This window comes from Saimiri boliviensis, chromosome 1 (genome assembly GCF_048565385.1).
Source record: "Saimiri boliviensis isolate mSaiBol1 chromosome 1, mSaiBol1.pri, whole genome shotgun sequence".
Taxonomy (NCBI): Eukaryota; Metazoa; Chordata; class Mammalia; order Primates; family Cebidae; genus Saimiri; species Saimiri boliviensis.
This window is the reverse complement of record NC_133449.1, coordinates 4,401,779-4,473,867: the sequence shown is the minus strand read 5'-3', so window position 1 is coordinate 4,473,867 and position 72,089 is coordinate 4,401,779. Positions and strand designations below refer to the sequence as shown.

Here is a 72,089-nt window from a genome sequence, read left to right as displayed (position 1 = left end):
GACTCTAAGAACTGAGCTGAAGGGCAGACATCCCACCATGTCCCAGATTGAACACGGGGTGATGCACCCATGGAAAAGATCTGAGTTGCACAGAAAAGGCTTTAAAAACTGAGCTCAGTCTTGGTGTCATCACCAGCAGATAGTGTGTTAAAAATTGTTGCTGAATCTAGGCCAGTTGGTTGCCTATCAAATAAAAAATACCAACACTAAACAAGACCCATAGTTTTATAAGATAATATCCAAAATATACAGGATAAAATTTAAAGGTGCTCAGCATAGAAAGAACCATAGAAAATGACTGTCAACTTGTATAAATATTTTCAAGTGTTAATCCCCAATGATGAAATGGGAAAAATGTTGGAATTACCAATCAAAAACTTTAAAGCAATTATAAAAGTGCTCCAATGAGTAATGGGAGCACGGCTGTAACAATATAAATACGAATGCATCCGCACAAACAAAAAGCTTTTAAAAGAAGCTGTTAGGAGGAACCAATTGAAATTTTTAAAAATAGAAAAATGCAATATTATAATGAGAATGTACTAGATGAATTGATAGATTAATGGATATTTCGGAGAAAAAGAATTTCAAAGATAAAACCAGCTTTAAAAATCTGTGTGACAATAGAAAAAGATTTGACTTTTATGTCATTGGGGTTTCAGAAGGAGAGGGAAAGGGAAAAATGAAAAACTCTTTTGAGAAAAAGTAACTAAAAGTTTCCCCAAATTTAGCAATAATGATGTCAGATTATTATAAGAATTTCTAAAGACTGTTCTCAGTCAGAGAAAAGAGTAAGAATAGAAAGTTAAGACAGCAAGAATAAGGAAAGAGTAACAAAAATAGTAACTTTTGGGAAATACATTATTCTTCTATTTGAGTCTCCAAAGTATGTTTGGTGATGGAAAGCCAAAAATAAGAAGAAAATAACATTGACATGATTGTCAGTGTACATAAATATAATATATATGAGACAGCTAAAAAGCATGTGATATATTACATAGTGTAATGGGACCTATATAGTAGCAAGGTTTCTATACTGTACTTAAAATTGTAAAATATCGATTCTATGTAGACTGTGCAAAGGTATGCATATGTATTGTAAACAATAGACAAAACACTAATAAAATACAAAGATAAATAGCAAAAAATCACAGTAGTAAAAGAATAGAAATTTAAAACAAAAAAGTTAAAATAATTCAAAAAAGGGGAGAAAAAAATACCCAGATAAATGGAAAACAAAATTTAAAAAAATGAATATAAAAATGATGGACCTAAATGAACATGTATCAATATACATTTACTAAATGTAAGTCATTTGGTCACAACCATTTTTATGATGTTATAATGCAAACACTTGCTACCTGTAAGAAATTAACTTGAAATAATCTGATAAGGTAGGATAAAGGTCAAAAAATTAAAAATATTATATAAAATATTATATTAAAAATATATTTAAAAATTATATAAAAATATGAAAATATATAAAAAAGAAATTAAGATCAGAGTGACTATCAGACAAATTAGACATCAAAGTAAACTACTACAGATAACTAAGTAAATTACACTATTATAAACAGCTAATTTTCCCAAAAGAAATACAGTTTATATGCATATCACCAGAATATAATAGAAGCATAAAATGCATGAAAAGAAAAAAAAAATTGATGGAATTGAAGGGAGAAACAAACACATGCAGAGTGACATTTGAGATTTTAACATTTCATCTTCAGTATAAGAAACAGACAAAAAGCAGCAAGCATATGGAAGAATTAAATCAATAAACTGGATTTAATTGATGATGATAGGACAATCTACCCAACAAAATGATAACACAAAGTTTTTTCAAGTGAATGTGAAATATTCATCAAGAAAGGCCACATCTGCATCACAGAACAAACCAACAAATTTCAAACAATTGAAATAATACAAAACATGTTTTATGACCATAAATGAATTAAGGTAAAAATAAATTGCAGAAAGATAACCTAAAAACCTTTGCACATGTAGACGTAAAACGATAGGCTCCTACAAAATTAATGAGTAAAAGAGAAAATCTCAAGGAAAGTAATTTTTTGTTTATTTTATTATTTTTATTGATATATACATTTTTGGAGCTACACGTGATGATTTTGATATGCTCATGTAATGTGTAAACATCCAAATCAGGGTAATTGTTGTACCCACCACCTTAAATATTTATCTTTTCTTTATTCTAGAAACATTCAAATTATTTTCTACTTTGTAATGTACAAAAGATTTTGTGAACAAGTTACCCTCTTGATCTATCAAACACCAGGTCTTATTTCTTTTAACTGTGTATTTTTACCCATTAATCAACCTCTCTTTATTCCTTCTCCTCCCTACCCTTCCTGACCCCTAGCAAACACCAATCTACTCTATTTCCATGAGATCCACTTGTTTAGCTCTCACACATGAGTAATAATGTGATATTTGTCTTTCTGTACTTGGCATATTTCACTTTATATAAGGACCTCCAGTTCCATCCTTGCTGTTGTAATAAGATGATTTTAAAATATTTTATGGCTAAATAATATCCCATATGTATATATATCACATTTTCTGTATTCATTCATCTATTGATTATATATTACATATACATAGAGTGACAATCATAATCCATGGGCAGTTGGGTTGACTCAATATTTTGGCTATTCATCCCCCACATTTTAAGTTTTAGGTTTCTCAATTTATAAATGTATATTGACTATCTCTTATCAGGTTGCTATAGCTATTATTTTTACAGAATTTTTTTCTAGACTTTATCCCAAAGTTATGAACGGATTGTACACCACCATTATAATATTAATGTTTTCTGGGCTTGTCTAAGTATGTACATTTACCAATGAATTTTATATCTTTGGATATTTTCTTTTAGCATGTTCACATTTTTCTTTTCTTTCTTCTTTTTTTTTTCTTGATGAAGAACTTCCTTTAGCATTTCTTGTAAGAAAAGTCTGGTCATGGTGAATTATCATTTTTTGTTGTTGTTGTTTGAAAAGACCTTATCTCTCTTTTATGTTTGAAGACTGGCTTTGCTGAGCACAGTATTCTTTGATGGCAGTTTCTTTTCTTTTCTTTTTTTTTTTTTTTTTTTTTTTTTTTAGCACTTTAAATATGTCTTCCTACTGTCCTCTGGTATGTATGATTTCTTTTTGTAAAGCTGTGGCTAGATAAACTGGAGCTCCTTTGAATATTATTTGCTTCTTTACCCTGCTGCTCTTATGTTCCTCTCTTTGTCCTTGACTTTCAAGAGTTTGTTTATTACATGCCTTGGAGGAGTGTTCTTAGGGTTGGAACTTTTTGGTGTTCTGTGGCCTCCCTGCACCTATATACTTAGATCTCTTTCTAATTTTGGAGTGTTCATTATTATTTTCTCTTTAAATAAGGTTTCTAAACCTCACTTTTGCTCAAGTATCTCTTGAAGACCAATAATGTTTAGATTTGTTTTTTATGAGGTAATTTTTATATCTTATAGGTTATCTTCATTCTTTTACATTCTTTTGTTATTTTTTCTCTGTTTCTTTTCAAATAGTTTGTCTTTTGTTCTCTATTTCTTTCCTATGCTTGCTCCATTCTGCTGTTGAGAACCTCTAATGAATTTTCAGTTCAGTGTATGTATTTCTGAGTTCCAAGATCTCTCTTTGATTGTTAAAACTATGTCAATATTTTTGTCAGTTTTCTCAGATACATTTCTGAAGTACTTATCTGTGTTATCCTGGTGATCACCAAGTTTCTTTAAAACTATTTTGAATTGCTCAGAGAGCTTACATATCATTATCTTCTTAGTTTTAGTCATCTGTTCCCTGATTTGTCTGAGAAAATTATGGTTCTTTGCTTACTGTTGTGTCTTGTGAGTATATCTCTATGTATTTTCATTGAATAATTAATTATTTATTTTTAGTCTACTTTGTCCAGCTTATCTTTGCTTTTGATTGGATATACTTGTTGAGAGATTACTTATAATTTACCAGTTAATCCCCCCCCCCCCCAATTAGATTCTTGCCTTCTTTTTAGCGCTACATGGTGCCTTCATCCCAGGTTTGTCTTGTCTCCAGTAAATTATCAGAGAGATGACTGTTCTGAATAGAAGAGGTCCTCAAAGGGATATCCTAGAAGCATAAGAAGGCAGGCTGGAGATTTGTGCTCAGTGGAGCTCAGCAGAACATTTCTCCTACAGTGTGGTGCTGTTGAAAAAAAATCACTGTAATTTGGCTTCTCTTTTTACTGAGTTAGAGAACAAACTTTTCAGGAGTGGGAATGGTAATTCTGTCTTTCCCCTTTGTCTGTTCCTTTTCTCAGAGATGTTTCTCCCTTTAGGCACTCACAATACCGCTGGTACATTGAGGCAGAGAAAGGTCTACTGCTAGGAAATTCGAGACTGTGGGGAAGCTGTCTGTCCACTTCAATCTTAGTTTTCCAGTATAGAAATCATGAGTTGGCAGAAGAGTCAGGGAAGGAGACATTGCAGACAGGGAAATGCTATATTCTTTTAATCTGCTCAAAATATTTTAACTTCTTTGTGACCCTGGGAACTGTCTCATCCTCATGTAACTTTTGGGATATTTCTGCTGACAATATAAGCACTGTTTATTTATTTATTTATTTATTTATTTATTTATTTATTTATTTATTTTCTGCGGCAGGGAGTGAAGCCAGCTTGCTTCTATGTATTAAAACTGGAAATTTTTAAAAAATACTTTGAAATGAACACACATTAAAATAAAACGTATAATTTTTAAAATGGAATTAAAACAGTGCAACTTCACAATATATGCCCATGTAAGAAGACTCAAGTCGATAATCTATGCTTCTACTTTAGAAAACTAGAGAAAGATTAGCAAAATAAAACTAAGTAATTTAGATGGAATAAAATAATAAAGATCATAGAAAAAAAAAAAACAGAGAAAATTAAACAAACCAAAAGCTGTTCCTTTAAAAAGAACAATAAAATTTATAAAATTATAACAGGAGTAACCAAAAAAGAGAGAGGGAAAAAAATAAGCAAACTACCAATACAAAAAATTAAAAAAGGAAATAACTACAGTGTACCTTAAAAGTACACTAAAACAAGCTGGAAAAAAAAAAAAAGAAAAAAAAAAAAAGAAAAAAAAAAAAAAAAAAGGTCTATGAATGTGAATTGTATCACTTAAAAGAAATGGACCAGTTTCTCAAAAACCTGTTATCAAAACTTACTTAAGAAAAAAATAGATAATAATTAGATGTATCTGATTGTATTTAAACTAGTCTCCAATTATCTAGGGCAAAATTGTCTCAATGGTGAGTTCTACCAAATGTTTTAAAAAGAAATAATGTCAATTCTACACAATCTATTTGTAGGATAGGATGAAGAAAACACCTGCAGACATTGTATATTAGCATTAGCCTTCAACCAAAACCAAACAAAAAACCGTACAAGAAAAGAAAAACAATATTTTTAATGAATAATTCTTCAATATAAAATTAGGAAACCAATTCTAATTCTAATTATATGTAAAACAAATACTGTACCATGATCAAACGGACTTTATCCTGATAATTCAAAGCTACTTCAATATTAAATCAATTAGTATAATCAGTTATAAAAACAACTTAAAAAAGAAAAATAACATGATTATATGAATTGATACAGAAAAAGCATTGAAGAAAGTTCAACACTAAATCATAAAATCCTATCCTAAGTCAGAATAGAAGAAGACTTCCTCAACCTGATAAAAGGTATTATATAAAAATCGTATAGCTAACATTATACTTAATATCAAACTTGAATGCTTTTCCCCTAAGAACCAGGCACACATTTTCACTCTCACTGCCCCTATTCAGCATTTTAATGCAAATACTAGCCAATGCAATAAGGCAAGAAAAAATATATAATTTTTTAAAGGAGGATATAAACTTATTCCTGTTTACATACAACATGACTCTTTATATGGAATTTCAACTAATACGTAAAGAAGAGGAAGAAGAAGAGGTGGAGAAGGAAGAGAAAGAAGAAGAAGAAGAAGAAGGGGGAGGAAAGGGAGAGGAAGAAAGAAGATGAAAAGAAGAACAAGAAGAAGAGGAAGGGGAAGAAAAAGAAGGAAAAGAAGGAGGAGGAGAAGTGGGGAGGAAGAGGGGAAGGAGGAAAGCAATTCTAGCAAAACTGTAGAATATAATGGAAACAAGTATCAATTGGGTTTCTATATATAAAGAATTAAAAATGAAGATAAAAACAACAGCATTTTAAAATAGCTTCAAAATATAACATTTTTAGAAATTTGACATAATAATAAAACATATAAAGAATGTGCATGTTGAAAACTGGACAAACGGCTGGTTAAATATATCAAGAGATAAATGAAAAGACACATACTGTGTGAATTATACGACTCAACACTGAAAAGCTACCAATATTACAGACGTCTTGAAGTCCTTTAATTATTGAATGTTACTGTAAATAACACTGGTTTCAGATTCATTTTCTATCTTGCAGGTGATGAAAACCTTGCCTTGTTAGCAGTAGAATTATTTTTATAATCAGTAACTTCACCAGGAGAAATTTAATATTATTATTTGTCAAAATTTTTTGAGACATAATCACTCTTTTGTTTGCAAATGTGGGTACTATTTTATTTCAGAAATTACATTCTGTATTATATGTCTACACAGATTTCTCTGTTTGCTTGCATTTCTCAGAATTGATGTAGGGTAAGTACTGTTTATTTCCTTGTTATAACTACCAACCTTTTTTTCAGTAACTTTAACTTTCTTTTTCCATTTTATTTCCTTTGGTTATTTTATGCATCTCCAGAATTTTACTCTTTTCCATTTTAATCCTAATTTTAAATTTTAAAATATATTTAATTCACAAAAGAGAATTTTAATTCAATTGTCTGCTCATCCTTCATTTCTTTTGTTGTCCAAAATTTCTTTTATATTCCATATGCCTCTTCTGTGACTCTTGAAAAATATTTATATTTTTGTTTATTTGTCAAGCATGTAAATATTTTAAAAATTAATTATTCTATTGTTATGTATACATTATCTAAATGTTTTTGTTATTTCTAGCGATTTAAATATATTTTATATGTTGATTATTTCTTTTTAGCAGGTTATGATTGGCTATTGTAAATTCTTTTAACAATATGTTTTCTTCATTTTCTGTTCTTATTATAGAAAGTGTGGTATTAAAGTCTCCAATCATTATTGTTTGCTTTTTCCTTTAATTCTGTCAGTCTTTTGCTTTATTTATGTTGTGGTTCTGTTATGTGTATATATGTTTATAATTGCTACATATATGTTTATAATTGTTGTTTTTTGTATATGTTTGTATAGTTTATATAGTTGAAATGATTAAGAGTAATAAATGTAAATTGTAATTCCCAGAATATAGCAGATGCTCCATAAATGCTAATACCTTCTCTTAATATTATAAATACTTATAAGCACACTTTTTTTGGCACCAATATTTCTCAGTTGTATTAGAAAATTTTGACTAATGATAGCTGATTAAATGTTTAAACAACTTTTAGTACCACTGAACGAATATTGTTTATATTACATATATAATTATTCTGTTTGTAATAAATATAACATTATATAGTTATATAACAGCCAAACTGTTGCATATGTAAGAAAAAAGTTATCGAAATTAATCAAAGGAAGTGTTAAAATTATAGTCACTCAATAGAATGATTGGTTTCATTTAGAGGCAGCTCAGTCAGACTTATCAAGCCTTCCTCAAAACTATAATTTTCTTCTTCTGTTCTGTCATTTGCCCAGTTTGAAACAAGTTCTCTAAAGTGAAATTGACAGTAAATTAAACACTGACTTCTAACTATGCAGATGTTTGCTAATTTATTCCTCCTGGTGTATATTTAATGAATACATTCAGAAAAGCAAGATAAAATGACTCCTTGAACAAACTGTTAAGAAATCCTAATACTTCTTACTTGGTATTTTCCTAAAATTATTCATAGCATCTATTAGGTTGGTACACAAGTAATTGCGGTTTTTGCCATTGAAAGTAATTTTGTACCAACGTACTATCGTACTGTGGTATTTTCATGATGACAAATAACTTAGGGTATCAAAAAGATTAATCATGTTATACTTGCTCTCAGAAATAAGACATATCTAAGTATTTTACATACATAAATAAATATAAATACTGATTAATATAATTGCATATATTTGGAAACTACTGTTGAGTTCAGAGGCAGAAAACTTGTCTCTTGCTAGCAAAAATGTAAATTTCCAAATATAATTATGCTTGTTTATTAATTTTAAAACATTGATTAACAATCTTCTGTCAGGTTTAAAAATAAGCATTATATATACAGGAATGAGCAGTTTATTTACTTTGCTTTTCAGCAAGCAACTATTGAGTACTTACTATTTGTTTCCAGCATACTTCCTCTCTTTTAAAGTAGAGAGAGTAAGACAGAAAGCAAGCTATAACATGGAGTAATGAGCATCAAGACCAGAGTGACTATTGTATGCTGTGAGGGGATACAGGAAGAGTTATTATGGCGTTTTTACTTGTTTATACTTTACAGAGAAAACGCCATGTGAGCTGAGGAGTAGTGGCCGATCAGGGAAATATAAGGCTGTAGAGATGATTCCAGATAGAGGTATCATGCAAAGTCTCATGGGTGCGGTTATGCGTCTGGTTTGAAGATTGGAAGAAGTTTGCACTAACCTAAAGTTTAAGTTTTAGGGTAGAGGAGTGGAGACAGTGGAATGTGGCAAGTTTAGCTTGAACTGGGCAGTGTTAACAGAAACCAGAAGTAAAGAACCACGGGCATTGTTCCTGGGAGACACAGCCTAGTTCAGTTAAATGATTAAACAGATTTTCATGTGCGTAGATCTGCCATTTACCAAGAAGGGAAACACAGATGAAGGAGAGAAGTTCTGCCTTCAATAAACTCAATGTCTTAAATTCAAGTCATTTTATTATCTGCCGCTCATTGAATAAATCATTTGGACTGACAGCTAATAGACAAAATCTTTTTATAGATTTTATCAGGAAAATATTTGCATAAAGTTTGAGACTCCAACATTCTCCTGCAGGTATTTTAAGTTGAGGAATCTAGGAAATTGAGATGCCCAAGTTCTACAAGTGAAGGGAAACAGATTGTTCAACCTGTCTGTTATTTAGATATAAAATACTGCTACCTACACATCCTCCTCACTCCCAATACCACCAGGCATGTCTCACTAGCTGCCACAGACAAACACCAGGGTAACCCAGAGCCAGGCAGTACAATGATAATTCATGTCTAAGCATCACTCCCTACCCTATACAAGATGGCTTTTTGCCTGAAATACTTCACTATCAATACCTATTAAGTATGATGGTGTTTGCTCTGTGTGTGTGTGTGTGTGTGTGTGTGTGTGTGTGTACACATGCAATATGTTTGAGTATGAATTTGAGAAGTCAGGATATTTTCTCTTATTTTTACCTCATTTATGTGTGTTGGCCAATTCAAAAACATAACACTATCTACTTTCCAATATATGTAACCACTATTATGTAAGACTCTATCTGGTTTTCTACAGGCTACAAAATATACAAATAAATTTGAGAGATCTTCATTTTAGGGTTAGGTACATTTATGGTCATATACTATGTATGTCCCACATGTCAAAGACTATGCTAGGAACCAAAAATACACATGAAATATATTTACAAATTTGCCCTGGAGAGGTTCACAATTCAATGAAAAAGAGAAACACTAAACATCAAGTATCAACACAGTAAAAAAGTAATTTCACAGAGATACGTACAAACATCTCTAGACCCACAGACCCTAAAAAATGTTGTGGACTTTCTTTCTGAGGAATTTTCAAGAGAATACATGAAATATTAAAATATATATTCTTAATATCATTGAAATATGTTTGTAAATTTGTGTATATATATATAATGCAATTGTATATATATATACAAAATGTAAATAAATTTTATATATATACACAAAATATAAATTATATATATATAAAAATTTGTATATCTATACAAATGTACAAACATATACCTATATAAATTTATAAATATATATGCTTATATATACACATTATATGTTATGATGTATAGTCTATATGTTTATGTAAAATATATATATATATAGTCATATGATATAAGAAACTTAACCAAAAGTTGGCCTATTGTTACACTCTGTGGTTGTAACTTTCAGGCATATAGATCACAGTGTATGTGTGTTTAATTATGGAACGTACACATGCGTGAAGCACTCCAGGAAGCAGGGTGTCTTCAGTTTGATATTTCTTGAGAAGAAAGTAGAAAGTTTTCAAATGTCCTGAGGTTAGTTTCGTTCAATATGCATCTAACAAGGTGTCTTATACCTATCCCTCTCCAATGCACTACAGATATGGATACAGTAAGACACAGATCCTGACCTTACGAACATCACATTCTTATGAAGTGATGAACTTGTCACAGACAACAGCAAAGATAATAAGGGCAGGGAACTGTGGAAGCAAAGAAGAGCATGAAACCAAAAGGGCATAATAGTATGCCATGGGTTACAAAAAATAAGTCTTCTTGGAGAGGGTTACAGCTAAATCGAATCTTTCAAAATAGTTTAGAGCATGAATGAAACATAAAAGCTTCTGTTAGGAAATTTCCCAGCCTTCTCTGAGAGTTCTCTTTTGTCAATGTAGACCACCTTTCTTTTATTAGGAATTCAAGGAAGGACAAAGCTTGTCTCATCATGCACCAGTCTTATACTGGGACTCATGGATGCACTTTTGACCTTAACTCATTAGAATAGTGATATTTCAGACATCACAGTTTTATTTTGATTGATCCTACTGATAATCAATAAGATGGGAGTTTGTATCTCATCTCTGTCACCTTGTACAAGTCACTATATCTCTCTATGTCCACGTAAGTCAGGATTACACATAGTCTGACTAATTCTTACAAATAGCGTAAATATTCTAATGCATTCAATATTAAGAATTAAAGCTTTGAAGTTATCATTATTGCCTAATTCAATATTGTATAAATATAACTTAGTCATAAAAAACACTGCTCACATTATTCACATGCTATCATGGCTCCTTGCTATAAGAAGACATTTTAGGTTAGATGTAGCTGTGCACATCTGTAGTCTCAGCTACTTGGGAAGATGAGACAAGGAGATTACTTAAGCCCAGGAGTTTGAGACTGTAGTGTGCTATGTCCATGCCTTTGAATAGCCACTGTATTCCAACCTGGGCAACATAACACGACCCTATTTCTGGAAAAAAAAAAAAAAAAAAAAAGAAGCAGTCACTGTACTGACAAGTAGAAACCTAATTTCTCTAAGCTAAATACTTATCCTCTGATCTTTTATATGAATAAGGAAACTGAAGTTTAAAGAGATGAACCAAATCTATATATAATATTATTGCAATATTATTATATTATAATAATTTATATAAAGTTATATATATATATATATATATATATATATATATATATATATATATTAATTTGAGCAATTCATCACTACTTACAAACCAGAAAAAGAACAAGATTTTCATGTAAGGCTCCAACTAACCTTTACACATATGGGTTAGTTTTTTCTTCTTACAAACAGCTTTGTTAGCTCAGACAGATACCCAAAGGGTCATAAGAGAGTATTGTTTATTTTTGTATCCACAGATTCTGCCTGTGAACCCTGTCTCTGTCCATTTAAAGTAGACCAGCTCACCTTCACCACCTGTTGACTCATGCAGGTGAGCCTTGAGCATACATGGCAGTGCCTAATACTAGGCCTGCCTTCCCAGCCACCCTGCTTGGAAATTCCTTTTCTTTCTTGGTCTGTGCAAATTGCTTCCCAGGATCTTAATTGTATTAGTCTATTCCCATGTTGCTAATAAAGACATACCTGAGACTGGGTAACGATAAAGGAAAGAGATTTAACTGACCCACAGTTCCGCATGGCTGGGTAGGCCTTAAAATCATAGTGGAAGGAAAGGAAAAGCAGGTCACATCTTCAGTTTGACTGTGGCAGGCAAGTGAGCATGTGCAGGGGCACTGCCCTTTATAAAACCATCAGATTGTGTGAGATTTATTCACTATCATGAGAAGAGGATGGAAAAAACCCACCCTCATGATTCAACACCATACACTGGATCCCTCCCATGACACAGGGGGACTTGGGGAGCTACAGTTTCAAGATGAGATTTGGGTGGGGACACAGCCAAACAATATCATTGACAGTCCCCTAAGTAGTCACATCTCTCTCTGAGAGTAAAACTTCAACCATGACTTCTAAAATTCCTTTGGCCTTCTGAAGTTGGGTGTTTTCCTCCAACTGTAGTCTTAAGAGTGACTTCCTTTCAGGTATTTATTTGATCCCTGTATACTGTGTTAACACAGAGATGACTTCTGCCTCTGGATTATAGCTATGTAGGACACAAGTCATTGTTTTTCCCAAATCAATTCAAGTAAAGTTTATTCCATTACAAGAGTAGAGTAGCTGGGTATTTCTTTGCACCAAACAATATTTGACTATGGAAATACATAAAAAATATATATTATCCAGGATGCATCTCTCCAAGGTCTTACAAATCCTCACAAGAAATACTGAAACTGGAGAGTCCCCTTACCCCCTCACAGGGCATGCAACAGTAGTGTGGCTTGCTTCTTTGGTGTCTTGCTTATCAAACTCCTAGGGGAAGCATGCAAATGGGTGGGTGCAGAGGTTGTGGGGAGCAGTTTTGGGCTTCAACTCCATGGCAGCATCTAGGGGTGAGTGTTTATGACACCCCAACCCAAGTGGGCATGTGTTACAGTGTGCTCTTCCAGCTTTACCACCTGCAGATGGCTTGTGTTCATCAGCTCAATTAGACTCTCTGCCTTATCGCAAGGGCAGATGGCTTTCTGTATCCTGAATTCTTTGCACAGTGTACTGGAAAAATCGAATTACATATGGGCTTGGAGGATGAGTGCAAGGTTTTACTGGGTGGTGGAAGTAGCCCTCAGCAAGATAGATGGGGAGCCAAAAAGGGAATGGAGTGGGAAGGTGGTCCTCCCCTAGAGTCTGCGGCCCAGCAGCTGGACTCACCTCTGACCACTCCCAGCTGAACCCCCCTCAGTGTTTGCATTGTTCGGATTGCTGGTCTGCCAGTGTCTGCTGTTGTCTCTGCTCCTCTCGACATCCAGCTCCTTGTGTCTGTGTTCATGTAAGATCTCAGGTTTATGTGCCACCCATCCTGGCACAGGATGGGTGGTGGGATGGACCAAAAGGCAACCTTCTGGGCACAAAATGAGAAATGCCTGTCCTCATTTAGGTCTGTGTGCACAGGCTCAAGGGTGGAGCTCTCCCCATGGAACCCGTCCTCTACCCAGCACTTCCCTGCCCTTTACCACATCAATGCTATACTTCACTTGAAATGTTTCAAATGCATACCACACAGAATGTCTAAGACAGATCACATTGACCACAAAACATATCATAGCAGATAAGAAGTACTTGGTCCTTCTTCCTGAGCTGATGAAGTATAAGCAAGTGTGATCATTTTAGAATGACATTTGAAAGTACCTGGTAAGTTTTAAGGTATCAATTGCTCATGACCCAGTACTTTTACTCCTATGTATATGCGTAAATGCACACACACAGAGTAACATTCGTAACAATTGCCTCAACTGGAAATGAATCTGTTAAGTGGTGAAATAAATTTGAATAGTTTCTGTAATGAAATATGACACAGCAATGAAAATGACATTGTACAACTAAAAGTAAACTGTAATGAAATTGAATCTTACAAACATTGTGTTGAGTAAAGTAACTCAGAATCAAAAGAAACTCACTGACTAATCATTTATATAAAGTTATAAAAATCCTAGGAGAATGAACCTAAGTACTTTAAATATATGTTTAGAAAGTGAAACTGTAGAGAAAAATGAAAAATCATTGTCATATGTATTAGTCTGTTTTCACACTGCTCATAAAGACATACTCAAGACTGGGCAATTTTCAAAAGAAAGAGGTTTAATTGGACTCACAGATCCAGGTGGCCAGGGAGGCCTCACAATCATGGAAGAAAGTAAAGAGGAGCAAGTCACATTTTACATGGATGGAGGCAGGCAAAGGGAGAGCTTGTGCAGGGAAACTCACTCTTTTAAAATCATCAGATTTTGTAAGAACCATTTGCTATCACAAGAACAGCACTGGAAAGGCCTGCCCCCAATCATCTCCCACTGGGACCCTCCCACAACACATGGGAATTATGGGAGATACAAGATGAGATTTGGGTGAGGACACAGAGCCAAACTATGTCACTGTAAAAAACAGATTTATTAGGATGGCAACATGAGGGGCCCTGGGAATCCCATTATGCTGTACTTCTCTATAAGGCTTTGGATACATTGATATCCACACCATGATACTCACAGAACCATTGGACATTCTTTTCTGCATTTCTATGGGCATAGTATGGTTTACAGTTTAAAGAATGCTATGCTTGTATCAAACAAGTTCTGTGGGAAAAGGTAGTTTTCCCTCTTGATACATAACAGCTTCTTTAAGCAGAAATACTGATTTTGATAGTCAAAATAATATTGACCTGCACATACAGAGAAACCCTCCATTTGGAATAGTGAACCCTCTTCATTTTGGTTTTAAAATCCAGCAGGCTATCTGTACTTCTGCTTCACCAGCTCCCTGGCTTCACCTTCAAAGTAAACTGCAGGCCTTCAGTAAAGTTACACCAAACTCATGACAGGGCTGGGCTTTCTCCTCTTATCAAAATTGATGCTGGTCATGATGACGTTTACCTAAAAATAGGTTCAAAACAGGTCAGAAATGCAGTTCATGGTAAGGTACCCATGTTTGTTTCTAAGTTTTGGCCAACATACCTGGGTCATGTGAAATACTGGCAAGGGAGAACCCCTGTGTGGGAAGCACACAGAGTCTGTCTCTACTATTACTCCAAATTTTCTGCACATCTTAAATTATTCCAAAATGCAAAGTTTGTCTTTTTAATAAAGGAATAGAAACTAGCTATGAAGGTGCATCATATCCTATTTCTTCTCCTCAAGAGCTCTTAACAAAGAAAATGGAGAAAAAGTATTGGGGAAATAACCGTCACTTTTAAAATTTTGATAAAAGAGAGAGAACTTAAAGCCTCCTGAAGCTGTAAACATGAGCCTGTTAATTCTGGCATCTCTTTCAATGTCCTCTCTCATTCAATCTTGTAAAGGGAGAAAGGAGTGATTGAGTTGGGGTAAGATGGGAAGAAGAGGTTGAGTGTGTGTGGCTTTGGATGTGTGGGTTTAGTTCACGGGTCCTCCTCACGCTCACATTCTCCTCCTGGGATACAGCTGGCCCCACTGAGGAGGCCTCCAGCTTGCTAATTCATACTGTGATTGAGGAAGTAAATATATTTTCAGGGGAAGGGGCAGCACTGAAATATGTGAAATCCATTTGGCCTAGATATAAGCTATGTCCTTCAATTCAGCTTGGAAAATAAAGTTAATATTTTGATCTCCATCTGTTTCATTTCTATATTTACTTTTCTTTTGATGATGAAGTTGGAAATGAGTTTTGCTTTAATGGAAAGAATTTAGTCTCAGCTCAGTGATCATTTAAGATTGTTAAATTACTTACTCATCTCTGATTTCCTTGATCAATTCTAATTTACTAAGATCCGGACACAGTTGAAAACCCAGCTGTATACATTTTCATAGAGTCCAGATGCAAAAGAAACAGAAAAAAGAGATTTCATCATATCTCTTTTTTAATTAAATAAATTAATGGACAAATTAAAATTGTATATTTTTATGGTGTTTGATATAATGCTTTAAACATTCATGCATTGTGAAATGGTTAAACCAAGCTACTTAACATATATACTACCTCACTTGTTATTTTTTTGTGAGAATAAAAAGTCTTAGCAATTATCAAATATACAATACATTGTTATTATTGACTATAGTCACCATGTTGTATAATGGAAACTTTTGAACTTATCCCTCCTGTTTAACTAAAATGTGTTTTCTCACAAATATCTCCCCAATATCACCTTACTCCAACTCTACTCTCTGCTTCTGAGTTCTGCTCTTATAGATTCCATGTATAAATGAGATCATGGAATATTATTCTTTCTGTGCATGGCTTATTTCACTTCAGTTTTTTAAGGCTGAATAATATTCCATTATATATAAATACCATACTTTATCAACCAAGAAACACTTAGATTGATTCCATATCTTGGCTATTTTGAAACATGCTTCAGTGGATATGGCAGTGCAGACGTCCCTTAGACTGATTCCATTTCCTTTGGATACACACTGCAGGAATGGGATTGCTGGATCATAAGGTAATTGTATTTTTAGGTTTTTAAGAAACCTCCATACTGTTTATAAGGATTTTACTAATTTACATTTTCATCAACTGTGTAGAAGAGTTTCCTTTTCCCCACATCCATAGCAATACTTGGTATCTTTTGTTTTTCTAATAGCCATTCTAACAGGTGTGAAGTGATATCTTATTGCAGTTTTAATTTGTATTTCTCCGAAAATTAGTGATAATGAGCTTTTTCTTTTTTTTAACCTGCTGGCCATTTGAATGCCTTCTTTTGAGAAATGTCTATCAAGGTAATTTGTCCGTTTTTTTTTTAAATTGGGCTATTGATTTTCTTGCTGCTGATTTATTCGGCTTTCTTATAGATTTTCAAATTAATCAGATGTATGACTTGTAAATATTTCTCCCATTCTGTAGGTTATTTCTTCTGATGATATTTTTGATCTAACTTTGAACATGTAATTTAAATTGTGTTGTCTTCCAGCTCTGGGTGAACATTGGAGATTAGAAAAAAATAAGATGGAATTGTGATGAACTCTTGAAAGACTGTGCCTATATGTATGCATGTGCATTTGCTTATTAATTATACCATAAGAGAAGCATCCTCAATAATGATTTATAAAAAATATTTTGTGCACCTTAAACATATGAGTATCAGCTATATTATTAATACCATTAAGCATTTTATATTCATAGTTCTTTGACTACTTCCCTAAATGTCAGTGATATGATCGTAAAATTATTTTGCTATGTTGAAATTGAAACAGAAAGTTACATATATGTATTTTGACCAGGCTGGCCATCTAAATGCAGAATGTATTTTTACTTTACTCTTTAGCAATTATATGTTTGTTTCTTCTACTGTCTGCTCCCTGAACTTACCTGTGGCCTCTCCTGTCCTTTGTCTGCCTCTCCATGCCCCTCTTGGGAAAGCTTTGCCTGAGTGGCTATACTTTCAAAGGTGTTATTTTCTGCTTTTCCTAAAAACCAGAACTCAGGTCTCAGGATTTTTTTTTTTAATTTTATCAATGCTTATAGATGGATAGAAGAGATGATTGGTGGACAGATAGATAGATGGATAGATACAAAGATAGAGACAGATGTTAGATAAACAGATAGACAGAGAAATAGATGACTAGATTTAAAATCTAAAGGCTTTTCTGCATTTTTAAACAGTCCTAGATCCTATTTCATTTTTTTCGATTATCAATACTCCAAATTACTCAAGATTTATGTATAATAGAACTGAAGTGACATGTTTAACAACAAGTTATTAATATAGAAAAATTTCTGGGTATTCATAGACCATCTATGAAATATTTTAGGATAGAAGGCTGGCTGCATTGACCACTGAGTTTGTGATTTAGGCATTACTAGATTAACTAAGGCAATAACTGAGAAACCACAACAAGAAATGCATATTTTTATGAAGTTGGTAAACAGAGTTGCTAAATTACTCAGAATCCAGCCACAAATGTGATCCACGACAATGTGTGTACCTCCTTAAAGCAGAAGTCATCTGAATTATTAAGAGGTTTTCAAAATCCATTTCGGATCCCTGGGGAGACTGAAGCAGTCTAGGAATTGAGTCTCCTTTCTTAATCTGACCAAATTCAACCTACCCTTTCACTGTTAAAACTGACACCTTGACCACTGAGGTGTGTTACAGTGAGAGTGGGTGCTACTTCCTGGTCCCTTCAACCTATCACATTACATGCCAGGTAACCCTTAAGTCACATGGAAAAGCCAGTGTTCAAAATGCCATCTTCTTACTACCCGCTCAGGTGTCCCTACCAGAATATCATCCTGTGCTTCTCCATTTTTAACCTCATGCTCCAAATACAATCCCTACTCTTGCCCACTACAGTATTTTCTTTTTCATTATAACCTCACCTTACTTTAGTCTTCTCTTTGCCAGCTACATGTTTGTATTAGTCAGGGTTCTCTAGAGGGACAGAAATAATAAGATAGATGTGCATAAGAAGGTATGAAGGGAGTTTATTAGGGGGTATTGAAATCCCACAATAGGCCATCTCCAAGCTGAGAAACAGGGAAGACAGTCTGAGTCCCCAAACTTCAAAAGTAGGGAAGCTGATGGTGGAGCCCTCAGTGTGTGGTCAAAGGCCTGAGAGCCCTGGCAAAATACTAGTGTAAGTCCAAGAGTCCAAAAGCTGAAGAGCTTGGAGTTCGACGCTGGAGGGCAGGAGGCATTCAGCACGGGAGAACAATGGAGGTCTGGAGACTCAGCAACTCTGCTCCTTCCAACTTCTGCCTGCTCTATTCTGGCCATGCTGGCAGCTGATTAGATGGTGCCCACCCAGGCTGAGGGTGGATCTGCCAACCCCAGATCACTGATTTAAATGTTAATCTCCTTTGGCAGCATTCTCACAGACACACCCAGGAAGAATACTTGACATCCTTCAATCCACGCAAGTTGACACACTATTAACCATCACAGTGTTGAATGGGCTTGCCTATCCAATCTTGGCTATGCACAGTACCCTGGATAGAAACTGTTCTTCTTAGAGTTTGCTATGCTGAACCTAACCTCAGATGACTGACACCGGAAAAGAACCCAATTTGACCATTCCCACTCTGCAAACTGGTAGAGGGAATGGGGACAAGGCAGGGAGATGGGCTGAATTCCTGTATTTGGTAAAATATCTCCTTAGAGCACTATTTAAGGAGCTGTCATAGACAAGGTTTTTCATAACATCTTCATTTTATTTCATGTCTCCTCCTAATTGCCAACAATATTGTTAATTTAGTAAATATATTATTAGGTAGTTTCAAGTTGGTGAGATATAAAAATAAATGCTTTGATGTACTGCCGGTATAGTAAATATATTATTTGATAGTTTAGGTGAGATATAAAAATTAGTTGGTCAATCTACTGGATTTTGAAATCCTCTTAATAATTCAGATGACTTCTACTTTAAGGAGGTATGCACTTACCTCCTAGTTTCAAGTTGGTGTGATATAAAAATAAATGCCTTTATTACTGCCAATATAGTAAATACATTATTAGATGGTTTCAAGTTGGTGAGATAAAAAATAAATGCCTTTATGTACTGCCAGCCACTATCTTCAAACATGTTCGGTGTATCACCTTTCTCTGCCACTTAATGACATCTTGAGCATAACAACACATGTCAGCAGTTTAGACAGTTTCATGTATCAACCAGTCATGCCAAGTTTCAGTCACATTTCCCTTCCCACCGCTAACTCCAAGTCTCACCTCTAACTCCAAGTCTCTCTCCTGGACACACATCTCCACCCACACTTGCTTCCTCCAGGGCTAGTTTGAGGCTCCCAGATCTGCCATGGGAGGACATGGGAGATCTGTTCATTCTTCTTCTTCCACTCCATGGTTTCTTCGTCTTCTGGCTTACTTGGGTTGGTAATGAAATATGGGAGAAAAGGGGTGAAGAGTTTGCAGGTTTGTCCATTAACTCAGCTGTTCTGCCAGTACAGGTGTCTGCTGCTTGACATTGGCTCACCATTGGTTCTCTCTATAGGGAGTGCTACAAAGCCGACACCTTCCATGATATGTAAGGCTCGGTCTCACAGCTCCTGCTCAAGGGGATCCCCACAGGCTGACCACTGATCAAGTTCTCACTGGGAAGCCTGTGCTTCTGGGACGATATCTTACAGACCACAAGGCTTCAAGTTCTGTGGCACCCATATGCCAAAAGGTTCATGAGATGGATTAACTCCATGCCTGCCAACTCAAGCTCTCCCCAACCTCTTACCTTCAAAGTCCTTCAATAGAAAAATAGAAGCTCCTGCAATTGCTTATTCAAATTTTGAGAGACACATGTCAAATTGTTTAAAGAAGTTTCTTAATGTACTGCAGTTCTGGGGCAGGATTCCCAGAGGCTACAAGTGTCTGAAGCTGAGCAAGCATCCAGCCATGAAGACAGCGATGCCCCCTTCTTCCATCACAAAATGCAGCCACAATGCCATCAGTTATAAACTCTCCACGTCGGTGTCTTCTTCAGAAGGTCTAGAATTCTCTTTGGGGTGTGTTTGTGAGAGAAGGGGAGGTGGATTGTAGCTGGGCGAAGTTCCAGGCAGGGCCGGATTGCTTAAGTGCACTGCTCTTTGCTGCTGTCTCTTCACTGCCGACTCTTCACTGCAGATACGCTACAACTTCAGTTTTCAGTTTGGGGACTTGGACAAAGCTCTAGCCAAGAAAATCAACATTAAATAACCCAAATCACTGCTTACAAAATGTTTGTGGAGCTTGGTTAGCAATTGCATGATCCATTTTACAGACATAGAATATGAGAGCTGAAGATCGTTAAATAATTAACTAAGGTATGCATTTAAGATTACAAACACTTTTGAAATTACGCAAAAACTTCAAATGATGTATTTTCTTGTCAAAAAAAAAAATCTGTGCAATTTCAGTTTACTTGACTTCTACTTGTAAATACATGTACAGTAATTTCAGACTAAAACAGCACCTAAATGACAGATGCTTTGCAGAACACATGATTAGACTCTGTTCACATATAAAAGGTTTTTTAATCCAAAAGATAAATTACAAGTGAAATTGTTTTTTGTTATTTATTTATTTACTTTTTGAAATGGCATCTTGCCCTGTTGCCAGGCTGGAACACAGTGGCACAGTCTCAGCTCACTGCAACCTCTGCCTCCCAGGTTCAAGTAATCCTTCCACTTCAGCCTCACGAGTAGCTGGGATTACATATGTGAGCCACCACGCCTGGCCATGAACTTGTTAGTAAGTTTTTCTGCCTCTCAGGTTTACATGGAGTTCTTCTTTATAACATTTCAATAAATTTAACTTCAAGGATATGGTAATATTTTAAAACCAAATAGCTACAATATTCTTAAAAAAATAAAAATGAAAGAATCGAACTATTTTGAAAGCTACTGTGAGCTCATTGGGATCATAGTGTAATCACTTTAATTCATGGTTCAAAAAGTGAACAAAACATGAACTCATAATTCCTTAATACTGACCTATGAAGCTCTGGCTGTGTTTACTTCCCAGGACTCGTTTGATGAATTTAGCTCACCTGAGTTCTGTACAATCAGGATAAGCGCAGAAATAAACAGTATTTATGGTCATTGAGGACAGAGCTAAAGTGTTCGCAGCAGAACTGTGTTCAAAAGAGACTTAGATGATAAAACAAGCGAGAATGTCTGAAATGAATTTTCAGAGAAAAGGAAGAAAAGATGAATGTTGAGAAGCTGTGGTGCAAAGCCAGACATGAAAATTGAATCAGGGCGAGCAAAAGTAAAGAGCAGCCACTCAGAGCAAGCGAGAGCACGGTGGGCCTGCAGAGCGTTGAAGGCAGCAGTGTTTCAATCCAGATTTTACACACCTCTGTTTACTATTTTCCTAGAGAGGCTTCCATATCCAAAAACGTGCAATGTAAAAGCCATCCCAGCTTGACTTTCACTAGCTGCTTTTCCTCCTGTTCACCCCCACTCACACGCTGACCGGGCGGAGGAGGCCACAGAAGACTGATGTTCTCTTCTCTGAAGGGGAGGTGGGACGGAAGACTCAGGGCTTGGGTGAATGCACCCCACATCTCTAAATCTGGGGAGTGATATGCTGAAAACAAAATTTATTTCTTCCTTGTTCCCCGGATGTCTGTAGCAGTGAAGCCAGTGCGTTCGCTGAGTAGACGCCCAGACTCAGGAGAGATCTGCTCAACACACATCCACTTCTCTTTTCATTAATGGTAGTTTGTATCTAATTTTTGCAGTAGAGCTTTGGGGGTTTTATTACTTTTTTATTTTCTGTGTTGAGTTTCGATTATATTTTAGTGAGAAGGTGGGTGCAGATACAGTGCGAACTACTAATGGAATACCATATACTGACTCCAATGCTTAACTGTGAAGAAATGAGCAACCTTAGCTTGACTACAAATTAATAACTTTAGGCATTATTTTATATAGTTACAAATGTACTGAACTTTAATGAAAATATTTCTAATATTGATGCACAATGCAAGATATTTTATTTAAATGCCGTCAAGACACCTCTGGGGTGCTAATAACATTTTCTGCGTATCTTTGGGGCCCTAAATCTCTTAATCAATACTAGTTTGTGGCTAACATGATGAATTCAGGACTAATTGTAGGGATGCAAATTATTAACATCAGACATTTATCCTAATTACGCAGTCAGTGTTCATTTTTGAGATGAGTAAATTAAAGATTAATTTCTGTGGTAGCAAAACAGCCAGCATGCTGTCGTACCTCTGATTCATGGTATGAATAGTGCAGACAGACAGTCACGTGAGTTTCTGTTCATTAAATATTTCCCATCAGTTATTTGGAGCAGTCTAACCATTCTGTGGACTCAATGTGTTAAAAAATATTGTGCATTTCAGGAAGGAAATATAATGTAGCATTCCTTCACCCAGGCAAAATATAAAGACATATACATGGTTCTCATTCCTTTCTTCATTTTCTCCCCCTGATGCCAGGCAGGTCTGGGCACTGGCAGTGCAACACTGCTCTTAGAGCATGGGCTAAGGCCTCGGCGGTCCAGGCCTGCAGGCTGGTTCTTTTAGGGATGTGACTTTGGGCAAGTGACTTAATCTTCCTGTGCCTAATTCCATCGATTATGAGGTGCTGATAAGAGCACTTACCACTCAGGGTTGTTGTGAGAATAAGGTGGGCCTATCTGGTTGGTTATTTAGACAGTGACTGGGGCATAGAGAGCAAGCTAGTGATGAGTTAACTACTCCTAGTACTACCAGGACCAGTACTATGGAAGTTAACCAAACCCTGGATGGAAGTAAGGAAGAGGAAGGAGAAAACACAGAAGTGAGAATGAAGCATTTCCAATGTGGATAAGCACAGAGAGGCAAGGAGGCATGGAGAGGGTGGAAGAGAGGACAGGAGAGGGCGAGAAAACCGCATGATCTGCCTCTCCAGCCTCCAGCCTCCTGGTAATGCAAGCTCGCCTCGCTGTCTACACAGCATCCCCAGCGGTTTTCAGTGTCCCCCAGACTGCAACGTCCATTGCAGAATGTGGCCCTTTTTGTTCCCTTTAACTGACATAGTCTTTTTCTCCTAATTACCATGTTCTATTTTCTTTTTCTTTTCTTTTTTTTTTTTTTTTGAGACAGAATTTCGCTCTTTTTGCCCAGGCTGGAGTACAATGGCACGATCTTGACTCACCGCAACCTCCGCCTCCCGGGTTCAAGTGATTCTCCTGACTCAGCCTCTCGAGTGTCTGGGATTACAGTCATGTGCCACCACCCCTGGCTAATTTTGTATTTTTAGTAGAGACGGGGTTTCTCCCTTTTGGTTAGGCTGATCTCAAACTCCCGATCTCAAGTGATCTACCTGCCTCAGCCTCCCAAAGGGTTGGGGTTACAGGTGTGAGCCACCAAGCCTGGCCACCATGTTCTATTTTCTGATGTTCCTCAAAGTCAGCTCATCTGTGCCACTCTCTCTGACCCCACGTGTTACCTTAGAGTCCTCTTAGACATCTTCTCATATCTCTGATCTTCACTGCACTAATAAAATTTGTAGGCAAACATTGATTTGTTGAAGTGTATGAATGTTGTCTTCCACATGCTATCATTAATACATTTGGGCAGAGACTTCCTGACATCTCCCACAGTAGACATTCATAAAATATTTGTCAAAGAATGACTGATCCTAACTTCAAAGTCCAGATCAAATTTCATCTCCTTCAGAAGCATCTTTCTGGTCCTCCCTTGAGGTTTTATACCTTCTGACATTGAAACCCAGAAGCATTGCCTATGACGTCTGTTATAATTATTTGTTGCAAGGATGTTTCTGCCATCTGAGAGCATTGGCAATCCCAAAACAAGTTCCATTTTTTTTATTATCTTGTTTTTCAGCCAGTAATTTACATATACCTTTGCACTATGGGAGTATTTGTGTGTTGGACAAAAAAGTACTTGTGAAAATCCCTGAATCTCTTACAATTAAAAAAAAAATAATAGTTTGCAATTATATTGCAGTGATTTTATAAAGATGTTGTTTAAGAAAATTTGTAATTTAGAAACTGCTTTTGAATGTCATGGAAGCTCTCTCTCCAAAAAGGGCTTGGGTTCAGGGTTCCTTCATAATGTGCTTTATATTGGGTTAAAATAAGATTCAAAAACTTGCTATCTAGATCTATCACTCTAGCACCACTCAGCTACTGAGTGATGAGGCAATATTGTTTTCACTACCTTAGCTTATCCCTCCACAGAACGCCGTGTCTCTCCCAAAGCCAGCGCACGCAGGTAGGAGTTATTTGCAAGTTCTCTTCTCCCTGTGGCAGAATTAGCCTGAAACAGCAGTTTACTGAGGAAGAAATATACAAAGACAGGGATAGCCAGATCACAGCCATTGAGCAGACTTTTGAGGATGCCCAGAAATCAATGTCCCAGCATTATAGCAAACCCAGAGTCACACTGGTGGAGGTCATGGCTGTCTTCCCAGATTTTAAGATGTGGATCAATCCATGTGCTCAGGTAATCTTTGACTCAGACCCAGCCCCCAGAGACACAACTGGCACAGCCGTGTTGGAGATGATGTCTCAGGCCATGATTAGGGGCATGATGGATGAAGAAGGGAACCAGTTTGTGGCCTATTTCCTGCCTGTAGAAGAGACGCTGAAGAAACGAAAGCGTGACCAGGAGGAGGAGATGGACTATGCACCAGATGATGTGTATGACTACAAAATTGCTAGGGAGTGCAACTGGAACGTGAAGAACAAAGCTAGCAAAGGCTATCAGGAAAACTACTTCTTTATTTTCCGAGAGGGTGACGGGGTTTACTACAATGAGTTGGAAACCAGGATCCGCCTTAGTAGGCGCAACGCCCTGCTTGTGATCAAACATGGGGACATGAACGAGAAGGAATTGGAAGCCCAGGAGGCACGGAAGGCCCAGCTAGAAAATCACGAACCAGAAGAGGAAGAGGAAGAGGAGATGGAGACAGAAGAGAAAGAAGCTGGGGGCTCAGATGAGGAGCAGGAGAAGGGCAGCAGCAGTGAGAAGGCAGGCAGTGAGGACGGGCGCTCGGGCAGCGAGAGTGACCGGGAGGAGGGTGACAGGGATGAGGCCACAAGAGTGGCAGTGGCGAGGGCGAGAGCAGCGAGGATGAGGCCCGGGCTGCCCGTGACAAAGACGAGATCTTGGCAGGGATGCTGATTCAGGGGATGCTGCCGACTCTGATGATGAGGACAGAGGACAGGCCCAAGGTGGCAGTGACAATGATTCGGACAGAGGCAGCGATGGGGGTGGCCAGCGGAGCCGCAGCCCCTTCCCCAGCGGCAGTGAGTGCTCGGCCCAGGAGGATGGCGGTGAAGCTGCAGCTTCTGGTTCCAGTGACGCTGATAGTGACAGTGACCGAGTCCCAGGGCATTCGGGGCTGTTTCAGACACCACTATTATGAGCAGGAAGGCACTTTCCTAGTGGTCTGTTTGTGAGCCTTTCACTTGTTTGCCCCCCACCCCCAAACCTTTGCTGTTAATAAAGCCAATTTCTCTTAAAAAAAAAAAAAATCAGCATGCTCCTCCGTCTCCTCTCCTCACCTGTCCCTGCAGGCAGGTCTCCCTCACCTGCAGATCGCCTTAACATACAGGGAATAGCATGGTGGCAGTGACTCAGAGAGAGGGTTAACCACCTTTTTTGGTTTTGGCTGATGCCAGTCTTCTCCACAGGAAGATATTACAAGCATCATTTCACATATCTGAGTAAGGAAGCCAAAACTTTTGAAAAATATAAGCAAGATAAAAGTTTTTGGATAAGAGGGTGAAATGATGCTGGTGAGTTCATGTCCTGAGTTCAGGGATCAATCATTCCTTGTCTTTGTCAAAACCCTGAGGTTTAACTGAACAGCACCTTACACATAATAGGCACATGATAAATAGCTATTGAATCAATAGCGGAGTAGTGAGCAACTGCCTAACACACACAGAAATGTGGCCAGTGCTTACATAATACTACCTGAGTGGATATTTGAGTGGATGGACAATGATATTTTCAAACAGAGCTAGTGAGGGGAAATTGTCCTGCCTCAGTTTCCTGAGTAGCCAAGATTATAGGCATGCACCAACATGCCCAGCTAATTTTTGTATTTTTTTTAGAAGAGATGGAGTTGCACCATGTTGGCCAGGCTGGTTTTGAACTCCTGACCTTGTGATCCGCCCACCTTGGCATCCCAAAGTGTTGGGATTACAGGGGTAAACCACCATGCCTGACGACCACACTGTATTTCTCTATTTTCATATTTTCAAGCAAACGTACCACCCATTCCTTAGTAGTCCTACTGCTCCACGGTATACATGCATGCATTTCACTTACCGATTTGTCAGAGATGGATACCCAGTGTTGCTTCAATTTCCTGAGAGTATGTGCAAGTTGCAATAAGCACCCTCAACCTGTTTATTTGCAAACATGCATAAGCATTACCAGGTCATAGCTGTGCGTGATCAGTTTCAATATAAAGTGCCAATAGCTCTTTAGAATGTCCACTGCAGACTGTGCCCCAGCAACAATGCACGAGGGCTCCTGGGTTCCATGTCTCGGCCCTCACTAGTCATTGGCCCATTCTCTAACTTTTGCCAGCCAAACAAATGTACAATTGTATGTCGATGTGTGAGTGTGATATGTGTTGTTCTATTTGGTCTCTTCCTGACTCTTTGATTGTTTACTTCTCTTGATATGATTACTAACCTTTCAAGGCTTTTCTTTTTTTGTAAATTTCCTATTTATAATATTTGTTTGTTTTTCTACTGGGATGCTGAGTTTTCTCCCTGATTTTCAGGAAATAGTTGGATAATGTAAATATTCAGGCCATGTCAATTTTAGGCATGGCAATTTGTCTCTTCCCTGTGGTCATTAACTCTGGACATTGTGTTACTTTCTAAAAACAAATGCTTAATTTTTACATAATCTCATACATAACTTTTCTATTTTCTATTTATGCTTCAGATTTTAAGAACTCTCTTACACTGCTGTATCTAAAAACAGCCTCCTTCAATTAACTTTAAATCAACCAATAATGAATTTTCTTCAACTTTGTTATTTCTTTGTCGCCTTCAATATTTAATATTTCCAGAATTTATCTGTATATATGAAGTTATACGATAATCAAGTGTTGTTTTTCTTTCAATAGAATGGTATTTTTTCATTCCATTTACTAAACAGTTTTTTTTTTTTTTTTTTTTTTTTTTTTTTTTTCCTGAGACAGATTCTTCCTCTGTAGCCCAGGCTGGAGTTTAGTGGCACCATCTTTGCTCACTGCAACTTCTCCCTCCCGGAGTCAAGAGATTCTCCTGCTTCAGCCTCCCGAGTAATTGGGATTACAGGTGTGTGCCATCATACCTAGCTAATTTTGCGTTTTTAGTAGAGACAGGATTTCACCATTTTGGCTAGGCTGGTCTCAAACTCCTGCCCTCAGGTGATCCAGCTGCCTTGGCCTCCCAAAGTGCTGGGAGCACAGGCGTGAGACACTGCACCTGGATAACAGTCTGTGGATGATCACCAATTTTTATATACTTTTTCTTTTGAACACAAGTGTATGATAAAAACACTTGAAAGGAGTATTCAAAAACTGATTTTGAATATCTGGTTAAAGCTTTGGGTATGGTTATTTTCCTACATTGAAATGCAAAGGTGGTAAACTCACAGAAGAAAGTGATGATGTTCACAGAACATCAACACATGAGGGATTGTAGCCTGTCTCTGGGTGAAAGAAAGCAGATGGGAGGCCATTTCCTGGTGAAGTAGTATGAGAAATTGTAGTTCAGGAAACAATCTTCCAGTTGGAACCTATGAGAGGATCAGGAGGTATATTTGGAGGTATGAAGTTTAAGGAAAAGATATCTTCCAAAATGATGAAGGGTCCGTTGAAAAACTGAAGAAAGAAACTTTAAACCAATTGTTCTCAAACAGAACAAGTAAAGAATGTCAAAAATAAAAGTAATGAATGAAAACGACCACAAAGAAAGAGGTCTCTTTTAAAAAAAATCTGAATGTAATCTTGGGAATAATAAGTGTTGTCAGAAGTACCCATATCTACAACAGAGACTTACTTCCTAAATCTGGAAATAAGGAACCCTCAGGCTAGTGGCTCCTTTTGTACCCAAAACTGGCCTAAAAATGAAAAACACAGCTCTCATGCTTATCACAGCAGTCATTCACATTTCCCAGGAAAAGAAAGAAGGATTTTGTTTTGCTTTATTCATACAGACAATAAGGAAATCCCAAGGAGAAAGCAAGAGTGATCATCGGTCTTCTAAATGGTAAATAGGCAATCAAGATTCACCAGTACTTACGGAATGAAAATGAAAATCCAACATAGACAAAGGAAGACTTGATCTAAATGAATTTAGAGATCAAAATAAAATTTTTAAATATATTATTACCTTCCTCAGAGTTTCAAATAGAGTTTAAACAAGAAATTTGTTTCAATGTTGTTACTAACAAAATAAGCAGAGAACAAGAAAGAGTCATTAGACAGTTGAACAGGCAATTAGCAAATAAAACTTCAATGTGCAAGTTGGACCATAAAGTTAAAACAAACCTTCAAGAATATAGAGCAAATAGACAAAGAAATGAAAATACAATGGAAAACAAACAAACAAAAAGAGAACCAGAGACTCAGCCATCAGGGATATTCAACATCAACACTGGGAATTTCCTAGGAAAGAGCATGAAAGATGAACGAGGGAAAATGTTCAAGTAAAGAACACAGAAAATTGCCAGAACTTAAAAAGATGTTTTTTTTCCTTATAGCAAATGTTTGTAATGAGAAATAATAGGATTAAAGGGGAAAAAAAGCCCATCACTGGATGTGTTCCTGTGAAATGTCAGAACATCAAGGATAAAGATTATTCTAAATCCATTAACAACATAAAAGAAAACCTATTATACCTCTCATAGAATCTAAGAGGAAATAATAACCCGTCTGTCATAAGTGACCCTGGGTACAAGAAGACAATAAGCTGAAGCCTTTCAGGTTCTGAGGAAATATTATTTTGAACTTAGACTTCTAAACACAGCCAAACCATCTATCAAGTGTTAGACAAGTTTTATATACACATATATGCATATATTATCTATATGTTTCTATTATGCTTAAAATATTTTCCATGTGAAAGGGCCATTGGAAGTCTACCATCAAAGCTGTGCAGAATCAGATGACACTTCATTCAGTTAGGACTAAAAGGACAAGGTGCTGTGGAATGGTGTCTTTTGGGAAAAAGTAACGCAAGCAATAGCTATTATAATTTTAATAAATGTAAGGATATAAGAAAAACTTCATGTTTTTTGTCCCCCCCAAAAAATAAAGGCAAATAGAAATGACAATTATATAGAAAGCTCTATCAGTAATTCAAGGTCCAAATCTAAAACTTAGAAGTACTTGAAATATCCAAGTAATTAAACCTGAATCTTTAACCAGATATCTTGAATCAAATTCTGTGTATGCCTTTTCTAGTGTTTTTGTATGTTATTCATGTTAGTAAGAAAATATGTAGCATTATATTTAGGATTTTAAAAAGTACAAAAAAAATTTATTTGTTCAAGATCCACCAAAAACATCTTCCTTAAAGTGGCATGATTGGCATTGAAACTTAAAGGGAAGTAATGTGATCCTATGCCAAGTGGCTCTGTAGAAAACACTATTGTTCTGGTTACAATAACTTAAGTGCTATTTATGCGATTTTCATGTTTAGTGTTAACTTTTGGGAAAATCCAAAGATTTAGCTGTGGCAGAAAATGGAAATGTGATAAAATAGAAAAAATATATAAATTTGTAACTGGCCAAATTTGGACAATTGAAAACAGAAATAGTACAAGAAAGGGAAAATTGACAAATACCCTCAGTGTACACGGTGAGTAATACAGCCTCAACTGAGGCAATACATGGACAGTGTTTAGGTAGATTGTTTGTTAACATGATAATATTATGTAAATCCACAAAATAAGCTAATTGAGTATCTAAAATTAATAACTATCAAAAATATACAAGAAGAGAACTATGGAGAAATAAATAAAGCTACTTATATATTTGACTTTGATAGATGTGAGGCAGTATATTCTAAGTATGATGAAAGCACAGTGAATTAAAACTCAATTTACCTGCATGCTTTAATATTGGAAGGGTAGAAAGAAACAGCAATTGAGAGAGGGAAAGAGAGAGAGGGAGAGGTTATTGAAGGGATATTTCATCTAAAGTGTATGCTACCAGCTAGAAAATGTTGTTGAGTTATAAGAGGGAGAGAAAAAGAATGACTAAAAAAAAATTTTATTAACTTGGTTACTACTTCATAATGTGTTTATTTTGTAATTAATATGTAGCCCTTAAATAGCTAGACTTCGCTCTTTTTCTCAAAAGACACTCTTTCAAGCTCTCCCTTTTTCCCATAGAGCCATTGGCCATCATACAGTAGAGCATAACATATGGCTGTTAAATGATTTTTCTTATTTAGCATTCCCTCTTTGCATAAAAATTGCCTGATGTTACTGACCTATAAGAACAGTTAATCCTAATAGTAGACTACAGTGTATTTGGCACAGAATTTTATTATTTATGGCACAGATATTAATTCAAAGATCAACTGGGAAAGGAAAAATATTAAGGATGTCCAGCATATCTTGCCAATGAACAAGAAGATAATCTTTTCACTGGATATCTGGGGATTACTGTGTTTTGTGTACATACCATTTCTTTCACAGACTGCAAAAGAGTATTGCCTTGGAGATACAGCATTGCAGAAATGTAGCTAACATAATCTTTTGGCACCCAAGTTTAATTCAAAAGGATTAAGTAAGTATATTCATAGATTTTAAACCAATCAAATCACAAAGCCAATTCCTGCATTAATTTCTCAGCAAATTTAATTATACAGCCCCAAGCTCTGACTTCTCATCAATTAATCGAGCTGTAAAAACCTGGAGCCTAATTCTACACTGTACTAATCAACACATCTGATATGGGAAAACAGACTCTATTGTAATCTCTCAGCTAAAAATCAAATCAGGAACCACTGTTGATTTAATTAGATTCAACTTAAAACACATTAGTATTTTAACGAATTAATTCCTGAATATTCTGCCAGTTGACCAGATGAGACAGCAAAGTGGATATTTAATAAACAAGAAAAAGAAAGTGGTAGTGACTGAGCACTAAGTAAAATTACTTTAAAAATTAAGCAAAGATGTAAAAATGGAGTAGTTTCAAGCAGAAGTAAACAGCTGTTTAAATGTGGTTTAAAAAAAAAAAAAAAGGTGTAAAACCATAGTGGGCAATCAGGACCCTTCTCAAGGAGTACTGCGGAAGATGGCTTCCGTGCATTTGCTGGTGAAGTCTAGCATTAGTTGTCAAATCTAGCAAAGTTAGACAAAGATTCATGCTCTGTTCCCGTTTCAAGTTTTTAATATTATATCACTAGGGACTTTCCCAAAGATGACTGAAAGTTGATATGCTGGGCTTGGATGACAACTCCTTTTCAGGAAAGGTAAAAAGATAAAAAATAGAGTTAGTAAAATTCTAAAATACCTTTTACTGTAGAGAGACAATAGTTCATGACCTCATACATCACACATGTTTAAGTATAAAATTGTCAGATATCTGAAACTTGTAATCTATAATTCTGAAAGGAGTATGAATTAATTATAGTTAAAAAAACACATTTAAACATTTGTACATACTGATACTTGCCAAACTCATATGGCATTCAGGTCAATATTAAATTAAAACTAAAATAAATTTTGTAGAGTTAAGATTTACATATTATCTAAAGAATGAGTTCTAAAAACTCCAAAATGTCTTTAGAACTGTATTTCAGCCTTACATCACCTTTTTATGACAAACAGAAAAGTTTTAAAATGGACAAAACAAGTCAATTTTATAAGCTTTTCTCCTCTCTTTTGTTTGCTCTTTGCTTTTGTTAAAAATTTAGTGAAAATAACATATTTCATGCTTATTTTCCAAGCTAGAAAGTAGATAAACAGAAGAGATTCTGCACTACTTTCTCCTCTAGCACAACCTCAGGCCATTTCTGTCTCCACTTCCCCGAAGGACACTGACCATTTATCTTTGGAAAAGCTTTTTCCTCTGCCTCTCCATCTACATTATGTTCTTATTTTAATGGCTCCATTCCTTCCCTGACCTGGATGTCAACTGCATAACCTTATTCAGATGCTTTTAAACTGATGTCTTAAGTTCCAAAGCAATTAGATCGTTAGTACATACTTTGACAACCCCAAAGAAAAGAAGACTTTGGAGTTGTGAAAGTATGTACTAAAGATCTAATTGCTTTGGAACTTAAGACATAGAGTCTGCTGTGGTAGTCATGGTTAAAGTATGCTCTGTTTGATAGCAGTAAAATTACATGATGCACAGGTTTCTGTGTAAATTTTATACCTACATTCCCATGCTACAAGCGTAAGGAAGAGGTAGGGCTATTTATACATGTAAAAGCCAGGAACTCTACTAGGCACTTACAGAGATTTAATTCTCACAACTATTCTCATGATTGAGGCACTTTTGTCTACACACTAGACTGACAGACTCAGGTTCAGGATGTGGATCAGATTTCTAGCTGGAATTTCATCTTAGGCGCATTTATCTCTAATGTAAAGTAGTGTATTTTATTTTTTAACACATACTCTATAAACCTCCCCTTCATTTACATGTGGGCCATTTCCTTTCATTAGCACATAATACGTGATTTAGGGAAGACAGAATTTTGTTAATATTAAAACAAAAATGTAAAGTAAATCTTTAGACATAACTATGAATTATTTTGAGGATTCAAATAATACATGATTAAACAGAGATACCTTAAAAAATGGTTGGATTTGAAATTTCAGTTCCTTTAACCTCTTCTGTGTCTTACAATGTTTTTATAAAAAGTGTAAGTGATTTTACTGTGGACTTAATAAACATTATTATTATTTTTTTAAAGACACCTGTGAAGAAAAAATTTGTTACTTTCTTGATGGGATCATACCAAATTAAAGCTTTAGAATACTCTTTTAAATGGAAAAATATGATTAAAATTTAATGTTTTATATTAATATATGTATGTTAAATTCAAAAAGATTTGATTGAGTTTATTGTACAGAATTTAGTAGAGCAAATAATAGAATTGATTATATGGATTCTATATGATTCATATAAGATTCCACCATTTAATACCAGTGCTATTTAGTCACCCTTAGCTCTTTTGTCCACAAAATAAAAACAAATAAATCATCGTAGTTACTATGATAGCTCAATGACTTTAAAAGAGATAATATGAGTGAAGCACCTAGCCAAGTATTTGGCATATCATAAGCGCTGAGTACATAGAAGCTATTATATGATATGAAAAAGCCATTATAAAAGGTTCTTGATTTATGAATATTATGGAGTAGCTATTATGACTAAGTGATCAAATGATCTTCATGCAGGTTTTATAGAAGTGAGTTATTTTTGGAGTCATATTATTTCAGGACTAGAAAGGTCCTTGAAGATAAAATGTAGTTTTTAAATCTATAAGGATGGAGGTGATTATGCCCTCACCTAGAGAATCAGAAGGCCTGGAGGGTGGGCACTTGTAATTTTCAAAGCAGCTTGAATGGACTTACAGCTTGTATTGATGCCCTCTGCTGAAGAAGAGCCCCGCATCATTTCCTATTTCTGTGGGGATATGCAAATGACAGAATGAGAAAACAAATATGAAAATGAGGACCCAGAAAAGCTAAGCAGCGTATTTCAGGTCATAGTACCTATAACAGCAATGTAAGAAGTAGCCTCAGGACACTGGCTTCTGACCTAGAATTTTTCCTTCTATAACACACCAGCTTTTTAAAAAAAGAACTTTGTATAATGGGATTTAATTGCTTCCCTTTGCTATTCACTTCCACTAAAGTTGTATTCTTTTCAGCCAAAGAATTATAAATAGCGTTGGAAAAGATTGTTTTAAAACAAGACCTGGCCTAAACGAGCCCATGGTGCAAATCATACACTCAGCCCCGCGGGGACCTCTTGCTTCACAGTGACAACCACAGAGGCCCTGTTTCAACATGGGAAAGAAAACCCATCTTGGATCTCAGTGGGAAAGACCCTTTTTAATCACCATGGAAAGTGATTTCAAACAGCAGGTAATTTTAGGTTTCTCTCAAAGTCAGAAGAACTGTCTGTGTGTGCCTGTGTGACGGAGAAAAGGAGAGAGGGAAAGAGACAGAGACAGAAAGAGAGGCAGAGAGAGACATAGAGAGACACACAGAGAGACAGAGGTGTCTGGATATCCGTGTGTTTGATAACATTTACTGTGTGTATGCATCCTCTCTTATCATGCAGCAGATAATCATGAAGCAAACAGCAGAGAGAAGTAAAATAAGGCTTTATTAAGATAATTGCTTCAATATATACTTGAAGGTATTAACGCCAGATAATTTGAAGCAATAATCAGGAAAATATTTCACCCAAGCTGACAGTCTGCCCTTCCGGAATCAAATGAACTACTAGTAGACACCCTGTCCTTTTCATTTAAGAAAAGCTCAAGGACTTCTTTATTTTCAAAAAAAAAAAAAAAAAAAAAAAATTAAATTTAAAGAAAGAATAATACGTTTCCTTACTAAAGAGAATCATAGGAACACCAAACGGGTCAAATCATAGTACTATTTATGCCAGCCTGGTTTGATAAAAATGATCTATACACACAGTACGTTATCACGGGGTAAACAAATGCAGCAAAGCCGCTCCACCTCCTCCCTGGTTGCTGCAGGCCTCTCCGTTCCCAGTTCAGCAGGAACCAGCATGGGTGCAGCAGGGTCTCAGTGAAGGGCAGATGATGATCCCTCATCGTAGGTGCGGCTGCTCTTCTTTGGGGATGTCTCAAGTCTTCACCCTGTGCAGTCACTCTTTCTGCCGGATTTTTAAGAAGGTTTACCAGTACCTCTCATCCCTAACATTTCTTGATGGTTTTGTCTACTGGTAGACGCTACCGCAATCTCTAACAAAACTAAACAACAACAAAGTAATCACGTTGCTCAATTGGTAAGAGAGTGCAAAGGCAAGGCAAGAACTATCTTTTGGCGTTTTTTTTTATCAATCATCTGCTGATTAAAAATATAACTAAGTAGATTAAAAATCTCCTCACTCCAGTTATAAGCAGTTCTACAATTTCCAAATTTGTTGATAGGCTTTGGAACCAAACAGGTCTTGTTTCCATCCCACATAAGCTGCTTTGTGGTTGGTGAACTCAGGCCTTTATTACTCTTTGGTCTTAGATTTCTTCACCTGTGGAATGGGGTGACGAACAATAATGGCTTGATAGGCAGGGTTTGCTGGAATCGGGTCCCAGTGGCTCACTAAACCCAACTGTGTACACCCTGTCCAAACTTTGCACTCTCCAGCAGGACACTGGTCATGGGAAATCTGCCACCTCTGGGGTATTACATCATAGACATTGGAGAACACTAAAAATCTTTTTTTCTCCAGAAAGCTGTACTTAAACATTTATTAGCACACCAGTGATCATCACCTTGTGACACATTTTAAATGATATAGAGTGTTTAGCACAGGTAAATATTCAGTTATTTAGAGCCACCTGCCCCCTTCTCCCACTTTCTTTCTCTCTCTGATGAACTTTGCATTTGTCCTTCAATATTTCTCACCACAGCATTCAGGTTTTATCCTTACAGCTACATAGCTGAGACTGTGTAGAAACAAAAAGGATTTTGGAGTTACACAGAGAGTGAGAGAGAGAAAGAGAGAGAGAGAGAGAGAGAGAGAGAGAGAGAGAAGGAAAGAGAGAGAGAGGGATGCCAGCCCATAGGCACTGGCTGTATGACCACCAAAAATTCTGTAGTGCCAATCTGTTTCCTCATCTGATAAATAAATAGAAAAATACCTCCTTGTAGTCTTTACAAAGGACACTGAGAGAGCAAAATTAAAGGTCAATTATTAATAAAGGTCAATTTAATAATAAATTAAATGCCAAGCAAATACTCATTGCTTGGCATTTAGGAAAAATTTAATTTTCTTGCCTTTTTAAGAAAGATTCTAGAGACTTTGAATAACTAAAATAATAAAAAGAAACAATAAATGTCCTGCTTTATTTGAAGTGATGCATTTCTGAGCATTGTAGGAAGTGTGCTAGGGGTGGGCAGCAGGCATCACCCCTTCAAGGTTATGATTTTCAGGTCCATTGTCTATTTATTCATCTTAGGACTTGGGAGAAAACAAGGAAGTCCTGGATAATCCCATCCTGACAGAACCCTGGATAAGGCTTCCCTGAAGGAGAGGCAAATTTTCAGACAAAAATTGAACAGCTATAAATCTGCCTAAATGTTACTTCACACATTGTCATACACACACAAAAAAAACTCAACTGTTAACTCTTATGAGTACGAATTACAATAGAAAAAAGTGTAAGCTAATAGGGAGAGATAAATTCATGTAAATGATGTGGATAATGGTGTTGGTAATCTTCAGCAAACGACAATTTGTGTATCAAAGAATATGCTCTTCAAGTCCCAAAGGGAAACCAAGCCATGGATATGAGAACAAATGTGGCTGTAGATTCAATGGTTTTCACCAGGGTCATTTAGCATGTGATTTTCTTTTGCCCCAACTAGCACAAAAATCTGCTTTTGCATTTGCAAGTGAAGTCCTAGACATGTGTACAGCAGTAATCTTAGATACAGTCACCTTGGGTGGTTTAAATTTTAGTTTAAATCTCATGTAATCTTACCCAGTTCACCCTATTCTTATTCATCAAGGACTATTTACAGAAAAATAAGAGGTGGTGAATACATATCCTGTTGGAATTTTATAATAAAACAATCTAATTTACAAAGCCCTTTTCTCTTATAAAGGCATTGAGGGAGCTACATAATTAAATGGCTGTCATAAAATTAAAAGAATCTATTTCTAACCTCATTTGAAAAGTTAGCTGCAATCTTAACATAATAGCTATATTATTTTTGTGCTTTTTTTATTCCTGTTTCTCTTCATGTATGCTGTAGCCTACTTAATGACTTATCTGTGCTGTTTCTTTTGAAGTGCACCTCATGCCATTAAATACAAAGTGTTTCTGTGTGTCTGCAAGAAGGAACATTTGAAAATGTTCATTCCATGCAGTGACTGACTGTTAATATGTCTAAGAAGAAATTAAAATACCCTAATACATAATTTGAGAAGCCATCAAGAGATGGTTCTTCATTTTTCTCCAATAAGTTGAAAGAAGAAAACAAATACATCACACTAGTTTAAATTCTAAAATAAAGTTATTCAACCATTCCTCAACAGACTTACTACTAACCAGCCCCGTGGCTGACTCTAATTCCCCAAGACCAGCAGGCACATGACCCAAAATATCTATCTTTTTTCTGAAGTAACCTATGTGTCTGGCCAGAATTTTCCTTCTTTTTACTAAAATTATGGTGATGACTGCTTTTATGTCATCACAGAAGCTGATCCTTATCACTGCTTTCACTCCTCTCAGTGCCCCTCCATGCTCGGGCCACCGCTCTTCACCTCTCCAAGTTCTCTCTCCCCATTCCTTCTCTCCACCCATCCCTGAGGGGCCATGTGGTCATAGGGCCATGACTCACAGGCTGACTTTGAGAGCTGCCTGCTGGCCTCATGTGTCTTTGCACCTTCCCAACCACCATGACACTATAAATCCCTTGGAGTCAATGAAGACTAACCGAAAAATGTGATTTAACCACAAACTGGGTCACTCAGGATTCTGTACAGGAAATAGAAAATACTATCAGCATTGAAATAGACAATAACATTGTAAAGGGAACTTGGTGCCTCAAAAAAAATGTTTTGGAGGAAAACATTTGGTGTACCTCCAGGAATGAATTTAAGAGTGAAAAACATCAAGCTCACCAGAAGTCTCATTCCTTATGAAACCACTACCAAAACTGTTAAACTCAAGAACACGTCTCAGCTGTGATCTGCAGAACTGGGCAGTCAGAAACCGGAAGCCTCCAGGCTCCTGGAAAATGTGGGTGTGGCCATCACATGCTACTGCATAGACTTCTTATTTTGAAGTGCTATTAGCATCTCAAAATCAGCCCAAAGGACCAGGAAGATGGTTTCCATTTCACTTCTACATTTAAAGCATTGTAAGAGAAACTAGGATTCAGTTACAAATGAATCCAAGAAAATCAGTCTTGGTTTCCTACCCTTTACTGTATCCATGAGTACAGAAGAAGGGTGGATGGAAGGTTATCTGCTAATTCATACCTGCTGTTTTGGTTCATGTATTAGTCAGGGTTCTCTAAAGGAACGGAACTAATAGGATGTGTGTGTGTGTGTGTGTGTGTGTGTGTGTGTGTGTGTGTATCATAGGGGAATTTATTGGGAGAATTGACACACATCATGTCACAAGATGAAGTCCTATAATAGGCCATCTGCAAGCTGAGGATCAAGGAAGCCAGTCCAAGTGTCAAAGTCCCAAAACCTGAAAAGTAACCAAGTTCACAGTGCAGCCTTTATTCTGTGGCTGACGGCTGGAGAGACCCCAGAAAACCACCGGTGTAAGTCCCAGAGTTCGAAAGTTGAAGGACTTGGAGTCTGATGTTCAAGGGCAGGAAACAACCACATTGGAGAAAGACAAAGTCTGGAAAACTCAGCAATTCAAGTCTTCACATTCTTCTGTCTGCTTTATTCTAGCAGCCCTGATAGCTGATTAGATGGTACCCACCTAGATTGAGGGTTGGTCTGCCTCTCCCAGTCCACGTAACCAAATGTTAATCTTCTTTGGCAACACCCTCACAGACACACCCAGGAACAATACTTTGCATCCTTCAATCCAATCAAGTTCACATTCAGTACGAACCATTACAGTTCATTTTCTGTTGCTTGTAACAGAACCTCTGAAACTGCGTAACATGGTTGGGATATTTGTGCCCTCCAGAATCTTATGTTGAAATGTGGACTCCCATGTTAGAGGGAGCACCTGGTGGGAGGTTTTGGATGATGGAAGTCGATCTCTCATGAATGGCTTAGCACCATCCCCCTGGTGATAAGTGATATTCTGACAATACGGTATTTTTATGAAGGAGTGAAGGTGAATGACCCAAACAATATGCAATCTGGATTGGCAATGTACAAAGACATGGCTAAGAAAATATTAAATGTGTCTTTTTCAGGCAAGCTGCCAAGTAGCTCTTAGAAATGAAACTTTTATATATATATATTTCATTATGGAGCAAGACTATTAATAAAATTGACAACTAGATTCTGTTTTGCTAGTAACTAGCTTAGGTATTAAATTTGAGATGTCTAATCATGTTGTGGGAGAAGGATTGTCAAAACCTACAGCTAAATAATCAGTGGTATCAAAACGCGTGAAATCAGAAGAACGCGAACAGCCTGAATTTTAATTCCCAGCTTTTGCGTGACATTTTTTATATTTGCTATGTTCTGTATTACTTAATTTTTAAAATAAAACTTCCAAGCTTCAGAAGAATCAAATAACAAATTGTTCTTTAAGAACACTGTTTACGTAAGAAGAGAAACCTTAAGTTACTAAAAGTCTAAGAAAATGAAAAATGAAATTACCTTCAAACTAAACTGCAAGCACAGCAATCTGTGGTTCTGTTCCAGATTTCAAAAATTTTTCCTCTTCAGAACTTCAAAAAAGTAGAAAAGGTCTTTGTTTATAGCTCATGATAATGAAAGAATAAGGGCCCCTCCCGTGACAAGGACGTAGGAAGGAATCCTGCCTTGCCTTTCCTGGTGTCTGGTTTTGCCTACAATCTCTTGCATTCTTTGGATGGTGGCAGCATGGCTCCAATTTCTGCCTCTTTCTTCACAAAGCTTTCTCCCCTGTGTTTGCTCTGTGTCTTCAAATCGCTCTCCTTATAAAGACACCAGTCACTGGGTTTAGGGAATGCCCTAATCCAGTTTAACCTCCTTTTCACTTGAGTAGTTATTTATTTACTTATTTAAATTTAGTGTCAGCAAATACCTTATTTTCAAATAACCTTACATTCACAAATTCCAGGAGTTAGGACTTAAACTCACCTTTTGTTCAACCCACAATAATTATAATAATAGTTACATTGAACCATCATTTTCCTCAATCGACAAAATGTAATCAGATATTATTCCATATCATATATTTATTTTCAAGCTTGTTTTACTTGTGCCTTATCCATTCTCCATAGATAGCCACACTTAGAATTTAAAATTGCCGTTTGAATACTGCTCCTTTCAGAGCTTCATTTGATTACTCTGCAAGAACACCCGTGCCCTATTTCTTCCATTCAGATAGGTTTCAAATTCAACCTTGAAATCTTTTCTCCCTGACACTAGAGATGTGACATTGACATTTCTGACGTCTTAGGCATCTTTTCTAACTTTATTTCCTCAAACTTTTCACAGACTAGAGCTAAGAGCTTTTGAAATTTCATTTAGGACAAGAGACAGGGAAATTCCAGAATTCTGAAAATATTTTCAGTTTGAAGCATACTATCTAGTTACATCTTCTTAACTCCAATATGCTTCTTGTAGGAAAGAGATGAGTGAAGGAAACTGTGCTTTATCTGAACATTCCCCTATTCAGAGTGACAACACATAAAAAATATGATGAAATGATTACCTTAATCTTTGTTAACTATATATGTGGTTCAAGGGTAGCTCAAGGAGTTGAGGAATTGAGTTCTGAAAGTATACTGTCCATGTTTAAGCAGGCATGGTGGAGCTGCTCATTCTGCACATACATGCTACAAAGGAGTAAGTGGAGTCAGGTGGGTCTGACCAATGAAGGACAAGGCTGACTTATGCAAGTACAGTTTACCATTGACTACCATGTGGCTCTTCTTTTAGTAACAAACTTTATTTTTCTTTAGAAAAAGACTTCTATCATTGTGTTCAGTTTTGGAGAAATCTCTTACTTAAGGCATCTTGTACACACTTGAAAAGAAAATGTACCTCCTACAAAATATATCAGAACGGAGGCCTCAGAAACAATATCGTACATCTACAATCATCTGATCATTGACAAACCTGAGAAAAACAAGCAATGGGGAAAGGATTCTCTGTTTAATAAATGGTGTTGGGAAAACTGGCTAGCCATGTGCAGAAAGCAGAAACTGGACCCCTTCCTGACACCTTACACTAAAATTAACTCCAGATGGATTAAAGATATCAACATAATACATAACACCCTAAAAACCCTAGAAGAAAACCGAGGCAAAATCATTTAGGGCATAGGTATAGGCAAGGACTTCATGGCTAAAACACCAAGGACACTGGCAACAAAAGCCAAAACAGACAAATGGGAGCTAGTCAAACTCCACAGCTTCTGCACAGCAAAGGAAACAATCAATAAAGTGAACCAGCAACCAGCAGAATGGGAAAAAATTTTTGCAATCTACTCATCTGATGAAGGGCTAATATCCAGAATCTACAAATAACTAAAACAAATGTACAAGAAAAAAAACAAATAACCACATTCAAAAGTGGGTGAAGGACATGAACAGACACTTTACAAAAGAAGACATCAATGAGGCCAACAAATATATGAAAAAATGCTCATCATCACAGTCATTAAAGAAATGCAAATCAAAACCACATTGAGATAACGTCTCACACCAGTTAGAATGGCGATCATTAAAAAATCTGGAGACAACAGATGCTGGAGAGGATGTGGAGAAATAGGAACACTTTTATACTGTTGGTGGGAGTGTAAATTAGTTCAACCATTGTGGAAGACAGTGTGGTGATTCCTCAAGGACATAGACATAGAAATACCATTTGACCTAGCAATCCCATTACTGGGTACATACCCAGATAATTTTAAATTGTTCTATTGTAAAGATATATACACACGTATGTTCATTGTGACACTGTTTACAAGAGCAAAGACCTGGAACCAACCCAAGTGCTCATCAACGATAGACTGGATAAAGAAAATATGGCACATATACACCATGGAATACTATACAGCCATAAAAAACAATGAGTTCGTGTCCTTTATAGGCACATGGATGAATCTGGAAACCATCATTTTCAGCAAACTGACACAAGAACAGAAAACCAGACACCACACTCATAGGTGGGTGTTGAATAATTAGAACACGTGGACACAGGGATGGGAGCATCACACACTGTGGTCAGTGGGAGGGGGCTGGGGGAGGGACAGTGAGGGTGGGGAGGGTGGGGAGGGATAATGAGGGGAGAAATACCAGTTGTAGTTGATGGGGGGGATGAAGGCAGCAAGCCACCTTGCCATGCATGTACCTATGCAACAATCCTGCATAATCTGCACATGTACCCCAGAATCTAAAGTACAAAAAAAAAAGTCAGATTCCCTTTTTTGCAATTTTGAATTATGGGAAAAATGATGAAGAAAAAGAAAAAAGTACATAAATTATTCATTCCAATGACTGTGTTTTGATTCACAAGTAAGTTAATTCCAGCTATTTAGATACCAGAGGTACTTCTTCCTGAGCATTTTTTTTTTTTTTTTGAGTCAGTCTTTTTATTATTCTTTCCAGATTCTGTGAGGCACAGCCTGTCTTTGAAAATATGTAATTTCAGCCTTGTGACCAAAAATCTGCTTCGGTTATCTGCAGCCAAAGAACACTGATACAGCAATTGATACTGAAGTAGGCATTGAGTGAGCAGATTGCCTTTTATCATCTCATTTTATCCCTGTGATAGCTCAGTGAGGTAGCTAGTAGATTTGCAATGTTAGAAACAAAGAAAATGAATTGCCCAGATGTTTTGTAATATTTATCTAAAGTCACATAACTAGTTATCTCCAAGATCATGAACAAAACAAAGTAATTCTGATTCTCAGTGCATTACTAATTCCATTCTATCATGTGGTCTCAAATATGGTTTTATAAAGTCTATCTAATAAGTTGATGGCCTCAGTGGTTTGAAACTGATTGCTTAGAGGAGACAGGGGCTGCTGTGAGAATTGAGGGACAGGTATTGCTCAGTCTCCGACCCTTGCTCCATCCAGGGCAGTCCAGTTTTGTCTTTTTGATAATTAGAGGTTTCATATACATTTTAATTGAAAAATATGTTTCATAAGTAAAATACTTTTAAATATGAAGTCAACATGAAAATATTTTATATAATAAAAAATGATATCTTTCATGGTTAGCAGATTCTTATAAAAATAAATGCTTCAGGTGGACAGAAATTGATTCCAGAATGAAGCACAAGTATGAATGAAGGTAAGAAAAGAATAAATATGTGGCTAACTCTAAATCAATACTGATTATAGAAAACAATAATTAAGTTTGAAGGGTTATAAAATACAAGTAGAATTAGTATACATTACATCAAAACGTAAAAGGGGGAAAGAAAAAAATGTGATTTAAAGCCTTGCAGGACCCTTGTATTCTTGGGTGGCAGTCAACAAATTTATACTTGAATATAACTAAAAATACATTTGACATCTCTAGGATAACTTACTTGGAAGAAATTTAAGAATGTATAACTAAAAAGCTATTACAGGAAAAAAATGGAATAGCAAAAACAATTCAAAAAAAAGCAAAAAAAAAAAAACAAAAACAAACCAGAAAAATGCAACCATAGAAAAGGTAGAACAAATGTATCATAGTTGAAACATGTTATACTAATTATATTCGTCAGCACCAAGCCACATTGCTTCTCTCTGGAACTCATGTTCCCAGATAAACTGATGTGGCCTTAAAGAGAAGCTTTGCCTTGTAGATCTGTTTTAGTTCTTTGTAAATTCTGGATATCAGCCCCTTGTCAGATGAGTAGACTGCAAAAATTTTTTTCCCATTCTGTTGGTTGCTGATTCACTCTAGTGACTATTTCTTTTGCTGTGCAGAAGCTGTGGAGTTTGATTAGGTAGGTCCCATTTGTCTATTTTGGCTTTTGTTGCCAATGCCCTTGGTGTTTTGGTCATGAAGTTCTTGCCTATGCCCATGTCCTGAATGGTTCTGCCTAGATTTTCTTCTAGGGTTTTTATGGTGTTAGGTCTGATGTTTAAGTCTTTAATCCATCTGGAGTTAATTTTGGTGTAAGGCATCAGGAAGGGGTCCAGTTTCTGCTTTCTGCACATGGCTAGCCAATTTTCCCAACACCATTTATTAAACAGGGAATCCTTTCCCCATTGCTTGTTTTTGTCAGGTTTGTCAAAAATTAGATGGTTGTAGATTTGTTGTGTTTCCTCTGAGGCCTCTGTTCTGTTCCATTGGTCTATATCTCTGTTTTGGTACCAATACCATGCTGTTTTGATGACTGTAGCCTTGTAGTATAGTTTGAAGTCTGGTAGTGTGATGCCTCCTGCTTTGTTCAAGAAAAAAACAAACAAGCCCATTCAAAAGTGGGCAAAGGATATGAACAGACACTTTACAAAATAAGACATACAGGAGGCCAATAAGCATATGAAAAAATGCTCATCATCACTGGTCATTAGAGAAACGCAAACCAAAACCACATTGAGATATCATCTCATGCCAGTTAGGATGGCAATCATTAAAAAATCTCGAGACAACAGATGCTGGAGAGGGTGTGGAGAAACAGGAACACTTTTACACTGTTGGTGGGAGTGTAAATTAGTTCAACCATTGTGGAAGACAGTGTGGTGATTCCTCAATGACCTAAAAATAGAAATCCCATTTGATCCAGCAATCCCATTACTGGGTATATATCCAAAGGATTATAAATCATTCTACTATAAGGACACATGCACACGAATGTTCATTGCAGCACTGTTTACAATAGCAAAGACCTGGAACCAACCCAAATGCCCGTCGATGATAGACTGGACAGGGAAAATGTGATACATATACACCATGGAATATATGCAGCCATCAAAAATGATGAGTTCCTGTCCTTGTAGGGACATGGATGAACCTGGAAACCATCATTCTCAGCAAACTGACACAAGAGCAGAAAATCAAACACCGCATGTTCTCACTCATACACGGATGTTGAACAATGAGAACACATGGACACAGGGAGGGGAGCACTACACACTGGGGTCTGTTTGGGGGAAATGGGGGAGGGATGGGGGTGGGGAGGTGGGGAGAGATACATGGGGAAAAATATCAGATATCGGTGAAGGGGAGGAAGGCAGCAAAGCACACTGCCATGTGTGTACCTATGCAACAATCTTGCATGTTTTTCACATGTACTCCAAAACATAAAATGCAATAAAAAAATTAAATTAAATTAAATTAAATTAAAAAAAAGGGAAGCTTCGCCATGTACCAGGACAGCCTCAGGCATGTTCATTCAACACACACACGGAGCACCTAATGAGCACCAGGTATTGTTGTAGGCACTGCAGTTAGAGTGGTGAACGAAGTAGGAGTAACCTCTGTGCATACGGACCTTACATTTTTGTGGGGAAGAAAGGCAATAAAAGTATAATGCCATGCTAGTGGTGGTCAGTCATGTAAAGAGAAACAAAGCCACAGACGGGGTTATAAAATGACAAGATAACATCAGTGTAAATGTTCTTAGTTCATAAAATAATTCCATCCTTGGGAAAACCATGCCTTGTGTAAGAAGGGTTTTGTCTCTGAGCACCATATGGTAAACAAGGCCATTCTCTGTGGATCTGTTTGATAGCGAGCTGTGGTCATGGAGAAAATACTGACCAAAAACAATTTCTGCCTGGCAGAGGCCACCTGTGCTAGGGGGTGGCCTGCTTCCAAGGAAGTAACTGTCTGGGTAGTGTTTTTAGCCAATAAAGGGCAGAGCAAATCAATGTTGGCTTCCTCCCCTTTATTATTATGTATGTATATATGTATGTGTGTATTTATTTTTGGCCAGAAGTTAAAATACTTCATGAGGGGTAGGAGAGGGAATTCCAAAATGATTCGCCAAGATTTTCCCCCTCCTACCACAATGAGATATTATGCCAATGGTTATTTATATTACTAGGTCAGTGCAAAAGTAATTGCACTTTTTGACATTACTTTCGATGGCAAAAAAACACAATAACTTTTGCACTAACCAAATACCCAGAAAAGGTGATTTTACAGATTAAATTGACACTACTAATCAATTGACTTTGTTAATCAAAAAGGAAACTCCCAAAGATAAATAAATGCTGTTTTAGAATGCTGTTTGTGGTGATTTGCTACATACAGAGAGAAAATGAGTACAACAATAAAAAATATAAATGATAGTGTAAATATCTCGTAATACAGAAATTTAAATGCTTTTTATTTGCTATCAACTGTACTTGTGGTGTGGATAAGAAACATTTTCTTTCTGGTGCTGAGTTTCATAATTTGTGGAGTGATAAGGTTAAATAGCTGCTGTCTAAAATACTTCCCAACTTGCAAATTCTGTGATTCACTGGGTGCTTTATACGTCCCAGGAAACCTTCAATCACTGCCTGAAACAGGCATTCACAACAGCCACCCACGTTAATAATGGCGTCCTCACTGTTGAGCATGATGAGATTGTCCAGAGTTGTCACTCAGTCTGTTTTAGCGGTTCAACTTGGGAGAACCCAGTTCTTCTGACTTCTAATGTTCTTACACCTTCACTGTGTCCATTGTTCATTTGTGGAGATACATTAACTTCATCTGTGTTATTTTGAGAGATACCAGTAATTTAGGAAATCTGCCTTCTGAAATGTTCTATAAGTATGTCACTCAAGCTTACCCTTGACCACATGTCCATAACCCCCTCGTAAGCTACTAAATAGGGAATTTATTTTGGTATTTTGTCATCTGATCTACCACTTTTATGATTAAGAAGTTTTAGAAGAAATGTTTAAAGCTGGCAAATGAAAGGACAATTATCTTGTTCAATTTCACTCTTTCTCTATACAGGTAACTTTCTCACCCTAGCCACAAGCTCTAGGACTTTAGACTTCTAAATTCAAAGTTTGATTTAAAACCCTAAACTATCTGCTGAGAATGAGTAAACCAAATGCTGTTGAGGTGCAGGGTAAGTTTACTTAGAAAGCAACGAGAGTCCTTGTGCAGGTATAACACAGAGAGGATGACAATGGACACTTGTGACTGGTGTACTGAAAATCACCTGGTTTGACAGGTCATTTTCATTTGTGGATACACTTATCTCTACATAAGCAGGATCTGCATCATGTTATTATCACTCTATTGTCCTTAAATATTTTAAAGAAATACACAGTTGAGCCCGTTAGAATATTTTTTATGAAAGGTAAATCAAGACTATAGCACAAATAACCCAAGATGACACCCTTTGGAATATGACTATCATTAGATAAATAAGGGAATATTGAAGATACAACCAAATATTTAAACAAAGATGCTTAATACCTCACTGGTTTAGAGAGCTACAATGTATGAATAAGCAATGATTATCAATATTGTCAACAGAAATTGTTTAAGTAAATAACAGAACACTCATTTTGTAGAATAATATAGTCATTTAAAAAAAGAGTTTCTATGTGTTAATACAGAAAAATGTAAATTCATAAGACTATGAAAGCAGGGTAAAAATCTGCATACTGTATGAATATTTTTATAAAATAAATGAATAGGAAATTAAGGTATACAGTACATTTTTCTGTGCTTGTATTTAAACAAAAGAATTATGAATAAATTATCTTCTCTTTGCTTAACTACATTTTAAAGTAACACAATATTTAAGTTATATGAGTACTTTATTTATATGTCATTAAAAAAAAGTTTTTAAAAACAGTTCTGACTTCACCAATTCTGAGTCTATTACTAAACGCCATGCATGAGGTAAGAGTATGCAGTGGTGTGTTTGTGTAGTTTGTGTGTGTGTGTGTGTGGGGGTGTCTGTGTACACATGAATCTGTGTGCACATGCCTCTGTGTGCACATGCCTCAGTGCTGTGTGTACCCATGTGAGGTACCTGTGTGAGAGTGTGTGCCTGTGTGGTGTGCATGTGTGTCTTTGCAGTGGTGTGTGTGTATGTGCATGCAATGGTATGTGAGTGTGTAGGGTATGTGAGTGTGTGTAAGTGCACACATATGCATCCTTGTGTACATGTGTTCACCCGCATGCCAGTGGCCTTGGTTAGCGCCATTCCTGAGGTGAGAAATCTGTGTGTGTTTGTGTGTGTTTGTACGTATGTGTGTGCACAATGGTGCATGTGTATGTTATTTGTGTTGTGTGTGAATACATGTGTACACATGTGCATGCAATGCTGCATGAGTAGTGTGTGTCAGTGTTGTGTGGGCGTATGTGTATGGGTGCACATGCAGAGATGTGTATAGCATGTGTGTGGTGTGTGTGGTGCACATGCAGTGGTATTGTGTTATGTGCGTGTGCAGTGATGTGTATTTTTGTGTGTCCACACATGTGTGTGTCCCTTTATTTTCAATGAACTTGTTTTGCACCATAGCTGGGTGAGCAGGGTGTGACACCCTAGGAGGCAGTAGGAGACCAGGCCACACTTCCTGGTGATTCAGCCCTCACTGAGTCAGATGCAGGCAGATGTAACCAGAGCCTTCCTGACCCTGCTGCATAGGAACAGCAAGACCCTTTGCCTTCCCCAGTAATTCTGGCTTCCGTTCAACCATACAGAGCTGTATGAGGAAGCACTGACAACCTTGGTTAATTTGAAGAGATTACATGGAAAGAGACCATCAGTATGGAATTTTTCGTAGAATAAGCTGGAGAATTTCCTGTGATAAGAACACTTACAAGGAGGTCATCCAGGGAGTTTCTCCATAGGAGCATTGTTGCACTAAATACAGTGGTCACTTGGCCACTGCTCGTGCTGTGAGGGACTGGAAGCTGTAGACTTTGAGAAAGGGAAGCAGGGCCAAGATCTACAGAGACACAGAACCAGACAGAAAGGAGACTGGGATCCGGAATCAGGTACCTGGCCCACAGCTTGACAGTGTCCCTATATGGTGACTTTATCTTGTGCCTCTGACACAATGGGTTATGAAAGCCCCTCCGGTTACTCTCAAAGGGTCCAACGCATCTCCTTTATTTGATGACACCCTTGCACTTTCAGAATACGTGGCGTGTTTTAACACAATGAGGTGATTTAGATTTCTGCTGTCCTAAATCTTTACATCATAATTTATTATTATTTTGCTTCTTTGCCTTTCCTTGAAAAAAATCAAATTGACTCATTTTTGAACTTACATCCTGTCTCTTCCTTGCAACTTCAACCTTTTACTTGAGAACGGTAACCAAGTGACCGCGAAAAGAGAAAAGAACACGTATGCGTGTCCGTAAATCTTTTCTTCTCTGTTGCTTCCCTAGAACAGTTAAGATTTACCTTGCCAGGGAATTTTGTGATGTATGTATCACTATGTCTTGCTTTCCATTCATTTATTTTACATATTTATTTGGAGCTCATTATGTGGTACAAATTCTCCTAGGTATGGGACAAATAGAGCTGGTTCCTACTCTAGTGAATAGAGGAGACAGATATTAAATAATGCATGCCTAGCTGCTGAATTTTAATCTAGATAAGCTCTTCATAGAAGGAAGTGCAGGGTGCTAGGTGTGTTTTTCTGGGGCTGAATCATGTCTGCTCCAAAATTCATATGCTAAGGTCTTAACCCCCAGTACTTCAGAATGTCGCTATGTTTGGTTATGAAGCCTTTAGAGAAGGGATTAAGGTTTAAAAAGGTCATAAGCATCCCTAATCGGATAGTTTGTGATGTCATAAAAAAAGGAGAGGAAGACACAGACCTGATGTTTGGTTAGTGTAGCCTTGTCATATAGTCTGAAGTCAGATAGTGTGGTGCCTCCAGCTTTGTTCTTGTTGCTTAGGATGGTTTTGGCTCTTTGGGATGTTTTGGTTACATGTAAATTTTAGAAAAGTCTTTTCCAATTCTGTGAAAAATGACCTTGATAGTTTGATGGAAACATTACCGAATCTGTAAATCACTTAGGGTAATATGGCCATTTTAACAATTTTATTTATTTATTTATTTATTTATTTATTATACTTTAAATTCTGGGGTAGATGTGCAGATTGTGTGTCCATTTGGTGAGAATAATGGTTTCCAGTTTCATCCATGTCTCTGCAAAAGACATGACCTCATCTTTTTTTTTATGGCTGCATAGTATTCCATGGTATATATGTGTCACATTTCCTTTATCCAGTCTATCATTAATGGGCATTTGGGTTGGTTCCAAGTCTTTGCTATTGTGAACAGTGCTGCAGTAAACATATGTCTTTATAATAGAATGATTTATAATCCTTTGGGTATAAAACCAGTAATGGGATTGCTGAGTCAAATGGTATTTCTATTTCTAGGTCCTTGAGGAATTGCCACACTGTCTTCCACAATGGTTGAATTAATTTACACTCCCACCAACTTGCTATTCGTTAGCATGGAATGTTTTTCCAATTGTTTGTGTCGCCTTTGATTTATTTCAGCAATGTTTTATAATTCTTCCTGTAGAAATCTTTTACTTTCCTTGTTAGCTGCATTTCTAGGCTTTTCTGCACAATTGATAAACTTTACCACATGCAAGGGGGACTTACTCAAAATCTATGGGCAGATGCAGAGAAATGTGACTGAAGTGATACACACAATCCCATTTTCAGAAGGCATACCTGTGTTATCATACTCTTCCTAGTTGTCTATCATAAACAGATGCATTAAGAAACAGATGCATTAAGAAATAGCTGCTTCTTAAATGCAATCTGTAAACCACCTTCATAAGAATTGTCCAGATGTGGCCAGGAATGGTGGCTCATGCCTGTAATTCCAGCACTTTGGGAGGCCGAGGCAGGTGGGTCACTTGAGGTCAAGAGTTTGAGACCAGCCTTACCAACATTTTGAAACTCTGTCTCTACTAAAGATACAAAATTAGCCAGGTATGGTGGTGCATACCTGTAATCCCAGCTACTTGGGAAGCTGAGGTGGGAGAATCGCTTGAACCTATGAGATAGAGGTTGCAGTGAGCCAAGATCATGCCATTGCACTCCAGCCTGGGTAACAAGAGTGAAATTACATCTCGAAAAAATGGAAGAATCCAGATGCTTAAAAGTCAGTTCTTGCATCTCAACCCAAGTCTGCTGACTTCTATGTTGAGATTGAGTCCTGGAAACCTACATTTTAAAATGGCTTTCAGCCCATGATTATCTTGATGTGTGTAGACTCAGAGCTCTGTAGTTATCCTCCTTCTCTCTACCATCTGTAGCTCCTGTCTCTCTCTGTTTCTCTCTGTCTCTGTCTCTCTCTGTCTCTGTATCTCTCTCTCTCAGTCAGGCACTGTCCTAATTGCCTTACATGTATTAACTAATTTACAGCTGTTAACTAAGAGGACTGGGCAAATCTTCCAGCATCTCTTATTGAACCACAGTCTCAGCATGTGCCAGTTACTTAGAACTAAATTTATTTTACCCTCTTTTAATTCCATAGAGAGATAGGAAAGACATATTAGCACAAAAACTTAATAGATGAGCAAAGTACAAAAAAAAGTCAATAAGTGTAAGTGAAGTTAGGAAAGCTTCCATCAGCTCTGGAACTCACATTTCCCAAATTCATTGCAATGGTTTTTGTGAGAACCTCAGACTCTTTCAATGAATGTGTACATTGAGCAGCTAATAGCAAATCAAACATCATCATGTGCACACAATGGAAATTCTGCTCTGGCATTTATCTCCACAGTGGCACATCAAAAGATTGTTTGGCTGACTAAAGCCCTCTTTACTGAAGGGTCTGTCCTGTGAGCAAACCTTATGAGGCTTACCCTGGAGATGACTAAGTCAGGCTCTATGATTCTACAAGACATATACTAATTTGCTTTATTAGATTTTTATGATTTTCTCTGCACTTTTAATGTCAAGTAAAGGTTTAAGCCATCTCTTTGAATATGCATGGTTTGCCTGTACTTGAAGATTTCTTCCACAAAGAACCTTGCAGCTGGCCTGTGGTATTTTATGAAAAAAAAAAAAAAAATAGAAATAAAACATCTTTCAAAATGTGTCCTGAAAAGAAATAAGAAACAATATTAGGATCCACAGCACTACTTTCAATCAGTTCCACTCTATTGGGCCCCCATGAAATGTTAATAAAATAATCTGTATATTTCAAATTAAAGAGACTGAAAGAAGCACAGAATTGACCTCAATGGAAGAAAGTTAAACCAAGTGAAAATTAAAAGACAGTAACTACAAAAATCTAAGTGTCTGTAGGTCAAATGCATTTCTGCAAAATTTACAAGCAGAATATACGAACTGTTGGCTGCCATGACTTGCCTAAATGTCAGTGACTTGAAGCAATCACCCTCCGAGTAAGGACTTGGAAGTGTTACAGGATCCTTCGGGTGTTACTTCACCAGCAGAAACCTCGGAGGCTAGTGACGCCTTAGTCCAAATTTTGTTCAGGCCCACTGGGCTGCAGGGCTGCACTCGGCTCAAGCTACCAATCTGGATCTCATGGCTGCCAAGTGTGAGTGGAGTGGCGAGGTTATGTGAGCAAGCATGAGTGGGGTCTGGCCACTGTGCAGAGCCAGGCACACTGGCTGTGGTGGGCAAGCAGCTCCAGGAGCTGGCTCACTGTGAGGCTGTGGCTAGACCAGGCACACTGCAAGTAGCTTCCATGGCTGGCACTGGGGAACACGGTAGCACCTGGAAGCTTAGCGATACCAGGAACTACAGTGACCCAAAGGTGTCACAGCCCTGGCTTGGAGTGTTCCCAGGTCTGGGGTCCCTGAAGGACCATAGCTCTTCTCTCCTTCTTGTCACCTGCAACGTTGTGAGCAAGGAGTGTGTTTCAGCCCTGTTTATGTTGCAGCTCTTTCAGCCGTGCTGTTTGGCAGGTCCCAAGTTCTTGCCCTGCATGCCCAGGAAGAATGAGGTATGTGGGTAAGTGGAGGGAGATCAAGGTGAAGAGGAGATTTATTGAGCAATTGAACGGCTTCAAGGATACCCTGGAGTGGGTAGCTCGTCTCGGCAGGCAGGTCATCCCTTCCTCTTCTCAGCTCTCAGCAAAGAGGAGACCCTGGGGTGGGTAGCTCCTCTCCACGGCTGGTCATCCTGTCATCTCTCATTCTGAGTCTGGCTGCGTGGGGAGAAGGGGGACTTTTATGGGCTTTAGAGGAGAGAAAGTGAATGCTGATTGGTCCATGGATGACCATGGGTGGAACCAGCTAAAGCACCTTAAGTTTCCACTGTGCTCCACAGTTTGGCAGCTGGAGCCTCAGGCCTCAGGCCTTCCCTGGCTTGAAGGTGGGGCTTCACCAGGGACCTGCCCCTTTCCACCCAGGGGCCTCTCTTCACCACAGTTCATGGCATCCGGGCTGTTCCTAACCAGGGACACCTGCAGACCAGCAGCAAACTACCCTCAGCACCCCCTAGGCCTCCTTCCTGTCCTCTTTGGCATCCAAAGCCTGGAGGGTGCCAAGGCAACGTGTGGCTGGAGTGTCAGCACTGCTGAAAGTCTGCACACACCTACCTGGCTTGCGACAGTGCCTGGGCTTGGCCTCAACTCCCCTCTGAGACCAGACAGGGTCCAGGAGCCAGGAGATGGCAGGCAGCAGGAGCAGGCACGTTGCAGCCTGTGGGGATGGTGTGGCCTTCCTGAGCCCCCAACAGTGCAGAGATACCCGGGTCCACAACCATGGCTTCTGTAGCCGAGAGGACATTCCTGCCTGCTCCTGGCTTCCAAGAGCACAGGGAGGTCTAGGTCCGCCACTGTGGCTGGGCAGCTGCAGCTGCACCCAGGAAGCACAAGGCTCCCTCACTGCCAGCTCAGAAGAGGGTGGGGCTTCCACCTATCTCCAGCTCCCACCCACTCAGTGAAAGAGCAGCCACAGTCATTCCTTCCCCACTGCAGCTGGCATCGTGACCGTGGCAGCTCCAAGCTTTCTTCCATCAGAAAGCTCAATCTATTACTCACCAAGTATGTCCTCAGTCAGAATTCTATTATTAACATAGTGGCTAAGACACCCTCAAGATCTCAGATTATTTCAAACAATACAACGTTTTCCATTAAAAAAAAAAAAAGCCAGAAATGTATCAGTGGACTCTACAAATAGATATTATATAAAATATTCAATACATTAATTTCTGCCTTTATTCAAAATTTTTACTAAAGAATTATGAGTTTATAGTTTATTCCAGCTAAAGCAAGGGCTAAGAAAATTTGCTACATTTATTTTCTTCTAGTTTGTTTCTTTCTACATTATTAGCAAACTTAATAACTTAAACTCTATGTACATGGCTTTATTGATTTTAGGTAAAAAGAGAATATCTTGAAATTATCTTTGCTCTAAAGGCACATGCCAATACTTAAGACACAATATCTGAATTAGTTCTGTAATTATTTTCCACAATTAAATGTTTTAAAAAAGCTCTATATACAAATTGCATGTGAATGCATTTCTAAACCAATGACACTCTGCTTTCTAATAATCAATATTCATTGTTGTATTATTGTTGATTTTTAGCTGTTATTTGCATATTTTTGATGCACATTATTTATCTAGTGTGTGCTTTGCAAATATTTCTTCCCAGTTTTTCAAAATTCTTTTCTTACTGTTTTTCAGAGAACAAAATATTTGAATTATGATAAAGTATAATTCTTTATAGATTTTGGTGTATTGTCTAGACACTCTGTCAGTCCAAGTTCATACACAATCTCTCCTGTTCTTTTTTAAGTGTTTTATAGTTGTACATTATACACTTAGGTCTACAGTCAAATTTAGTTAACTTTGTATAAGATATGAGTTATGGGTTAAAGTTGCTATATTTATTCATTTGTTTGTTTGAATATAGACATCTAATTCATCTAGAACCATTGGTGAAAATGTTATTTTGATTCCATTGAAATCTTTTTTCACTTTTTGCAAAAGTGAGTTAATTATATTTGTATGAATCTATTTCTGGTATGATGCCCAAATAGAAAAAAGTAGTTTTAACTTTTCTGCTTATATCTCCTAATTGTCAACTCAGTGGTCTCAAATTTTTCTTGAATGTATTTTCAATAGAAGTATGTGTCTATTAACTCCTGCTTCTGAAGACAATCATATTCAGCTTCCATTGACTTGCTTCTGTTTTTATTGTGTGCCACACTCTCCTTTTTTTACATATCAATAATTTTTCTTTGAAACCGAACATGGAAAATAATACATTCTGTTAAGTTTAAAATTTACTGTGTGCTCAGAGTTATTAGATTTGCATTCTAATTTTTAACTTCCTGAACTAAAAATGTATATTTTGTCACTCCAAAATTCACAGCTGCTGAGACCTGGGCTTTGCTCTGGTAAATTCCCCTGCAGTATTGCTGTAATTTTTAGCTCTCCCTCCTGTGAATCTTCCCTGTGCCTGTGAAATAGGTTATTCACCCAAGAACTTAAATAGAGATGAGGCTCATCCTCTTTTAGGTTCTCTTGCTTCTAAAATTTTTCTCATAATTTCCAACTTTGATCTCTGCAGTCTAACACTTCATGTTCTCTGTTACCTAAATTGTACAGTCTCTGTTAAGAAATTCGTTGAATCACAGTTCTGGATCTGAGTAACTACCTTTCTGTAAGGTCTTTTAGGCTGACATAGACACCATGGTGACACCCATGACCCACAAATACACCTCTGGAATGCCTCCCCGAATTAGAAAAGCTGAAGTAACTGGAAGACCATGAAAATAGGAAGAATGATTAACCCCTGCAGTGCCTAACTACCTTGAGACAGTCTTCTGTTTGTTCCTTATTCTGACTTCAATTGACAAGGTAACTGAACTTTGTAACTGACTTTGGTCAACCTCATGACTCCAGATCCTACAACCCCCTCCCAGTTTGCAAAAACTGCCCTAAACTGTAACTTCTGTAACTTTCCACTGCCTCCCCCAAAGCTATAAAACCAACTCCTACCCCACCACCCTCCACTGACTCTCTTTTCAGACTCAGCCCGTCCGCACCTGGGTGAACTGCCATGTTGCTCACACAACACCTGTTTGGAGGGTCTCTTCATTCAGAGCACGCATTAAACATTTGGTGTGGAAATCAGGGACAGGAGTACTCCTTTGGGGAAATCAGCCCCCATCCCTGCTCCCTGTCTGAGAAGAGACCCACCTGAGACCTCAACACATCAGATCAGCCCAGCAGCTCACACCTAGTGTGCCAGCAGCTCTCTCGCCACCTTCAGATGGAGTAAGAAATCTCTCTCCCTTTCTCTCTTTTCCTTCAGAGGAGACAAGTCTCTCTTTCTCTCTCTCTCTTTTTTAAAGTCTTTATTCTCCTAGCAGAAAAAAAGGAGACACTCTTTATCCATGTAGAGACAGTGAAGACAAGTCTTTCCCTCTCACTCAAAAACTCCGACGTCAGTCATGAACTCGGGAAGCCGATCTTCCCTTCGTGTCTGGTCAGTTGCAGGGATGCCTGCCTTGATCACTCATCCACGTTACAGCCCAGGAATCAGTCAGGGATGCCTACTGAAAACCCTCATAGCTGCTCACTCCTTCTCCTAGTCTTTACCCCTTTCCTTAAAACTTATCTCCCTCACCAGAGGCAATATTCTGCCCTTTATTCTTCTGTCTTCGCCTCTAGTTTGCATCCTAAAAAACCTAAAACCTCTGAAACCTAAACGTCTAATTTTTTTCTGTGACACAGCCTGGCCTCAATGCATGTTAGACAACGGTTCCAAATGACCTGAAAATGGCACTTTCAATTTTTCTATTCTGCGAGATCTAGACAATTTTGTCAATAAATGGGCAATGGTCTAAGGTGGCCAGTGTGCGGGCATGTTTTTTACACTCTAATCCCTCCCTTATCTCTGCTGTCATGCAACTCATCCCAAATTTTCCTTCTCTCCCTTCCTTTTGCCCCCCACCCCACCGCCTCTGCTGGTGACCCAGAATCCTCCTTGTCCACAGACCCTTCCAAACTTTCTCCCCCCTGCCTATCCGAACCAGACCCTAATCCAGGCCTCAATTCCCCCCACCAGAGCCTCCCTCCTCTTCCTCTGCCCACAGCCCACCTCCTTATGCCCCTCCTGTCACCTCCCCACCTCATACCCGATCCGGCTTACAGTTTAGACCTGTGGTTAACTCCTCCGCCTCTGCCCAAAAATTCCCCCTTCAAGAGGTGGCTGGAGCCAAAGGCATAGTTAGGGTCCGGGTTCCTTTCTCGTTATCCGACTTTTCCCAACTCGGCCAACAGTTAGGTTCCTGTTCTTCAGATCCTACTAAATATATACAAGAGTTCCGATACTTAACCCAGTCCTATGCTCTCACCTGAAGTTTCTTAAATGTCATCCTTACTTCTATCCCCACCCTGAAGAACCCTTAGTATGCATTTTATCACCCAGTCAGCTCCCTGACATTACGAAAAGCTACAGAAATTAAAATCTGGCCCTCAAGCCCCACAACAGGAATTAAGCAACCTGGCCTTCAAGGTGTTTGGTAACTGGGAAGGGGCTGCCCGGAGCCAGCACATCTCAGAACTGCAGATGCTGTCTCTGCCGTGACACAAGCCTCAGTCACACCACCGGCTCACAGAGACTTCAAAGCACCCGGACTGCAGCGTCCAGCCGCCCCTCCTCGACCTTGCTTCTAGTGTCGGAAACCTGGCCACTGGGCCGAGGAATGCCCGCAGCCCGGGATTCCTGCTGAGCCTGCTCCGTCTGTGCGGGGCCCCCATGGAGAGTCAGACTGTCCGGCTCACATCGCTGCTCCCAGAGATCCTAGAGCTCCATCCCAAAGTCCCGGACTGAAAACCTCCCAGCGGCTAAAGACTGGTGCTGCCCGAACATCCTGGAGGCCCCCTGGACCATCACGGACTCTGAGCTTCGGGCAACTCATACAGTGGAGGGTAAGTTCATCCGCTTCTTAATTAACATGGGGGCACCCACTCCTTGGCCTCCATAACTGTTGTGGGAATTGCCAGCAAGGCTTCCAGGCTTCTCAAAACTCCCCACGTCTGGTGTCAGGCCAGCACTCCTTTCCACATTCTTTCCTAATCATCCCCACTTGTCTGGTTCCCCTGTTAGGCCAAGATACACTAACAAAATTATCTTCCTCTTTAACTATTCCTGGGCTACAGCCACACCTCACTGGCACCTTCCTCCCTGAACCCGTATCTCCCTTAACGGCTCCCCTTATATTCCCCTACCTTAACCCTAGGGTGCAGAACACCATCTCTCCATCCCTTGGTACAAGTCACTCAATCTTCATCATCCCCTAAAACCTGACCACCCTTATCCTGCCCAGCACCAGTACCCCATCCCAGCACAAGCCTTAAAAGGCCTAAAGCCTGTTATTACTCGCTTACTACAACAAGACCTATTATTTCCCACTAACTCTCCTTACGATTCCCCTGCCCTACCCGTCCAAAAACGCTTTGTTCTAAAACCCTAATTTCTTCCCTATCTGTTACAATCCTTCACCAGTAAACACGCACTCTCCCTGCCAACTGTATCCAGTTAATTGCCCAAATCCCAACACGTTCGACTAAGCAACAACTTCTCTCCTTCCTAGGTGTTGTGGGATACCTTCGCTCTGGATACCAGTTTTATCCCCCTAACCAAACCTCTTTATGAACTTACAGAAGGAAACTTAGCTGACCCCATAGAACCAAAATCCTTCCCCCATTCTTCCTTCCATTCTCTGAGAAATGCCTTAGCAACTGCTCCTACTTTAGTGCTCCCCAACTCCTCTCAACCCTTCTCTCCCTACACAGCAGAAATAAAAGGCTGTGCCATCAAAATTCTTACACAGAACCAGGCCCACGGCCTGTAGCCTTTTTATCCAAACAACTTAACCTCGCAGTCCTGGGCTGGCCCTCATGTCTAAGCACAGCAGCAGCTGCCACCCTGACACTCTTAGAATCCCTCAAAATCACAGGCTATGTCCCACTTACCCTCTATAGCTCTCACAACCTCCAAAGTTTACTTTCCTCTTCACACCTTTCACACATACGATCTGCCTCTCACCTTCTCCACCTCTATTCACTATTCATTGAAACACCCAAAGTAACCCTTGCTCTCGGGTCTGACTTCAACCCAGCCTCTCACTTAAAACCTAACACGAATCCCGAACCCCATGACTGTATCTCCCTGATCTATACAGCATCCTCCCTGTTTCCCCATATTTTTCTTTTCCTATTCCAGACCCAGGCCACACATGGTTTATTGATGGCAGTTCCTCCAAGCCCAGTTGGTTGGCACGGGCCAAAGCTGGCTATGCTGTTGTATCCCACTCATCTATTATCGAGGCTGCCACGCTCCCCTCTTCTACCACTTCTTAGCAAGCTGAGCGGTTTGCCTTAACCTGTGCTCTTACTCTTGCCAGAGGACTACATGTTAATATCTATACTGACTCTAAACGCGCCTTCCACATCCTACACCACCATGCTGCCATATGGGCAGGAAGAGGCTTTCTTACCTTGGAGGGTTCCTCCGTTATCAATACTCCCCTGATAAAAATCTTTCTTAAAGCCGCTTTACTTTCAGCCAAGGCCAGAGTCATTCACTGCCAGGGACACCAAAAGCCATCAGATCCCATTACTCAAGGAAATGCTTACGCTGATAAAGCAGCTGGAGAAGCAGCTAACGCTCCAATGTCTGCCCCTCAAGCCAGTATTTCTCCCTCTCATCTGTCTCCCCTAAACCTATTCTCCCTCCGAAAACTCATATTCACATAATGCTCTTTCTGACAATCCCACAGTATCATCCCTTGCCCTGAGATCTCCTAGCAGTCTAAATTCTTTCCCAGTTTGGGGTTTCAGCACCACCCCCAATCCTGCTCAAAGAAGCCCAGAGAAACATTACCCATCACCCCGCTCTGTCGGCCTTCTTGATACTCCACTGCCCTTCAGTCTTCATTTCTTTTTCCTTTATATTACTGATATGAAAAAAACAGAAATGTAAGGTCTTTTAGGCTGACTGACAGCGCCATGGATTCCATGGTGGCCCCTGTTATCTGTACATACACCTCTCTATGGCCTCCTGGAATTAGAAAATCTGCAGTAACTGGAGGGCCATGGAAAAAGCAAGAATGATCAACCCCTGCCGCACGTAACTAGCTTGAGACATCCTTCTATTTGTTCCTTATTCCATCCTCAATTCACAAGGCATGGAACTTTGTAACCAACCTTGGTCAACCTCGTGACTCCAGACCCTATGACCCACTCTCAGTTTGCAAAAACCACCCTAATCTGTAACATCTGTAACTTTCTGCTGCCTCCCCGAAACCTATAAAGCCAACTCCTATCCCACCACCCTCCACTGGCTCTCTTTTCGGACTCAGCCTACCAGCACCCGGGTGAACAAACAGCCATGTTGCTCACACAAAACCTGTTTGCGGGGTCTCTACATTCAGAACACATGTTTTAACATTTTCCATGGTAGACTCCACTCTACTCTGCTTATTTGCTCCTGGGCATCTCCAAGAACAAGGAATTTAGCTGTCATTCAGATAGCTGAAGAATTTATGCATGAAATTTGGGTTCCATGTCTATGGTTCTTATACTACTGGGATTTTTCCACTAAGTGTTTCAATTTCCAGGTGATTTCCCATTCTGGAACACAATCTCTGAAACCTTTTTTTGGTAAGCTTGCAGAGTGCCCCCACCCAACGCTGCCATAGCTCAGTGGGGTGGGCAGTGCCTTAGCTCTGAAGCCACTGGTTTGTAATTCTTACCATTCATCACGTTTTTGAGATTATGCCATCTTCTCTCTTTGGTCAGCTTTGGGAAGTTTACAAGTTATTGTTTTTGTAATTTCTATTTGCAGGTGTCTACAAAACAAATTGACTTGCCCACCCTTACAAAAAGCAAGTAGCTTGTTTTTATATCTGAGTTTCACCAGTTTGATTATGACATACCTGAAGTGTGTGTGTGTGTGTGTGTGTGTGTGTGTGTGTGTGTTGTATTAATGCTCCCTCAAACATGCAGAGCTTTCTATGTCAGTGACTCACTGCTTTAAATCAATTTGGAAAACTACAGGAAAGATTCCTCAAATATTTGTCTTTTTATAAAATTAATTAATTAATTAATTTTTTATTGCATTTTAGGTTTTGGGGTACATGTGAAGAACAAGCAAGATTGTTGCATAGTTATACACGTGGTAGTGTGATTTGCTGCCTTCCTCCCCCTCACCTATATCTGGCATTTCTCCCCATGCCATCACCCCCAACTCCCTAGCCCCTGCTGTCCCTCCCCTATTTCCCCCCAACAGACCCCAGTGTGTAGTGCTCCCCTCCCTGTGTCCATGTGGTCTCATTGTTCAGCATCCGCCTATGAGTGAGAATATGTTCACCTCATTTTCTCTCTCCTTCATTACCGGGGCTCCAGCATCAGAGTACTCGGTATTCAGTTGCAGACTATCGATGTTCAGTTTTATTTTGTTTTGTATTATCCATTCATTTTCAATGTGTTCTCACTCTCCTTTAGTTCAAAGAATGTCTAGTGGCCTTCCCTCAAAGTAGCTGATCCTTTCTCCTGTGTATCTAACATGGTATTAACCACATTCGTTGTCATTGTCATAGTTGTTGTTCAGGTGTTGTGTGTCTCAGCTGTAGGATGGCAGTGTCAATCTACTATGAAGCTTCCAAACCTCTCCCCATGTCTCTGATTCCTCCACTCATTTTACCCATCTCTTCTAATATCTGGGTTGTTTAGGGGTCTGATTCACCAATTTATTGACTTTTCACTGTGGACCACATTATCTTTCTCATATATTTTTCATAATTCTTGATAGTATGTGAGATACTGTGTTTAAAACAAGGTGGAATTGACAGTAAATAAGCTTGAAAGCGTCCTTATTTTCTGTCACCTTTCTTTCTCCTTCAGTGGGTATGTACATAAACCCCCTGGTGTGCAATTTACATTACAACACTCTAGGAGTTGAGTTTCCATTGTCAGAACTTAGAAGTCCTCAGGGCAAGTGAATGGGAGAGTTTTAAATGTCTTAGGAGAGACTTCAAAAGACTTCAGAGGAAACTTGATGGCATTGGCTTTTGTGCATCAAAGTTCATTTTGCAATACTAGTACTAGTCTAGTTTTAAAATACCATATTTCACGTACTAGGCTGTCCCGAAGCAGGAAATATCTCCAGATAAAAATATGTGTTCAAGAATATGGATCCAAAAATGCAAGAAAGGCATGTCTAGTAATAATATCTCTAGTCAGAATTCTGGGTGGCAGACAGAAGCTCTCAGAGGAAGGGTGATTGGCACCAACAATGTTCTTGTTAAAAGTTATGCATGCCCCAAAAATATCCTCAGTGTGTATAACAAGGTAAAATTTGATTTTCTATAAAGAAATCGTCTAAATATTTCAAATGAATATATTATTTGTGTATAGCATTAGGAGTAAGGCCATGGCTTGTTATGGCCAGGGACCAGTAAATGAAGTCCAACATCTCACCAGACATTTGAGTCTTTTATACTTGTCCAGGTATCAAGGGACCTGCAATTCAGAGAAGAATCTCTAAATGGGAATAAAGTAATATTTTACTACGAGTCCACAAAAATACGTCTCTAGTATATTTGGACTGCATCGTGTAAAGGCTATTGCTTATACTACAAAATCATGTTAATTTGCTGATACTGTTCAATCTTGAGGGAAAAGAAAACTGAAGAGAAGAAAAATGAGAAGTTGTCTCTTTGTAGAAGTCAGTTCCATAATTTAACCAACTGCTGTTAGAGTAATATTGCTTTCATTTGTCTCATTTTTCTCTTTTATACATTTAGTCTACTTCACCTAGTATTAATATTTGAAACTTCAGAGTACATTGTTTTGTTCATCAATCTTTTTACTTAATAATTTTACAGTCAAAACCAAACCAAGTATTTATCTAGCATCTCAGGTATGAAATACGCTTTAATGATTTCTGTTTTTATCTACAAATGTTATGAGTGTTCAAAATATCTTAAAATCATAAGGTTCTATGAGTTTTGATTAGTACAATGCTACTAACCACAGGAAATACTTCATGCAAATATGTGATGTGTATAGATATAAAACTGCCTTTTCCAAAATATTGTTTACAGAGACTTTCTCAAAGTAGTTATTATTTGATAACTACCATTCGGCTAGCCAAATGGTAGTTATCAAATAATTATTAACTTATATACTAATATGAAATCAAGTTGACATATAAAACGTATTTTTATGCATGTTTTAATTTCAAAAAAGGTTACAGAAAACTTTATTTAATGAGAAGCTAAAGGTGATTTTCCAGGATTTCTCATTATCTTACACAATAAAACTGTTTTACCAATGATTCAGTCAAACTTAAGGAATGTTATATGGTTAAGCAGTGATGCCGTACGTGTTCTTAGAAGGTACAGCAAAGATGAGTTTTCCAAATGACCAAAAAAGCATTCTGTCTGAACATGTTATGTTTAAAAAATACACAGCCAGTGATGATAATGTCTGAAGAGTTTTATCAACTGCCTGCGTAAATGTTTTGCGTCTTGTTATCTGAAGAAAACAGAAGTGAACCTTTCTTAAATTGACTTGCCTTTACGTGACTTGAATGGTATGTTTATTCAGGAATGAAGAAGACTCGTCTGTTCCTTCCCCTCAGTATTAGTGGAGTCTGCTTCCTTGGCACCACATTCATGCCAATCAAAGAAGTTTTTAGTTCACGTTCAGGGTGAAACAGGAATTGCAGTCGCATACTTTGTACTTATAAATTATCAGTGTGGTGCCAGTTCTTGAAAGAAACAGACTCAGTTTTTGGCATATTACAGAGGGGGCAATTGTTCAAAGAAAAATTTTAAGGCAAAACATTTAGGATAATGTTATATAAATAAGAAATAGGACTTCCTGGAGCTTTGGCTTTTTTTTTTTTTTAATTTCTTTATTTTCTTAGTTCTTATTCTGCCTTGCAAGTTTTTACTTATCAGGATTCTGTATGATCTCATTATTTCCTCTTGGCACTTTCTTTAGCCAAGGCAACAGCTGCATAATATTGATAAACTCTAAGGAGGCTGAAATGCACTACAACTGCTATGACTTTAATCTAAATGGAGCATACACACAAACTGAGTTGGCATATTTCTGTTGTGAAACCTTCATCTCTCTCTTACATTGAAAATGGATTGTCTAAAAGCTGTGCACAGTAATTTTCTCCAAGTATCTTTATTCTAATCTTACAATAATTTTCACATTTAGTATAGTGTATTACAATTGAATGTGGTAATAAAAGTTAGATCTCAAAAATGATGAATAATTAAATTGTCAAGATGGCTGTATGAAAGTATTTCTCAATAATATTACATCTTTTTAAAGCAGATCCAGCTTATTTGAGTCCAAACCCAAGCCATGTATTGATGCTTTATTAAACAATTCAGATCAGGAAAGAGATACAATGACCAAGCACAAAATAACAAGTGAGCTTACAGAGGGAAAAGGAAGTTATATATAGATTCCAAAAGCAAAAGCAAAGCATTAAACAACAATAACAAAAACAAACACCAAATATGAGGGAAGTGGGAAATATTTTCAATTAGAATTCAGAGAGACAAATATTTTAAAAGAAGAAAAATACCTCTTTAAAAATGCTAATAGAAAAACAGACAAATGATACATATAGTCAATTTCTAAAAGTGTTACAGTCAATAAGTATAAAAAAAACTTAATCCACCATTAATCCAAGCCATGCAAAACAAAATCCTATTAATAATGCTGAAGGTACAAAAAGATAGGCACCATCAAGACCTGATGGGGAGACAATTGAAGTGATTTCCTTCAGCATTCTGGAGGGAAAGTTGCTGATGTATATCAAGAGCTTATCAAGATCATTTTAACTGTCCATGACTTTTCATCCAATAATTTTACTTACAGGAAGCCATGCTAAGCAAATATTCAGAGAAGTAAATGATCCGCTAGAATGCTCATGGAACAATGATATATAGTTGTAAAAGATTTCAGGCAACTTCAGTATTTGACACTAGGGGTGTCTGAAATTAATATATGTATATACTAGAATATTATATGTCTATTAATAGAAAACATGCTTTAAAAGGACCTGATTAAATACGTCAACCTAAAAGGTGTAAGAAGACCAGCTTCAAATGTATGTATTTGTCTTTGTTTAAAGACTTCTAGGTACAATTTATAGACTGCAAAAAAAAAATTCAAGCATGATTATAATTAATAATGTTGTATGAGTTACCTGAAGAGAAAATTATGTATTTCTTTTATGATCACAAATAGCAATAGAGGTCATGATTGTATCTTACTCTTGGTTCTGTTTTTGAGTTACAGAGCCCCATGGTTCTGGCAACTGATAGGCAATCAGTTAAGGTCTTTTAATTTGATACATTATTTGTTTAACAAACTAAAAGAAAATATTTCAGATTTAAATAGATAAAAATTAATTGTAAGTGGCCTCACTGTTAAAAAATAAGACAAATACTTATTTTAGAGGGTGAGGGATAACAATGGGAACCAATTTAACATATTTATGAGTAAATAATATAGGGCTAGGTCTGAGGATTCAAAATGAAGCAACAAAGAAACTTATGTTAGGAGAAGGACCATCTTATCTTGCTGATTTATCACAGGCGCAATGCTATGGATGACAATCACTGTAGGAAGTCTAATATAATATAATAGGTAATAGAACATCAAGGAAGAAAGGTGGAGGATGATAAGGCTGGAGAGGAGAGTGGCCTCCCTGAGAAGCTTGGAAAAAACCGTAGAAGTGATGCCTAAACAGGGTATTAAGGAAGACGCAGAACTTCACTGACTGGATAATATTCAAACTAAAGACAGCTTAAAGAGATAAAATGAAGGAGTTTCAAAATGTGATGTGTATCTTATGTGAACCATATATGAGTTTCATTCAGTTTAAAACAATGTATGAACAATATAATACTTGAAAGCATTTGACAATTATATACTAAAAAAATGAATTTATACTCTTAAAATGTGGTACCTCTTAGGTTTTTATAAATATACAGGTAGCTGACCCATAAATTGGGCAACTGTTTACATCAATAAAAGAACTATCCTAAAGTCCGCTTATTTGTGAAATAAAGAGATTTTTAGGAATCTAAAATTATGTTCATCCCCATACAACCCTAACTCCAAACTTAGGGTTGGGGACCTGCCAAGTAATAATTCACTCAAAACCTACCAAGTAATATTTCTATACTTTAACAAGTACACTTTTACAAAGGTTTTCTTTTTTTTGAATTTATTTAAAAACACTTTTTATTTTTATTTTTATTTTTTTTTTGAGACAGAGTCTTACTCTGTCACCCAGGCTTCAGTGCAGTGGTGTGATCTAGGCTCACTGCAACCTCCAAACCTCCACCTCCCAGGTTCAAGTGATTCTCCTGCCTCTGCCTCCCAAGTAGCTGGGACTACAGGCATGTGCCACCACACCTGGCTAATTTTTTGTATTTTTATTAGAGACAGGTTGCACCATGTTGGCCAGGCTAGTCTTGAACTTCTGATCTCAGGTGATATGCCTGCCTCAGCCTCTCAAAGTGTTGGAATTACAGGTGTAAAGCCACTGCACCCAGCCTAAAAATACTTATTTTTAATAAGAATCTAAATTATAAACTAATTAGATGGGTAAACACTGTACATAGAAACATAAGCATCAATCTCAGTTTGATGGAAATGTGACCTAGTCTTAAAATATGTAGATTCAGGGTTGTTCTTTAAAGGTACCAAAGTACAGAATTAAAAAATAAAAAAAGGAGACATATAAAATACAAATCTATCCTTATATCATGCAAATATAAATTAGGCATTATATTCATCACAAAGTAACACACAAATGTTACCCACCTCCCAGTTTCAGGCACACAGATAACCTTACTTCTGCCAATCTCAAGCCCAGGCTATTTCTTCTCAGAAAATGAATGACATTTTTCAGGAAGTAAAACTCTACCAAGGATCATAACAATTACTAGAAATCCAAAAGGAAGTAAAATAGGTAAAAAAAAAAATCCAAAAGGAGGTAAAATATTGATGTATTCATGTAAGAGAACATGGGAGAGCAGAGAAAATGTTGCATGAACTGGGGAAAGTTCTAAAGTCACTGATATGTGAGTTAGAGCATAGAGGGAATTTTTTTTTTTTTTTTCTGGAGAAGAAAGGAGTGGGTATTCCTGATAGAGAGGATACCACTGCATCATTGAAAAAAATATTGATAGATCCTGTCTTTAGGCATTAAGAGAATATCAGATGATTGAGGTTTCTAAGGGTGGAACAGAGAAGGTAGACGACGCCTCGAAACATAGCTGGGAGCCAGATTTAAAGACTTGTAGATATGCCAAGATCATGGAGCTTTATCTCCTGAAGTTACTGATTTTATAATTAAGTTGAGCGTTAGAGTCACGCTTACACTTCAGAAAAATTTACACTGCCAGGAGGGTGGGGCTAAATTGATGGTTCAGGGCAGATAAAACAAGTCTTAGATTTGTATAAAAGGTTGATTCAAGAAGAGAAACAGAACCAGTTGGATATATATATATATATATATATACACATATATACATACTGTGTGTATATATATACACATATACATACATATATACAGTACATATATATGTGGACTGATATGCATATATATATGTACATATGCACACACACATATACATACATATATATGTACTGCATATATGTATGTGTATATATATGTATACAGTATATATATACATACTTATATATACAGTACACATATATATGTACTGTATATATATACACATACACACATCAGTCCATATATATATATATATATATATATATATATATGTACGTATATATGGACTGATTGCAAAGAAATGTCTTATACAATTGTGGAGCTGGTTGGACAAGTACTAAATTCCTAGGAAAGGTGATCAGGATACACAGGCTGGAACTCTTGGCACCGGCTGAAGTTGCTGTCCACAGGTGGGATTTCTTCTTCTCTAGGGAAACTCAGTTCTTCTCCTCATGCCCCTCAACTGGATGCGTCGGGCCCACCCAGACTTTCTACAATAATTTCTATGTCTTAAATCAACTAGTAATAAACATTAATTGCATCAGCAAACTACCTTCCCAGAACCATCGCAATTAGTGATTGAGGAGCTCAGCCTAGAGTCTGGCCAAGCTGCCACATTAAACTGACCTTGACAACACAGTAGTCTATTGCAATAATTGAGACTACATATCGAAGGATTCTAGTGAAGTTATGGACACAGAAATTGAGGAAAAATTAAAAAAACAAAAACAAAACCAAAAACCAAAAACCGTGTATCATATTGCCCAACAGGCTATCAAGAAAATTTCTTGGTGCAATGACACAGGAAAAGAGACTTGAATGGGAACACAGAGTCAAACCATATTAAAAAAAAAGTTTTATCTATTCATGCGTTGTAAATAACAAGTGAGTTAATGTCACTTTTTATAATAGTATAACAAACTATGAAAGCCATAATGATTTTTGAGAAAAATGGTATAGTGCAAAACTAAGAGCACGGAGTCAGAAATACTTGACTTTATTTCGCCTCTGCCTGTCTAAACAGTTGACAGTCGTTCTGAGATTATGTTTCTTTATCTGCCAAATAAATGGGTTTTGCTTTATAATTTCTAAATGCTTTCCAGCCCAGTTGCCCTATGTCTTTCTGCGAACACAGCTCACGACTGTGTGTGTATCAGACAACTTCCTGCATCTGCTTTCCGCAGCTAACATGAAGGTGGATGATGACAAAGCCACACCGTGTATTGCACACACAGCCCCGCTTATCTGCAGTTTTTATTTCTGTGCTTTCAGTTACCTTTGCCAAGAAGGGTGAGTACAGTACTATAAAACATTTTGAGAGAGAATGAAGACATACCTTTTCCATACATAACTTCTATTCCAACAGATTTTTATGTATTTTTTTCTGTTTTATTATTCATTATTTTTAATCTCTAAGCCTAATTTATATAACCTTTATTATAGTTCTAGTATAGTTACATGTATATAGAAAAAGTTATAGTTTATACAGGAAAGAAAAAAAAAAGTTGCATCTGTACTGAACATGTAGAGACTGCTTTTCTTGTCACCATTCCCTAAACCAAGGATCCCCGACCCCCGGGCCACTGACTGGTATGGGTCCATGGCCTGTTAGGAACCAGGCCACACAGCAGGAGGGGAGCAGCGGGGGAGCGAGTATCACCCCCTGAGCTCCGCCTCCTGTGGGATCAGCAGCGCGTTAGATTGTCACAGGATCGCGAGCCCTGCTGTGTACTGCGCTTATGAGGGATCTAGGCTGTGTGCTGCTTATGAGAATCTAATTAATGCCTGATGATCTGAGGTGGAATAATTTTATCCTGAAACCATTGTCTACAGCCCCAGTCTGTGGAAAAAATTGCCTTCCACGAAACCAGTCCCTGGTGCCAAAATGATTGGGGACCATTGCCCTCAACGATACAGTGTAACAACATTATATCCGGTATTACAAGTCATCTAGAAATGATTTAGACTATACAGGAGAATGTGCATAGATTATATGCGTATATTATGGTATTTTACATCAGGGACTTAAGTATCCATGAATTTTTATATCCCTGAAAGGTCTTGGAACCAATCCCCGATGGATTCCTAGGGATAACTGTATAGGGTTTGGTACCATATGGGATTTTAGGCACTCACTGGGAATCTTAGAAATGTCCATCATGGATAAGGAGGGGGAGCTACTGTAATAATATATATGTGAGATGTGTATTATATATAATGTAACAGATAATATGACATATATAATTATATATTATACATAACATTATTAACAATATATAGTACAGATATTATAAACTGTATAATGCATATATTATGTAATGTGTGTGTGTATATATATATATATAATATGCAACTACATATTTATTCATTTTAATCAGACTTTAAAACTCTTCAGAGAATTGAATCTACTCTGTAATAAGCCACCTGAACATGTTTGGGAGATCATCTGCAATGGGAAAATGTGCTATTTTAAGCAGCTACATGAATCTTTTTCAGTTACTTTTCAGATTAAAAAGATCAAGCCACCTTTCAGAGCGTGAGAATCAACTAGATTTGCAAAATGCTATGAGTTGCCCTCTTGTGCGAACGGAGCTATTGAATTAGGGAAAAAGACAAGATGCTGTTGTGGACAAACTCCTTTGTAAACTTACATTTACATAGGAAACTCAAGAGAGGGGCTCTGTATTGTTATATGCACCATAATCTAAAAATCTTAAGGGTGCTTGATTTTTTGATCAGATAAAAAAATGGAAGAAAATCTTACCAGGTAGGCTGGAGACTATCAACCCTAACATCAGACAGACTCAGCCTGTAGCGTCAGGTCTCACACTCTTAGCTCTCTAAATTGGACAAATTACTTAAACGTCACTACCCTACTTATATCAAAAAGGGATGATCATAAGAATACTGGGAGTTTGGGGTGACATGTTACACATGGTAGTTTCACCAATATAAAAATAAAAATGTGTGTGTGTGTGTGTGTGTATATATATATATATATACACAGTACATATATATGTATAAAAATATTTAAAACATGCTTTTAAAAGCGTGATTAAATAAGCAGCTTTGGCCTAGCTTTTTACCCAAAAAAGAAACACAGATGTGAAAATAGATGTACAAAGGCCGGGCGCGGTGGCTCAAGCCTGTAATCCCAGCACTTTGGGAGGCCGAGGCGGGTGGATCACGAGGTCGAGAGATCGAGACCATCCTGGTCAACATGGTGAAACCCCGTCTCTACTAAAAAAAAATACAAAAAATTAGCTGGGCATGGTGGCACGTGCCTGTAATCCCAGCTACTCAGGAGGCTGAGGCAGGAGAATTGCCCGAACCCAGGAGGCGGAGGTTGCGGTGAGCCGAGATCGCGCCATTGCACTCCAGCCTGGGTAATAAGAGCGAAACTCCGACTCAAAAAAAAAAAAAAAAAAAAAGAAAATAGATGTATAGCCATTTGACTTGAAGAGAACTTCTGAGTAGACTTGTGATACAGTTGGCTTATGGACACTTGTGGATATATTAGCCCAGCTCATAAGGAAATCAGTGCTGATCATAGCTGTGATGACAACCCCTTTATCAGAAAAAAAAGGGGTGAATACCTTAGTTTTATAAAATGCAATTCGAAAAGGTTAGTCTTCAGTTAAGTCCCTTCCTTGGCTTGGCTGCCTGGATACATTCAATTGCTGAGCAAAGCATTATGAGATTCCCAGGAAGGCATACCCTAAGTTCCACCTATTTAGAACCATCTGAAGTTCATCAGCTATGCCATATGGTTATGGAGCATTTTGTTCCGGTTACAGAAAATGCTTCTGTTACCTCTTCTAACCAACCTGATGTTGATGGTTGTCTAGTCAACACCCACCTCTGCCTCTCCTACTCCAGAGATTGATACCTGCAAAGACTTCCATGGAAGAACATCTATGACTTTATTAAAATTTTGGGTTGGTAGATCTCTTTCCCATCCTCTAAAAGGAGTATTATTTTTAATTTCTGGATTATATTTCTGCTTCTCCCACCCCAGAGATTGATACCTGCAAAGACTTCCATGAAAGCACATGTATGACTTTATTAAAATTTGGGGTTGATAGATCTCTTTCCCATCCCCTAAAAGGACATATTATTTTTAATTTCTGGATTATATTTCTTGTTTGTGTGTATGATATGCTCTCACTTAGTGCCTGTCACATAAAGGGTTGAATGAACTGATGGATAAATAAATGAGTGCGTGAATAGACAGATGAACCAATGAAAACACATTTTTTGTAGCATGTATGGAATGTAGATCAGGTTGGGGAAAGAATGGGGAAAAAATAGCATGATCTTTTTAGATTTCATAGTAACAAACTTTTCCAAATAAATTTTTCAAGAAAATCCTTCATGATTCATGATTTTAGGGCCAAATGATGTGCAATTTTCATACTTAAAGGATAAATGTATCCCAAAGGAAAGAGAATACAAGATAGACTT

The 72,089-nt window shown here is 37.7% G+C and overlaps 1 pseudogene; it reads left to right on the top strand.

Annotated features, from left to right (window-relative positions):
- Positions 1–24,490: 24,490 nt before the first annotated feature.
- LOC101035326 (RNA polymerase II-associated factor 1 homolog pseudogene) lies at positions 24,491–25,724 on the top strand (annotated as a pseudogene).
- Positions 25,725–72,089: the final 46,365 nt, after the last annotated feature.